This window comes from Garra rufa, chromosome 8 (genome assembly GCF_049309525.1).
Source record: "Garra rufa chromosome 8, GarRuf1.0, whole genome shotgun sequence".
Classification (NCBI taxonomy): domain Eukaryota; kingdom Metazoa; phylum Chordata; class Actinopteri; order Cypriniformes; family Cyprinidae; genus Garra; species Garra rufa.
In genome coordinates, this window is record NC_133368.1 from 23,631,152 (window position 1) to 23,703,240 (window position 72,089).

Genomic DNA, 72,089 nt, shown 5'->3' on the forward strand with positions numbered 1-72,089 from the left:
GGCACCAGAGGTGGTTTGTGGAGGTGTCATGATTACAGATCTGGCCTTACACACCTCTGGGTATGTTAATGTGTAGACTTTATCACTGGGTAAATGTTCCACCAGTGTCCTTCATGTCCAGAATTAGGGGCCGTTCAGACACAATGTTTCTGTGTTTAAAAGCGTTTTTAGAACTTTGTGTCACGAGCGAGACATATCCGTCTAATGCATGTTTACCTAGAAACCAATTTAAAAACAGTCTAGTGGAATGCAATAATGCTTTCTTTGTGACAGGCTGTTTAGAATGTATAGCTACTGGTTTCCAAAGCACTGTTTACAAACAAAATAAAATGGAGGGAGGACACAGAGACTCGAGTAATTAAATGTATGGCAAACACCCAATGATTCCTGTCTGACCTCAACAGACAAAATTCCTTAAACTTAATGAATGAAGAGAAAACAGGCGTGGTAAGTTTGGATTTGCGCCTAAATTACATGCAACAATTACACACACTTTTGTGTGTTATGACATGCCATTGAAATAACCGCGTCAATGGTGTAACGAACAGAGAAATTAGCTGTCCAAACTTACTCATATTTAAGACAAACCAGTTGGTACAGTCGTATCAGGGTTGAAATGTTATGCTCTGTGTTCAGTTCGGTCATGTGAATTTATGTAACAATTTGTGTGCAAGGCAAGCTAACAAGAACTGGAATGGAAAAATACAAAGAGGTCAAAAACAGTTTATCTGTTCTGGTGGGGATTTGTAGACCAGCTTGTGTGGATATAACACTTGTCTTTAATCTTTTCTATCTTCTTCAAAACAGTTTTGGCCTTAACATGCCATTTTGGGCTTATCAGGTTTATCAGTTATACTTATCTGTAAATATACCTGCTATTTTTGGACAGTCAGCAGGTTGAGGTAAATCAAGCATTAGCATTCAGCCATTGCTTTACAGTGGTTTGCAGTAAAAGAAGAGCTGTGGGGTTGATGTGATTATGGTTGGATCTCCAGCTGCAACATGATCTCATAAACCACATTCTCATAAACATGTGATTAACAAATCCCTCTTCTTATCTTTTATGTAAATCTGACAATATATTTAAAACATGAAGCAATTTTTCATCAAACATATTTTTTAACATGAGATATCAGGATAAATAATTAAGAGTTTACAAAAAGAGTTTCTATTAAATGATGGATTTATTTCTATATTTATTTATGTTACAAAGGTTTAACTGTTGACAGCTAATGGAAATGCTAATTATCTATACAATTTTGCAAGTGACTTTTTTCTACACTGTAAAAAGTTTTCACCAGATTCAACTTAAAAACCTAAGTTCAGCAGCTGCCTTACGTTTTTTCAGCTTAAAACTGCAAGTCATTTTAACTAATTACAATAAAAATGAGTTGATATAACTTTAAATGACTTTAAATGACTTAAATTGATTTAACTTAAAATCTTAAGGCAGCTGCTAAAGTTAAGTTTTTAAGTTGAAACTGGTGAAAACTTTTTACAGTGATATCAACATTTCAAATGTCATGAAAAAAAAAAAGTTTAGAAACATTTTTGGTACTTTACCGCAAATAAATGGGTTGTCACAGATAACATTTTCTTCCACATTCGTTGCTTCAAGTGCTGTTTCTCTGTAAGAGTGCCTTAAATATTCAGACTTCAAACTAATAAAATCTTTATTCTGAACTGAATGGTATCACAAATTCAACCAATATTTGACTTGTGACACTTTGCTGTTAAAGGATTAGTTCGCTTCCAGAATAAAAAAATCCTGATAATTTAAATTATGGTTTTAGAGAAAAAACATTCCATTTTTAAACCATTTTAGGATTTTCCTCCATATGGTGGACTTCAATGGGGATCAACGGGTTGAAGGTTCTTTTCAATGCAGCTTAAGGGTCTTACTTAGCAAATAAATCTGACATTTTCTAAAAAAAAAAAAAAAAAAAGTAAATTTATATACTTTAACCACAAATGCTCATCTTGCACTAGCTCTGCAATGCGTGTCGACAAAGTCATGCACGGTTAGTTGTTCATCTGTGTACTCCCTTCCAATTTCAATAAGTTTACCTTTTTTGTAAAGGGCTTTTGACTTTCTTTGCACATTCGCTTTGTAAACACTGGTTTGGTACTTCCACCTACATCACACGTGCGGAATTACATAATGCGTGAGGCTGAGCTAGTGCAAGTCTAGCATTTGTGGTTAAAAAGTATATTGTCCTTTTGTTTTTTTTGTTTTTTTTTTAGAAAACGGCTCATCATTTCACTAGATAAGACCCTTTTTCCTCATCTGGGATTGTGTAGAGCTGCATTGAAACTGCAGTTTGGACCTTCAAACTGTTGGGCACCATTGAAGTCCACTATATGTAGAAAAATCCTGGAATGTTTTCCTCAAAAACACTTGTTGGTTTGTATTGAGTTGCAGTTTTTACGAGGCTATATATTTGCTTAAATTTATTTTTAAGATCTGAGGTAAATTATCTATTTTTGCTTTCAATATGGCTATAAATGTCATGCAATATGATATTCAGACTCACATAGACACTTAACATTGAATAAAGTACATAATCATTACCATATTGAAACTACAGTGAAACTTTGTTGTGCGTTGTGTGTAGTAAGTACACTCTGTTACATTCATCTCGCACATTCACATTTGCAGAAAGCACATACTTTGTGGTCGAAATGAGCCTAAAATGGAAAATAATAAGTCTGATTAGGAACAGAAAAGATCCATTTTCAAAAGCATAAACATAAAGTTCGAAAATTTGTAATTATTGTACTCACAGTTGTAAAAATGTTAAATACAGTTTGAAAACAACATATTTGTTAAATACAGTTTTATTTATCATATGTTCTCATATTTGTTTTATTTTTAATATGTTTGTCTAAAGCCATAATTTTGTTCTAATACTGTTTTGATATGGCATTTGTAATATTTACTATTGTATTAAAAAAAACTACGGTAAGTTTGATCCTCAAACATCACTGTAATATCAAAACAAAACACTTTATCCCTGTTTTTTCCAAACTAGGAAATGTTCCCGGTTTTCATTTCAGAAATCTAGTCACCTTAGAGTAAATTACCAGGAAGTCTTTATTCTAGAAGTGAACTAATGCCAGATATAACCGTATAACCACCAGATATTCATTAACATGTTAATGTTAGCCATCTAGCTATTGTCTCTTATTTCTCGATAGTTTGCACACCTCATTTCATTAAATAGTGGTAAATTATGTTTAAAATAAAGGTAAACTAAACATTAGCAAGCTATGCAATAATAAACTGTTATCTGATTTAAAAGGACAAATCTTTTTTTTTTTGCCATGATAACGGACATCATAAATCCCAATAGTGCTGTTTTCTGCTTTAAATGAAATGCCAACTGTGTGTACCTTTCAGGTTTGTTTGTCAAATGTAAACAACACGTGTGTTCATGAAATTCAAGCTCTTATTATTGCTACACCCTGTTATTGAGAAACACCTAGAGCGCTTGTTCAGACTGGATAATGTTTGACTCAGAACACAAACACTACAGGAGCAAGCTAAAACTTGTCTGAGTGCTCTCACAATCTCACTCCACTGACGTGAAGGTATTCTACAAATTATATTTACATTTTACATGGTAAAAATCTGTAATATGCTGTGCATTTAATCTGCATTTTAAAGCCTAACACTATTTCAGTGAGAACATTTAAGCCCAGTGCAAACCAAAATAAGAAAAGCTAATTAACAAAGCAGCCCTGAAGACAGACAGTGAAAGCTTGTCTGGATTTACGTTCTCCAGCTGGGGACCCCTAACGACCACCTCTGACCCTCTAGTCCCACAAAGACCAGGGCTGTAGTCAGTGAGGCTGTCCGCGTGTGGGAATTGCTTCCTGAGAGGGAGTGGTTGAAAAAAGAGAAGAACAAAGAGAAGAACAAAGAACTCTTTGTTGTAATTCCCCAAACTGCCCATCATTTAATCTAATGTAGCAAGATACTGTTTCTCCGATGTCTAATGTGTTTTTTCAGGAATAATGGTGTAGGTTTGAGTTTAGGGTGAATGTTTCCTGACTTAGTCATTATTACAAGCCCTTCCTAATAATATAGTAAGGGCCGAAATATTGCATAACTCCTTACGTTGCATTGCTCATGCAAGCTTTCTACTATATAATATAGCTGTTGTGAAACTCTATAAGAGGACACAAAGATGAGTTCTTGTGACACTACCTGGCAGAATCACCTTCCTTATTGCTAGCTTTCACCCCCACCACCTCCCAGGTTTCATCATGGTGCAGTTGTTCTTGTATTACTAATAGTGTCTCAGGCATGAATCAACCTTTGTACAAGGAGTCTCCCTCTCTCCGTCTACTTTTCGCTCTTGTTGTTTTTGTAGCTGTGCAAAGAAAGGCCATTCTACCTGCTTTAGAAAGAACAATGAATTACTTGCTCCTTTCCTCCATGAGGAATGTTTGCCCTTGAGGGACTGTAAAGGTAACTCGAATTTAGGGCTTCAGTAGTCAGCATCTTAGATTTTTGTTTGTATGATGCTGGAAAAATGCCTTTCAGCCCTTTGATTAAATTTAAAGGGGGCATTGGATTTAAAATGTACTTTTACATGGAGTTTGCTTGCATATAAAAATGTCTTAGTGTCTTAGTGTGTGGACACAACCACCCTACAATGATAAAAATCTATTCATTTTTTAATTTCCAAAAAAACCTAAACAGTCACAATTATCAAGCTGTTTTGATTTCCTGAGTAGGATGATGTCTTACTGCTCAGGCTATGCCCACAACTGTTGACAGACTGAACTGTATTAGCATATTTCCGCCCTCAGCCAATTGTATGTTGTCAGCCAATTTCTCTGCACTCTAGCAGCTGTAGCGACAGCGTCTCATAATCAATGCAAGTGTTTTGTAGTTAGATGTAAAAGTGAACATAAGAGTCTTTAAATTCTCTCAACTCGGCTCACTTGTGGTGTGCCCCAGGGTTCGATCTTAGCACCATTGCTATTTTCTTTGTATATGTTGCCCCTGGGATCCATCATGAGTAAGTTTGGGATATCGTATCATTGTTATGCAGATGACACACAACTCTACATACCAATAAAACGCAACGACAACTTAGCGTACAAAAGATTAGAAGCCTGTTTGCAAGAAATCAAAATGTGGCTTACGAATAACTTTATGCTGCTTAATGACGAGAAAACCCAAATCATTCAATCTGGGCCAAATAAAAATTTAACTGGCGATTCTGTTAATCTTGGCGCACTTACTCCCTTTCTTACATCAGATGTCAAAAATCTTGGATTTCACCTGGACAGTAGTCTCACACTAGAAAAGCAAGTGAACACAATAGTTAGTACCGGTTTCTTTCATATTCGTCGATTAGCTAAAGTTAAACCTTTCTTGAGTAGGAAAAGTTTTGAAACCATTATTCACACTTTCATTTCCACTCGACTCGACTACTGTAATTCTTTGTATGCTGGATTACCTCTCTCTTCTATTTCTCGCCTTCAAATGGTCCAAAATGCGGCTGCCCGTCTACTCACTGGTAGCCGCAAACGAGATCATATTACACCTATTTTACGCTCCCTACATTGGCTGCCAGTACGCTATCGAATTGACTATAAAATCTTATTATTCGTGTACAAAGCTCTAAACAACCTAGCCCCGAGTTATCTCGTCGACTTACTCACCACCTACAATCCGGTCAGGTCGCTTAGATCCCAAGACAGTCTTATTTTGCGAATACCACGATCTCGCTTGCAGCGCAGGGGTGACAGAGCCTTTGCAGTAATTGGTCCTAAATTATGGAACAATCTGCCATTACCCATTAAAACAGCTTCCTCATTGCCGGAATTTAAATCTTTGGTAAAAACGCATCTCTTCTCTTGTGCTTTTGATTGTGTGTAAAGGGTATGTACTTTATGTGTTTCTATGTAGATATTTTTTATTCTTTTTTTAAAGTTTGTGCAGCACTTTGGCAACTAAGGTTGATTTTAAATGTGCTTTAAAAAAAAAACAAAAAAAAAAACAAAACATCAGAGTCACTGAGACTGAGGACACATATCTGATGCCCCCCTTAAATTCATTAGCCATTATTGGTATTTGAATTTTTATATAATATCTGTCTGAATAGATTCGCTGTTTTTGAAGTTTATCTGCTTACCCCCAGGGCATCCAAGATGGTGACTTTGTTTCTTCAGTAGAACACAAACAAATATTTTTAACTCAAACCGTTGCAGTCTGTCAGTCATGGCAGACCCACGGCTTTGAGAGTCAAAAAACATACTGTGACGACTCGGTTGCCTCCCCCCTAAATATCATCACCACCCCGTCCCTTATTCGCCGCCCTTCTCCAGGCTCCCGACGGGAGTGGGTGTGTATGGGAGAGGAGGGGCGAGAAAACGTCTCGGCTTGGCGGCGTGTGATGAGGAGCACCTGTATGCAATGAAGCCTCATCACCGCCGTTGTTTAAATGCCGAGCGCGCCTCTCCTCAGGAGACCGGTCTCTCCCCCGTGCATGCACGCTGGTGTCCTCGCGGGTCCAGGAAGGGGTGAAGAGGGAAACCCGCGCCGCCAGGAGGACGAGCCGCCGGACCTGTGGTCCGGCTGAAGACCGCACCAGAGACGGCCGACGGGCCAGAAAGCCGGGCCGTAGATTCCCCGCTGGAAGCACCGGACAGCTCGAGAGGGACGAAGCCGCAAGAGATGCCGCCGCCCCTAGCACCCCGGTCCCACGCGGGGAGCGCGTGCGGCCGCCGGACTCCGCCCCTTACCTGGACCCTTCCCTATCGGACACTACCCATCCTTCACGAAACCCCAGCACTCGAGGACACCAGATCCCCCTTTTATTTGGACACTTTATTTCCCTTTTGGACACTTTTCTTTCATTTTCTGTTTAATAAAAGCCTCTCCGAGGCCTGAGGCCACACCCACTGTGTCTGTCGTTTGCTCCTCCCGCTACAATACACAAACAAAACCAAATTAAAAACAGGGGCTCATGATGATAAATTGAGGTCTTAAGACATGAAACAATCAGTCTGTGCAAGAAACTGAACAGTATTTATATCATTTTACATCTAATCCACCACAATATCCAAAAAAGAGCAAGCAACCATAACTTCAGTCGATCAGGCTCAAAAATTGGGAGTCAACACTCCCAGATGAGTTTGCACAAGCAAACGTAATCTTTTAGTTTTTAATTGGTTAATATGTCACTGTATGTGTACATTTCTAAGCTTTCGGATTGGTTTTATACAGATATAGTGATGTTTCAGGGGCAACTCGAAATATAGCGAAATGCTCAGAAGTGAGAGGAGTTGAGAAAAGCAATGTTCATTTCCAGCGAATTTAGTAAAACTTTAAGTCAACTTTAATAGTCATTTAAATACCCTTACTCAGTTACCTGGACTATGAAACTGTGGGAGATTATTTTTAAATGTCTGTTCTTTGAAATTAGGTAAAAAAAAGAAAGTTTTTCCACATTATCGGCCTGTAGCTTAAAATTGCGACTTCCGACTCATTTCGCCAGATCGGGTCACATATTACTGACAGACGGCAACGGTTTGAGTTAAAATTCTTTGTTTGCGTTCTGCTGAAGAAACAAAGTCACCTACATCTTCAATACCCTGGAGGTAAGCAAATAAGCACAAATTTTCACTTTTGGGTGAACTATCCCTTTAACCAATTGTATGTTTAGAATCAATTGCACAATGTCTAAATCTTTAAAGCACACAGATTAGTCACAGAACTTGCACCAGTAATGAACCACTGACTCATGCTATTGATTTAGCACTGCTAGCAGCCTAGTGCTCTCACTATATTTTCCACAGAATTTGTTAAATCATTTTCAGAGTCATCAAAAAGTGCGGATGAATGGTCAGCGTTTGACTAATGGCATCTAAGATGCCAAATGAATCACAGTCTTACACACAAGTCTGTCACAGCTAAAGATAACAAATGACACTCAGCGCAAAAACACGTCCAGTGGGGGAAAAAGAATGTTTGGAAAAGCCTTTAGAATTCACAGCTCAGATAGTTCTGAGCCAAATAGATTGTTCATTTAATGTCAAAGATACAATGTTTAAAAAATGTGCTTGCAGATTACATTTTTAAATGAAGAAGGAAAGAAAAGGTTACACAGTCATTTACTTGATTTTAGAAGCTATATACTTTTTTTTCTCCATATAAACAAATTTCATATGATGGTAATATGTCTGAATCTTAACACAATGTAAGCTATACACTCTCAGAAAAAAAGGTACAAATGCTGTCATTGGGCATAACTTTTCAATATATTTATAGTGTATTTACTCCTAAAGCATGCATATTGGTACCTTGTTCACTTTTCAATTTTTCTCCATATAATGGACTGCAAGGGGGATCAACGACTGAAGGTCCAATATGCAGTTTTAATGCAGCACTTTTTACTTTTTACCTCAGAACTGTGAGATACAAACTCACATTTTTTATGAATTTTTTAATCAATGAATAACTACACAGGAACAAATGATGAATGTACCATTAACATTCTAGCAAGTACTATTAACTAAGAAGGAACTCTGATCAACGAATCAGGCGAATGTGGTAGTTCACTTTTAGCTAATCAGTAACTACTATTTTTTCATTACTCCCAGAGAACTATTAAAGGAGTAGCTCACTTTCAGAACAAAAAATTGCAGATATTGTACTCACCCCCTTGTCATCCAAGATGTTCATGTCTCTCTTTCTTCAGTTATGAGGAAATTATGTTTTTTGAGTAAAACATTTTAGGATTTCTCTCCATATAATGGACTTCTATGGTGCCCCCGAGTTTGAACTTCCAAAATGCAGCTTCAAAGGGCTCTAAATAATCCCAGTCGAGTAAGAAGGGTCTTATCTAGCAAAACCATGGGTTATTTTATAAAAAAAAAAAAAAAAAAAATTACAATTTATATACTTCTTAACCTCAAATGCTTGCCTCGTCTAGCTCGGCAAGACGAGTGTTTGAGATTAAAAAGTATATAAGTTGTACATTTTTTTTTTAGAAAATAACCCATGGTTTTGCTAGATAAGACCCTTCTTACTCGGCTGAGATCATTTAGAGCCCTTTGAAGCTGCATTTTGGAAGTTCAAACTCGGGGGCATAGAAGTCTATTATATGGAGAGAAATCCTGAAATGTTTTCCTCAGAAAACACCATTTCTTTATGACTGAAGAAAGAAAGACATGAACATCTTGGATGACAAGGGGGTATGTACATTATCTGTAAATTTTTGTTCTGAAAGTGAACTACTTGTTTAAGAACTACTGTTTTGCAAAGGGCTCTACACAATCCCAGTAACTTTCTAGTGTAAAATAAGAATTTGGGGTTCAAAAGATTTTTTTAGAAAATGACAATTGTTTCACTAGGTAAGACCCTTATTCCTCGGCTGGGATCATGTAGTGCCCTTTGAAGCTGCATTGAAACTGCAGTTTGGACATTCAACCCATTGATCCCAATTCAAATCCACTATATGGAGAAAAACCTTCATTTGACTGAAGAAAGAAAGACATGAACATCATTGATGACATGGGGGTGAGTAAATTATCAGGAAATTTTAATTCTGCAAGTAAACTAATCCTTTAATGTTACATATTAGAACATACAGTGTACTTATTAGTGCCTAAATGGTACATATTAGTACCTTTTTAAAAAGTTGCTCCAGTGACAGCTTTTGTACCTTTTTTCTGAAAGTGTGCAGATATAACAGTGTGTATTCATTGGTCTTGAAACATAATCTTGCTGCAGAATGATTACATTGTTAATCTTTGTACAAAGAAACAACTGCAAACTGCACAGCTTGGAGCAGAAGAAACAACTGCTAACCGTGACCACCAAAACTGGAAAAACCACAAGAGAGCCAATAGATCCCTGTGAAGATGTAATCTGTGCTCATGGAAGCAAGATGGCACGACAGATGTTGACCACAGAAGACCTTTCATGACAGAACAGTCACTTGAAGAATAGCAGAAGACATATAGCAACTTTTTGTGCTGAAGAGGTGTGGAAAGGAGTGTAAACAAAAGCATGTGGTGTCATATTATACAAATAAATAAAGGAAATTAATGTTGACATCACACAAAAACATCCAAAGAAGACTTTCAGTCAGTTTCTAAACCTGTCCAACCAAATGTATTTATACGAAAAAAATGATATGTTTTTTACGAGTTGCTTGTCCTGTCAAAATGCATTTTGTTGAACATTGACAAAGTGTTATCTGTGGCTTTATAGGAAGTACAGAGTTTCACATTCAATTCGTTCTTGTGAATAGTTTCCCCCACTGAAACCCTACGATTCTCTCAAGACAGCTGGAGTGTGACCAGATGGACCGGTTGCCATGTCAACCTCTTGATTCCCTCTCACTCTTGTGAAAGTGGGCTGATCATAAACAAAGCTGTATGTCATTACGAGATCCTTCTGCCTCTCTCTCTCATTTCAGCTGATGGGAATCATGTTGGTTAATATGAATGACTGCCACTCATGGATCAATCACCTGCATGGGCCACTTATTCGAAAACCAATTTTTAAGTCATTTATATACACTACCATTCAAATTTTAAAAGAAATGATTTTTCATTCTGCAAGGATGAAATAAAATGATCAAGTTCAAAAGACATTTACAGTGCCTTGCGAAATTATTCATACCCCTTCATTTTTTTTCCACATTTTGTTATGTTGCTGCCCTATGTTAAACTACTTTAAATAATTTTTGTCCCACATCAATCTACACTTCCTACTCCATAATGGCAAAGCAAAAAATAGGTTTTTAACATTTGTGCAAATTTATTAAAAATAAAAAACTGAAAAGATCCCGTTGCATAAGTATTCATACCATTTTCTGGGACACTCGAAATTTAGCTCAGGGGCATTCATATTGCTTCTAGATGTTACTGCACTTCGAGTGGAGTTAAACTGTGGCAAATTCATTTGAATGAGTCTGATTTAGAAAGGCACACACCTCTCAGAAAAGGTCTAACAGCTGAAAATGCATATCAGAGTAAAAACCAGGTCCTGAGGTCAAGATAACTACCTGTAGAGCTCAGTGACAGACTTGCGTTAAGGCAATGATCTAGGGAAGAGTTCAGAAAAACATCTGCTGCATTGAAGGTTCACAGAAGCATTATCCATAATGGAAGACGATTGGAACAACTAGGACTCTAGGAAATGTCTGCCAGCCCCCATCCAAGCTGACAGAGCTTGAGAGGTGAAAAGTGAGGCAAAGAATGGCAGATAATTGCCAAATGCAGATGTGCAAAGCTTGTCACATCATACCCAAAAAGACTTGAGGCTGTAAAGGTGCTTCAACTATGTACTGAGTTAAGGGTAAGAATACTTATGCAATGTACTTATTTCAGTGTTTTATTTTTAATACATTTGTCAAATTTGCAAACGTATTTTTTGCTTTGCCATTATGGAGTAGGGAGTGTAGATTGATGTGGGAAAAAAGTAATTTAAAGTAGTTTAACATAAAGCAGCAACATAACAAAATGTAAAAAAAATTAAGGGGTATGAATAATTTCGCAAGGCACTGTATGCCGTTACAAAAATTTCTGTTTCAAATAAATTCTGTACTTTTGAACTTTCTGTTCATTAAAAAATTTGGAAAAATGAGTTACTGTTTTCACAAGAATATTAAATAGCATTTTTAATTTTTTTAAACATTGATAAAAATAAGAAAAGCATATTAGTAAAATAAAAATCATCATATTAGAATAATTTCTGAAGGATCATGTGACACTGAAGATTGAAGTAATGGCTGCTGAAAATGAAGCTTTTCAAAGTTACATTTAACAGTAGTATGTGTATATTACATTGTTTTGAGCCGGTTAACTAAAAAACCTTGCTTTTTTTGTCCTGTAGATGCGGAAATGTAAGGAATATTTAGCCAGTAGCAGGTTTTAAAGGTGTGAATACTGAATTCACACCTTGAGAGACACTCATGTTGAGAAATATTAGCACGTCCTGTCGCTGAAATGAGCTGATCATTTATTTTAGGTGAGAGTTATGTGAAGGATAAAATCTTTACACATATTTTTTGTTCTAGGCTTCTTGAGTGAGAGATTTTAAATATTTTATGCTGTGGATGAAGAAATCCCAGATCAACTTTATTACTTACAACATTTCTCCTCCCCTTTAAAACAATCAAATACTTTTGTATCAAAGCATTTTGTCTTGCGCACCTGCACTGCTTTCTCTCAATTTGCACCATGCTGTGAGGTCATGTGGAAGAGTTTAGATGGAGATAATGAGGCAGACTGATCCAGCGCAGTCATTAATCATGCATTTATAACTGAGTTTGTGGAGACGTGACGCATTATGGCTCCATGCCAGTCTGGAACTAGTCACCGAACATCTAGTTTACAGAGGCATGGTTAAGTTTAATTCCCAGAAGTGGTTATAAATTAGGCAACTGATAAAAAAAAAAGACAGATCCATCAGTTACGGTATATGGACCGTGTTTGTAAATACAAGTCTGCTAATGCAATAATTAAGAACCTGCTAACATTTTATTGAAAAAAAAAAACATACAAAAAAAAAAAAAAAAAAAAAACATTGATCTATTTAATAGGTGTTTAAGTGAAGAGGTTTTGAAATCTTTTGATTTTAAAAAAGGGTGACAGATCTGTGGGATGTGCACATAGTGTTTAACCAAGCTCTTCTTAGAAGAGCAGCAGTGCTCAGCAGTTCAGCCCACACATAAAGAGTTACATGGAGTCAACACTTTTGAAGGAGAACAAGCAATGACTATAATGTTTTCTTTTTTTCTTCAGTGTTAAAGTCTGTTATTATTTTCTAATAAATAGTAACCCTCTCATTTAAGGTCCGATAATTGTTAGAAATGAAATATGGAGAAAGTATATAAAAATGTATTTTGACCCTCATGTTTTGTTCTGGTCATTTTGACCAGACAAGATTTTCTTTCCCCCTGAAAATGCTAGTTAATGTAATTGCATTGGACTAAAACCTACTGACTTTATTCACACAGAGTATGAATGAAGTCAGTAACAGTGTCCCTCCCAATCTGGATAATTTGTTGGGGTTTTCCCCCACCCTGTTGCACTTGTTGTTTTCTGGGTCAAAAAAAAAAAAAAAACTAGAACAAAATTTATTTTATTTATTTATTTTTTCAAATGATTGATTTTGTTCAAAATTGCAGATTCTGTTATTCACCTTCTGTCATGTCAAAGTCATACAAGTTTTTATCATGTAGTTCTCAGAACAAAGTCAGAATTGTGTACACAAAAAAAGTTTATATCACGCAGTTTGTCACAGGGAGGAGTCAGAGACGTGCGGATCCATTTGCAAGGCTTTATTAGAATAGTCAACAAGCAGGAGTAAACGCCAGGAAACAGGAACAACGTAGGTAATCCGGGAAACAGTTCAATAATCAAGCAGTGGTCGCAAATGGCAGGCAGCAGGAATCAGATCAGTGGGAAATGAGGAACAGATGTGTGCAGTGATTGGTGCAGTGGCTTATGGGGATTGTAGTCCATGAAGTGTGGTGCAAGAGTTCATGATGACAGGGAAGACCAGATACGTTACATAGCCCCTCCGCAAGGAGCGGCTTCCAGACGCTCTAACCACCTTAACCATCTTGAGGGTGGTGGAGCGGAGGCGGAACAGGGGGAGGGATGGAGGGCCAGGTCCATGTAGTGGTACTGGAACCACGAAATGAGGCGGAGCCGACGGAGGGAGAAGCCATGGAGGAGGAAGGGTTGGCTCCTGCATGGGGCCGACCGACGGAGGTAGAGCCGGTGGAGCCCGAGGCGGAACCGGAGAGTCGATGGTCCTGGGCGACACAGAGGATCCGGAGGGCCAAGGCGGAACCCAAGGCTCTGGCGACCCCGGCGGAGATGGAGGTCCGGAGGTACGCAGCGGAGCCGGAGTGACAGAGGATCGAGGCTGTGCCCACGGGAGGGAGGAGGTCCACAGAGCCGGCAGGACGGAGTGACGAGGCGCAGCCGGAGGAGTAGAGTCCAGAGGCGAAGGTGGGGTGACGACTGACCGGGGCGGAGCCGGAGAGACGATGGAGCCCGGAGGAGCTGTTGGGCCGACGGCCGACAACGGAGACGAGGGAGCACAGAGCTGGGGTGGAGCCGCAGGGTCGGAGGACCGAGGTGGAGTCCAGGACTCTGAGACTGGAGGTGATGGTGAGGGATCCTTCAGTCTGAACACCGATGGAGACTGGCAGTCCCACGACCAGTCCTCTGCACCGAAGGTGGGATGTGGGTGAGCAGAGGGACTGTCAGGAGACAGAGGTGGCAGGACTGGAGCAGTAGGGAGGGTGGGTGGGAACAGTCCATGTATGAGCTCCGTGACCAGAACCGGGCAGACAGGAATCTCAGGACGACTGGATGTAACCAGCTGAGTCTCTGGAAAGCTGGGCGGAACCAGCGGAGGCTCTGGAAGGCTGGGCTGAACCAGCGGAGGCTCTGGAAGGCAGGGCTGAACCAGCGGATTGTCTGGAAGGCTGGGCGGAACCAGCGGAGTCTCTGGAAGGCAGGGCTGAACCAGCGGAGTCTCTGGAAGGCTGGGCGGAACCAGCGGAGTCTCTGGAAGGCAGGGCTGAACCAGCGGAGTCTCTGGAAGGCCGGGCGGGACCAGCGGAGACTCTGGAAGGCCGGGCGGGACCAGCGGAGACTCTGGAAGGCTGGGCGGGACCAGCGGAGACTCTGGAAGGCCGGGCGGGACCAGCGGAGACTGTGGAAGGCCGGGCGGGACCAGTGGAGACTCTGGAAGGCTGGTTGGGAGACCAGCTGCTCGAGCCGACAGCAGCGGTGGGTCCTCCACGCTAGAAATTAACCTAGGATAGGCCATTTTTGTAGCAGGCTCTGGCGTGGTAGACTTCTTGTGCTGAGGCTCGGGGCTGGCAGACATCTTGTGCTGTGGCTCTTTTAAAACATCCACAGTAAAGGGAGAGCCACTCAATCGCAGTGCAATGTCTATATAATGTCCTAAAGTCCAATCGGGTTCATGAAGTGGCATTAAAGAGTGGAGTGGCTCAGAAAGGCCTCCATGAAAAAATATCATCAGGCATAGACTGCTCATTGAAGTCTGATTAGCTAGTTCAATAAAGTCTATGATGTAGTCCTCTATGGGACGCTCACCCTGACGGAGACGCATGATTTGAGTGGCTGGGTTCATGGTGAACTGCTGGTGGTGAAATAAAGCCGCTGGATCCAAGTGTAGCGAAGTCTTCTGTCACAGGGAGGAGTCAGAGACGTGCGGATCCATTTGCAAGGCTTTATTAGAATAGTCAACAAGCAGGAGTAAACGCCAGGAAACAGGAACAACGTAGGTAATCCGGGAAACAGTTCAATAATCAAGCAGTGGTCGCAAATGGCAGGCAGCAGGAATCAGATCAGTGGGAAATGAGGAACAGATGTGTGCAGTGATTGGTGCAGTGGCTTATGGGGATTGTAGTCCATGAAGTGTGGTGCAAGAGTTCATGATGACAGGGAAGACCAGATACGTTACACAGTTCTGAGGAAAAAAGTCAGAACTGCAACAAAAAAAGGGTCTGAATTGCAAGAAAAAAACTCAGATTTGTGAGTTTGTATCACACAGTTTTGGGAAAAAAAGTCAGGATTGCGAGAACAAAGTTAGAATCGCAAAAAAAAAAAAAAAGCCAAAATTGCAAGTTTGTATCACACAGTTCTGGAAGAAAATATAGCAAGTTTGTATCACACAGTTTCGAGAACAAAAAAAAGTCAGAATTGCAAGAAAAAAGTCTGAATCGCAAGAAAAAAGTCAGAATTGCAAGTTTGTATTACACAGTTCTGAAAGAAAAAGTCAGAATTGCAAGTTTGTATCACACAGTTCTGAAAGAAAAAAAGTCAGAATTATGAGAAAAAGTCAGAATTGGGAGTTTGCATCATGCAGTTCTGAGAAAAAGTCAGAACTGCGAGTTTGTTTTATGCAATTCTCGGAAAAACAGTCAGAATTGTGCACTAGGGCTGCAACAACGAATCGATAAAATCGATAAAAATCGATTACTAAAAGCGTTGGCAACGAATTTCATAATCGATTCGTTGTGTCGCGCGACGCAGAGACATTTGGTTGTTATTATATATATTTAAAAAAAAAATTGAGCGCAGAGCGGAGTGGACACATTCGGTCTCTCTCCCGCACTGAAGCCAGCAGAGTTCGGCACCTCATAAGCTGTGTTTCCATCCAAAAATGCGAATTTAATTTATGCGCAAAACTGGAACATTTGAGCATAAAGCACCGTTTCTACATTATATATATATGCTGCCCCGATTTATATCAAACATGTTTGATATTTAAGCCTACTTTGGCTAGCGTACTTTCACAGCAGCCAATGCTCGATCGCAAAACAGCTGCTGTACGGGTCGTTGGATAGTGGAGATGGAGAAAACTACTTCTATAGTTTTTGTAACACTGTCTGTCTGTATAATGTGTCGAAAACATACCACAACCGTGAGGAGAAAGAGGAGCTCTGCTGAGGTGAAATCGTCTCAGTTTTGAATAGGGCTGTGACGGTGGCACGTTGTTTTTTTATATATAGCCTACACTTCAGTCAGCGAACAATCAGCCTGAAAACGCTAAAATAAATCAAAGAAATAATATATTTAATTAAGAAAGTAGCCTAAGAGTATTAAATAGGCTATTAAACAAACATTCCTTGTAAAAATGTCCGACAGCTCATCAATTTTTGGCCGACTGAATTTCCAGTCCGACTGTCTTTTTTTCTCTTTCTCTTCCTCATTACACAGCTGCTGTTTTTAATAGCAAAGTGATTACATTTATTTTCGTTCCTTTAGTTTATAAAGTTAATTTAGAGATATATTTGGAACACTTTTTGTTTGTTAAATTCAAGTTTTTGTTTTTTAAAGTTATACCTAGCAAACAGCGGCAGACAGATCAAAAGCCTGCTTAATTCATCGCGATTTAAATTTAAATCCATTGATATAAAAAACTTAAAACATATCACAATATTAGTTTAATCATTCAATCAAGATAATTCCAAAGTTTGTGCGGAGAGAAGCGCGCTTTGCAGGACATGGAGACGCCAGTGCAATGTGGAATTTCTTTTTTGCTCATAAAGGTAAGAGTAATTTACCACCCGGGCCGGAACTGTAAAGGGTCTAGCTTAGTTTGTGTGTACTAACAGTATCAACAAAATGTGCTCTTAAAGAAAACAAACAGAATACGCTTGATATCTTTGGTTTAAACAGGAGCGCTTCACAATAATTAACCGAAACCCAGATAATTGCCTCACAAACACAATATCTATAGAAAGCTTTAAATTATTATTTTACTATAAAACGAAATAATTAAAATCGAAAACAAAACTCTTTCATTAGCTAATCCATAAAGATGCATTAGGCATTAATGAGCAGATGGCAGGATCGTCAATTTCATCTTTGCAACACTGAATCAGAAAATACTAGTTTATTAATAAGTAATTCGAATATTTTCTTAATTTTTGCCTTGACACATTCATGGTAATTACTTTTGCTGGGGCTTTGAGGCCAGTTTTGCGTGCATTTGAATGCGGAACTCTTCCAGCTGGTCGCTGCTGATGTCAGGACACTAAACACCGCCATGGCAGAATGAATGTAGCAGAAAGTTAGTCAAGTTATCCCGTTCCAGCGTGCAAAGTCACAAGACTTTTTTAATGCGCACTGAGGAATTTAATTTGAGAGGCTTCTTGATGGGAAATGCCGCATGTACACCACAGCAAGCCGCTGTCTTGACGGATAGTAATTTTAGTTTATTTAGTCTATATATTTGGCAGATGTAAAGCATACATGTGTATGTTTTTTGTGTTAGTCCATTTTTATTTTATTATTATTATTATTATTATTATTATAACAGTTCAAGGAGCAACATGTTCGTGCACTTTCTAAAGATTTTAGTTCTGTTTTTGAATAAAGGGTTGTAAATCCCTTTTTTTTTATCCGATTCATCGATTAATCGAAAAAATAATCGACAGATTAATCGATTATTAAAATAATCGTTAGTTGCAGCCCTATTGTGCACACAAAAAAAGTCAGAATTACAGTTCTGAGAGAAAAAGTTAGAATTAGAAAAAACTGAATCGTGAGAAAAAAAATCAGAATTACATGTTTGTATCATGCAGTTTTGAGAAAAAGTCAGAATTACGTGTTTGTATCATGCAGTTCTCAGAAAAAAGTCAAAGTTGCGAAAAAAAAAAGTTTGTATCACGCAGTTCTGAAAAAGTAAAAATTGTGAGAAAAAAGTCAGAATTGCAAAAAATGTTTGTATCATGCAGTTCTGAGGAAAAAAGTTAGAATTGCAAAAAAAAAAGTCAGTTGTGAGTTTTTATCATGGAGTTCTGAGAAAATAAGTCAGAATTGCAAACTTGTATTATGCAGTTGTAAGAAAAAAAACTTTATTGCGAGAAAAAAAGTCAAAATTGCGGGAAAAAAATATTTTTTGTATTACGCAGTTCTAAGGAAAAAGTCAGAATTGGGAGAAAAAAGTCAGAATTGCAAAAAATGTTTGTATCACGCAGTTCAGAGGAAAAAAGTCAGAATTGCAAAAAAAAAAAACTATTTTATTACATAGTTATAAGAAAAAGTCAGAAACGTGGAAAAAAAGTCATAATTGCAAAATAAATTATTGTTAGTATCACGCAGTGAAAAAAAGTCAGAATTGCGAGTTTGTATTACGCAGTTCCGAGAAAATAAGTCAAAATTACAAGCTTGTATCACGCAGTTCTGGGGAAAACATTTTGAATTGCGAGAAAAAAAAGACAGAATTGCAAAAAAAAAAAAAGTATCACATAGGTTTGAGAAAAAAGTCCGAATCGTGAGAAAAAAGTCAGAATTGCAAAAAAAGTCACAGTTATGAGTTTGTATCATGCAGTTCTAAGAAAATAAGTCAGAATTGTGAGAAGAAAAGTTTTTTTTTCAGTGCTTCCATAATAGAATTCCATCCTTTACCTTCTGTGAAGTACTGTATGTCATTATTGAAAATTTAGATATTTATATATTTTATACATTTGTAAATGTATATAGTTGCATATAATGCAGCCATAAATGACAGAAGAATAAAAAAATTTATTCTGTCTTGAAATAAATTTGTATTCATTTCAAACCTTTTTACTTTATACTTTTTACACAATAAATGTAAATGAAAATCCTGATTGGCTCTTTGATGTTTCCAATTCGTCTCTGTCATTCGTTTTTGTGTTTCTTTAAAGCTGAGGCTTTTTGAGCTTAACGATTGATTATATTTTTCCAGGATGTTGTGTCATGGCTCAGTCTTTCTCTCATGCATTAGTGTGACTTATAAGGCTGGTTTGTTTACTCAACCATGCGTAGACTCGTAGAACTTTAACCTCTGACCTGTGACACTTTTCACAAAAAGTCTTCGCCGAGCAAATAGTGCTGCTTGGCCTTCAACCCCCAAGTAAGTGGCATTTTTGTGCAGATCTCTGACCACCCCCCTTACTCAAATCCAGACTTTATAGTTGCAAGAAGAAGCTGAAATGGGCACTGAACACTAACATTAGGCATGTGGCTCTGAATGACTGCGGTAAGCTCAGGGCAAGACAACCAGAAGAGCCTGTTAATGACAGGAAGTCACGATGATCATTATATGTGTTATGTTACGTAACACGTTATACTGGTCTACTGAAAATATTAAACCATTTACAACCACAGCAATGGAGGCTACTAGAGAAGAAAGACAGGTTTTCTGTGTTTTTTTTTAATTATCTGAAACAATCTTGTAGACGTCATGGAGATTTAACAGACGGGTTTGCATCACCCCACCTAGACGACGGTGGTTTTGGTGAGAAATTGAACACAATGGTGTTTACGAGACCTCAAAATGGGGCGTTCTGTCATACTGGGTGTGAGCCAGAACAACTAAAAAGTGTTTTTCTTGGAATCTAGTGTTCTATGAAGAACCTATAAGAACATTTCCATTTCACTAAAAGGTTCTTCAAATTGTTATAAAGCTTCTTTGGGGACGCCAGAATGGTTCTTGTAAATTTAATCAGAAGTCCCTCGTTTAGAAGCTTTATTGTGTTGTCTAGTTTAACTGTTGCAATATACTTTTGGTTGAGAAATTTTTTGGTTTGGACATAACCCCTAAAATAGCTTTCTACTCACTTCAGATCAGATGGCATGTCAGTTTAAGTCAGTTTCCAAATTTCCAAGTTTGACATGCATCATCATGGGGAAGTTTCTCAATTTTGCAATTTCCTTAACACTAAAACAAACTTTCTCAGGCAGAATGAATGAATTAGCAACATTGCATTATGGAGATTCTGAAAGATTTGTGACTATAATATTTTGCACTTTTTTAAGCAAACAATTTAAATACAGACCAATTTGGAGTAGACGTCACAGTTATGTCACTAGCAGAAAAACTAGGTAAAATACATGGAATAAGAGAAAAATTTGATTACACTACTTTTAAAACATAAAATTTATTTAAACAATTTGTCTACATAATATTCACACATGCAGTTCATAGGGGACATATTATATTAAACCGATAACATTTACTTATTTCATCTCAAAATTCTGACTTTTTTTTCCACGCAAATGCAAGTTCATATCTCATATATCAGACTTTATAACTCAATTTAACTCAACAATAGTGAGTTTGTCAATTATGATGGGAAAAAAAAGCTTTAAGTATGGCAAATAAACTCATGATTCTGATTCCAAAAGGGAAAAGATAGAATGACAAGGTTGATTTTTCTTAACAGAATTGTGAGATATAATCACAGAATTCCAAAAAAAAAAAAAAAAAAAAAAAATCAGAATTTTGAAATATGAACTCAAATTGACCTTTTTCTATTCTTTTATTCAATCACTATTCGCAAATACCAAATTGGCTAATATGCTACTGTTCGAAAGGTTGAGGTCAATAAGATTACAAAAAAGAAAGAAAGAAAGAAATTAATGCTTTCATTCAGCAAGGAAGCATTAATCAAATGATCAAATGTGACATTTAAAAAAAATGCTGTTCTATCATGTTTGCCCAAAAATATTAAGCAGCACAACTTTTTTGAACATTTATAATAATAAGAAATGTTCTTGAGCCGCAAATCAGCATATTAGAATGATTTCTGAAGGATCACGTGACATGGTGAATGGCTGCTGAAAATGCAGCTTTGTCACAGGAATAAATTATGTTTAAAATAAATGAACATAGAACAATACAAATGGTTTCTTTTAAACAGAAGAAGGAAATGGACATTTAATTACACTTTATTAATATACAAGGCATTTGATACAAAGCATATGATCATTAAAATTGTGCAATTTTGGACTATATACCAAGGTAATCATCTAATAACCAGCAGGACCAGCACAATCTACACTGTAAAAAAAAAACACAATTTGTTGAGTCAACTTAAAATAATTTGTTACACTAAATTTTAAGTTCAGTCAATTCAAATAAATTTAGTCAACTTTAAATGTTAAGTTGTACTAAGTGACAGCTTAGATATTTGAGTTGACTTAACAAAAAAATTAGTTTGTTAAACTTAAACGCTGGGTAAGTTATCCAGCTGCCTTAGATATCTGAGTTGATTCAACTTAAAATTTTAAGTTGTCGCTTATTACAACTTAACATTTAAAGTTGACTAAACTTTTTTGAGTTGACACTCAACATTTTAAGGCAGCCAGGTAACAAATTATTTTAAGTTGACTTAACAAATAGTTTTTTACAGTGTAGCTTGGATTGATTGGTTTGGTGCTTTCCATGTAATAAGTAATTAGTTCTTAGTAATGAATGAAAGTGGTAAAAGGAAGTTTTTCTCTAACAGTGAAAAAATCAATTCAGGAACATTTGGACCACCTAGAGTTCAGAAATACTGTGTGGTAAATGCTATTTTAGCATTCAGCAAATGTGCCACAAAAAATAAACTCACAGTTCTCTGCAAAGCAAAACATGGTGTTGCTGAGTTTGATTCAGGAGCACATGAGGTACAAGAATAGAAGAGATTCAAATAGGGTGGGACCAAAAAAGAGAGAGAGGGAACAATAGAGAGCAGGGCAACAGAAAGTCGCTCAATTTCCATCTGAAAGGAGTTCCCCAGCTCGGGCTGCTGAGAATCAAAGACGGAAATCATTTTCACTTCAGTGGCCGTCTCACGTTCTCAAGGAAAGTGGAGGTGGAATCGAAATGCCTGCTTATTAAGGAAAGTAGCAGTACAAAACAAGAGACAAAATCTTCATAGAAATTATACATTAATCATCTGTTCATGAGATAAGATATAAGATGATGCTCTGCAATATGATCTGCTAAAACTAATACACACTATTAGCATAAAAGTATATTAGTATAAAAATAAAGATTCCAAAATGGTGTTTTTGCGGTGATGTCATAGAATGCCATTTTTGGTTCTCCAAAGAACCTTTCAGTGAACAGTTCTTTTCAAATTTTCAAAACCATTTTGAAGAACATTTAAAAAAAATCTAAAGAACCTTTTTCAACGGTAAAGAACCTTTTCTGCATTTGAAAGGTTCTATGGATGTTCAAAGTTCTTCATGAAACCATCGATGCCAATAAAGAACCTTTATTTTTAGGAGTGTACAGCTTCTCTTGAATGAATATTCAATACATGTTTGACAAATTAAGTTCAACTGACAGCATTTGTGGCAAAATGTTGATTACCACAAATAATAAATTAAGTGAGGCACTTGCAATGAAAATAAATGTGAAGCTTATCATTTTTATAAAACTACTTACATTAAACCTTCTGTTAAAATTGTGTTTGAGCTGTAAAGTTAAAAGCTCAACATTTTTGTTAAAACTGCATACAGAAAAGGTTAGTAAGCGTGTTTTGTCCTGCTTAAATCCTGTTAACATGCATATTGTTTATATCTTGTGGCTAAAAAGAGAGTATTTTAATGTTTATGGATTGGCCTCATTAACTTCCACTGTGCCTCGCTATAACCCAGATTTTTGCTTTTTTCTTTTAAAGAAAAGGAGGGTCAAATCAAAAATATTTTTGCGGTAATCAACATTTGATTGAGCTTAGGGCTGAAATGTCCCTTTTTCACAAGTGTTTTATATTCCATGTTATGAACTGAACATGTAAACTTTGGCATATCCCAGTGTCCTAAAGTTATAGTTCAGACTCATCTTACTAAACACAAACAATTAAATCATTGTATATTGACCTAAAAACATAAAACATAACAAGAGGTGGGTGTGAGATGTGACCCAGATTTCTCCCCAGAACAAAAAGTCTGTTGGGTGTAGCTGCTGTTTCACACTTATCAAACATCCATTTGTGGTTTCTGTTACCATGGTACAAAGTCAAGACATAAGAGAAGGAAGCTTTTCAAAAGCCTTTTATGCCTGAAGCATGTACGTCAGCTAATATTTAATATCCAGCTTTCTGAATAAAGAATAAAGCCATGTATCATGGATGGTTTCTTCCAATGGTTCAGTACTGCTCATGGGTTGCAGTGGTCTGCTGATGTCAAATGCCTGTTTGTTTATTCTGAGTCTGACAGGTGCCCTTTGTCATTAGATTAAAGACCTAATTAATTTGTCTCTACATGACTGCTGGTGCAATGTGATTTAGATTGTTTACACACTTTGTTTCTCATGGATTAATTATGCTGTATTTTGCGGTGTGGGGGTAGGGAGGAGTGTTCCAGAAGCTTTGTTCAGCCCACAGTGAGCTGGAGAGCAACAAGGTTAATCAAGCCAAGCCAAGCCAAACCAAGCATCCATGCTAAGTATAATTTTTAATTATTCTTAAAAAAGGCATTACTGACCCCAAACTTTTGAAAAGGAGTAATAGCTTAAAGGATTAGCTCACTCCTGAATGAAAATTTTCTGATAATTTACTCACCTCTTTCTTTCTTCAGTCGAAAAGAAATTAAGGTTTTTAAGGAAAACATTCCAGGATTTTTCTCCATATAGTGGACTTCAATGGGGATTAACAGGTTGAATGTCCAAACTGCGGTTTCATTGCAGCTTCAAAGGACTCTACACGATTCTAGCTGAGGAATAAGGGTTGCATCTAGTGAAACAACTAGTCATTTTCTAAAAAAATAAATAAAAATAAATAAAAATAAAAATGTATATTCTGTTTAACCAAAAAATTTTTTGTCTTACACTAGCTCTGCAATAAGCGTCTAGGAATTTGCACATTATGCAATCACATTGGAAAGGTCAGGCGTGTTTAGTTCTTTTTTCTGTGTATTTGATTTCAAAAAGGTAGGGTAGGGCAATAAACTTCATCTCATTTTCTCCTCCAACTTCAAAATTGTCAGACATCGTTGTTTTACATATTTTTGTAAAGGGTGTTTGACTTTCTTTGAACGTTCACTTTGTAAACACTGTGTTGTGGATGCAGAGCAAGTTCAAGATGAGCATTGTGGTTACATTTTTAATTTATCTTTTTTAGAAAATGACCAATCGTTTTGCTAGATAAGACCTTTAATCCTTGGCTGGGATCACGTAGAGCCCTTTGAAGCTGCACTGAAACTGTAATTTGGACCTTCAGCCCATTGAAGTCCACTAAAAATCCTGGAATGTTTTCCTCAAAATCCTTAATTTTTTTTTTTAACTGAAGAAAAAAAGACATGAACATCTTGGATGATATGGGGGTGAGTAATTTATAAGGGAATTTTTATTCTGGAGTGAACTAACCCTTTAAATGTTATGACATATGTGATCTAAAGTTATTGCAAAAGCTTCGTCTTTAGGAGTAAGTGCAAAGTTTACTCAAGTTTTTTCACTTCAGATATCAGATAAATGTCTCTCTTACGCTATTGGATGATAAATAAGCACTGTACAACATCTACACAGAATCAGACACATCCGCCCCAAGCAAAGTCTGCATGTGCAGCCAAGCATGTTGGGAAAAGAGGGTGACCTGACCCTAAATCCAATGGGAGACTCCCATGTGCAGAGCATGGAAGTTAATGGACAAAATAAGTGGTTGGAAATCTGTTGTTGTGGTAGAATTGTTAATGCTTTTTAGACTGTCTGAAACTGTTTTCTGCAGCTCTACTGACATTTGGTTAAAAACATGTCATTAAGAGCATTGGGAATGTAAATGCTAAATGCCTATAATGTTTCTTGATACTTGAATTGTGGTGAAACTGGCCTGTTGGGCATGGCTCGGGATTGTGGCTTTCATTCTGCACTTCTCTTTCCCTTGAGAGGGAGGACACAGGCATTGATTGCAGCCATTTACTGAAGGTTTCTTCTTTCTGTTGCACTATTCCCACAAGGAACCTGGAGATATCCACCCACAAACCCCTGCCCCCGGCACAGACACTCACCCATTATGTGTCTCCATCCCCATCCCCCTCTCCAGGGAAATGTAAACAGCTTTCCCCTCCTCCGTAGATTTCTCACTCACATCTCACACTTTTCTTTCTTTCCGGCACCTCCAGTCTGAGCACAATTTACACATATAGGGCCAGAGGTTTGCATTTGATTGACAGGAGGGCCACATTTGCTAACTAAGCTATGGCCTGCTTGATATAATGCATTTAAATACTAACGTATATATATATGTCAACCTTCAATAATAGCCAACAGAAACCACAGCTGAGAAAACAGATTATCTTCAGAGTCCACAGGTGGAGGAACACACACTAAAAATATGCACACATTCACACGATCTCACATGTTCTTAAACCTTCTGGTTTGGACAGAGTTTGACATTCTTATTACTGTTTGCTTAAATAATATCCATAACAGCTTCTTGTTCTGTTAACAGCTTTAGTTAAAACAGAGTATGCAGAATATTAATCTGAGAGTGTGTGGAAACTCATAGGACTGCAATGTGGAACATTAAAATCCCTTGTTGCAATATTTTAAGCTTTTCCTTCTGACTCAGCAGTTGTTTATTTTTGTCACCATCTATCTTTGTTAGAGGAAAATTTAATCATGTGTGACCAAGACAGAATCTGTTAAAAATACATCTTGGCTGAAACAGTTTCCGGCGCAAGGTTGCGAGAGATCTGCATCTATATGAAAGTGTGTTTAATACTAATTGTCTTGAGTGTATGCCATTACATTTAAAATATTACACAATATTCCTTACATCCACATAGCGGACTCTGTTAAGTGTCTCTTAATATATTGGATACTGTTAGTTCACTATGAACATATAACACAATAGTGAACTTTAACTGAGAGTTAGATGTTAGGAATGTTAGGTTAGTCTTTATTAAACAAGACAAATTTTGAGATTGCCTTGATGACCTCATTATGGCATCATCTTCTGCTGTCCATTTGGAGGTACTCAGGGAATTGCCTTCTGTCTCCACAAAAGCCCCATGTGAAACCTGATCTTCATCAAAGTTTCATGTAGAGCGAGGCTCTTATCATCTCGCCTATCAAATCAAGACAAATGACTCTTACCAACCACCCCCTCTGAATAGGAATAAATTATCTTAACAGATTTTTTCAGTTTGCAACAAAAATGCATCATTAAACTTAGTGTGGCTTTGTTTTGATGTATGGGCTTAATGAATGAAGACCATGTTCAAAAAACAAACACACATTATATAATTATTTCCTTGAGATTTAAAATTTTGTTGAAATCTGAATTTCAGATAAGACCACAACTTTTCGCTGTAACTGTGGCTGTACATGACCAGCCAGGTTTTTAAAAAGGGTTTTTTGTATAGACTGACCATCTCTTCCCTCTTGGGATGAAATCCTAGAGTTATATGGGATAGAAAGACACCATTGTCAGCATGGCAGGAAAGGGGGCTAATTCTCTTAAGCTAACATAACAAAGAGGGCATGGTTATCCAAACACAAACTATATGTACAAAAATTTGTAAATTAAACATATATGTCTTTGGTAGAAATCTGTAAAATTCATGTAGATAAAAACACAGGATAACAATTTGTTTAATTCAAGTGTGCTGAAGATAAAAAAAACCCCAATCTAGTTCAATTGAAAAGTGATCAAGTTTCTTTGGTATCTTTCAATGTTTACAGAAAGCTTGATAGCCTATACCTCTTACTTAATAAAGCCTGAAGAAGCCAAGATGACTGGTTAATGCTTTCAAATATTCCAATAAACCTATAACACAATGGTAGAGAAGACAATGCTATTACAAGTTCTTCTGAAAACAATGATGAGAGATGTGTCCATAGAGATTTATCCAACGGCATTCACCTCAAAATAGTGTTTACCCTCATATCACCCTGATAAACAACATGAGATAAGGTGTTTGCTTTAACACACATTTTAATTGAAAAATACTTCAGGATTCATCTCGACTCTGTAATACACTGACAATCTAATATCTGATCTACAGTGTTGAACACTACTATCTTGGTAAGAAAAAAAGTGCTTAGAGGTGGACTGTATCGCAGGCAATGCCTTGTCCATCACTTGTGTTCTTCAGAGTTCCTGTAAATCTAGATGTCCTCACGAGGCCTTATGCTCACTCAGGCCCAGTGAAGTTACAGTAATTTTGTGAATTACGAGGTCCGCAAACCCCAGTATCTTTCTGGGATTTTGAAGCTACAGTTCTCAATAATGAATAAAAGTTCACTCTGTTCCATAAGAGTCAAAATAAGATATCAAGCATTCCATGAAATGTTACAGCGTTTTTCACAGTGCTTCAGTAGAGAACTCCTTCAAACGGATGACCAGGCTATGCAAATTAATGGCAGCTTAATCGGGACCAGCCCTTTTATATTAAACAATTCATTTCCATATTTCTTTTTTGGTTGACCTGCGCCATCACGATCACATGCAACATAAATCCAGCTCGACAACAAACAACCATTCAGATGAATGTCAACAGTGCAACGTTGAAATGGCAAACCCAATGACTCAGGCCATCAGCAATGGAAAAAGGCAGGTGCAGGCTTTGTGGAGTTATCGCTTTTTCTTCTGCTTGAGGCTTTTTCGTCGTTTGACTATCATTTCGTACAGTTTGTCCATGCCTTCGTGAAGCCCCTCGCCGATGATGGCACAGGCCGGCTGGATGTGGTAAGTGGTGGCAGGCGTGAGCTCCTGGAGCGCCAGCTGCTTCTCTATATCCGCCACAGACAGAGATTTCGGCAGGTCCTGTTTATTAGCTATGACTAAGAGCGGCGTTCCTTGGTTTTCAGCGAATTTGGTGACTTTATGCAGCTCCGTCTTGGCCTCCTCCAGTCGATCCACATCTACAGAGTCCACCACATAAATAATGCCATCCGTGCACCTACTGTACGATTTCCACAAGGGCCGGAGTTTCTCCTGGCCACCAACGTCCCAAAAATGACAGCTTATTCCTTTGGCCGTGCCGTTACTCAGCTTGATCTTTTCCGTGTTGAATCCTATTGTAGGCACAGTGTTGACAAACTCGTTGAATTTCAGTCTGTAAAGGACCGTGGTTTTCCCTGCGGAGTCCAAGCCAAGCATCACTATATGGAGGGACTGAAACGCAGATATGTTGGAGAAACTGTTCCCCATTTTGATCTCCTCGTTAGCAGAGGTAAATCCAATGCAGTTCCCTTGGCACCAGCGGTTCGTCCAAATTCAGACTGGATGTGATGAAGCGATCATTGCAGTGCGCCTGAGATCAGCTCGGTAAACACTGCTCTATGAGCGGAGAGTCTCCGCATTAACAGCTCACATCTGCATCCCCTCCGCTAACTGCTGAAAATTCCTCCTGACGGCTCGGCGTTCAGTCTCTCCCGGCGCTCGTCCACATTAGCGATGGATGAATGTGATCAGGAATCTCTTTTAGGCATAAGATGAACGCGTCTACTCATGCGGTGATGGACACAAGCGAATGTATGGTAATGAATGGAAGCCAGCAGTGGCCCTGCAGCAGCTGCTCCTCACACTGGAGAAACTCCGCCCGCATGTGAAAACTGAAAAACAAACCCCTCCTATGGCAAGCCAAATATTCCTTAAAAATTGTTAGCGCAAATTTTTGTTACAAGTAGCCTACTTATTTTTAAACACTTATAAGTAGTACTATTTTTTTAACCAATAAATATAGGGATAATTGTAATTAGATATTTATTTCATGTGTCCACCTTAAAATAATCACAATATAGCCTAATGAAACAAATATATTTAAAAATATTATATTAATATAAGTAATAAGGAGTTTATTATATTACTTATAAGGAAATATATTTATTGTTAATATATATTTGCTGCAGAGTTTAATGACAGTATGTATAAATAAAATAAAAAAAATTATGGCAAAGGCCAGTTAGATGTTATGTTAACTTACATATGCAAAACATGTTGCTAAAGTTTTTTTGCCTTTAGCACTATGCTGATTAACCTTTTACCCAAACGTGGGACAAAAAGGCCCTCCCCTGATCACCTCATACATTTATATGATTAAAAAAAATAAAATAATAAAACATATATTTTCTGCAATACAGTAGTGAAAAGCATGTTTTTCTTTTAGGGAACGCTGGGTATTAAGACTTGTATGGCTTAATAAAATGTCAGTGATGTCTCTTACTGAAATATGTAGTAAAAAACCCATGAAAGAATTTATTTTAAAAAAAAATCCACATTGTTTTATACATATTTTTGACAATGGGGGGTGCCATTATGACTCTAAATGGTCGCACTTGGTGGGCTACTGGCGCTACCTGTTGCTATTTTTACCAGAACACAGCTAAACAAAATAAAGAGCTTACAGGTGGCGATGGATATAAGTGTAGGTTTAAACCAAATGTTGTACCATAGATTTCCCCCACAAGGCATCTAAAAGCCCTGGATATCGAGTGAAATCTGAAATCCTGCCAGGATGGCATCTAGCATTTTTTGTTTCTGCTGTTTGTAAGCTCTTTCAGTAGCTGTGGTCTACTAAAAGCCTCAAAGGCATCAGGGATAAAATGGGGAGAACAAAGACACAGGTCTTTAGAAAGTTCATCCATAGGTATCTTCCCATTATTTTTTCCCTCTTCTTATCCCTAGGAAAAGCAATGGAAACTTCCATTGCTTCTCTTTTTGCCCTTTAACAGAAAATTACAACCAAAAGCCACTCAATTTGGGATTGTATCAGTATTTTATTTTCCAAGTTTTTCAAAGATGTGTTGTGGTAAAAAAAAGCAACAGGTAGTGCCAGTAGCTAACCGAGTGAAGACATTTTACTTCACTGAAATAATGGCGCCCCCCATAGTCCAAAAAATATATAAAACAATGTAATTTTTTAAAATAACACAAGTCTTTCATGGGTTTTCTGCTATGTATTTCAGTAAAAAAACATAATTTACATTATATTAAGCCATACATGTCTTTAATACCTGGGGTTCCATTTAAAGTAGCCTCATGTTGTACCCTTGTTGGCCAGTGTGGAAGCAGGTAGTTTCGAAATAATTACAAGTGGGCTATACGTACTAGTGATATTAAAAATTATACTGAAGCAATAAAATTAAGTTATAGTAAAATAGATAGTTTAAAGAATTAGATGTTAAAATGGCTTTCCACACAACTCCCCTCAGCAGTCTGTGCACAGGTTGTAGTGTTCTCTAATTTTCGTGGAAGATGGGAGGCATTCCTACAGAAAACAGGTTGCGTCAACGAGATTGTACTGATTTGTCCTGTAATTTGTCCACTTTAGGAAAAAAGTAAATTTTAGACACGCATTTTCAAAACCTCCCTGAAATCATTTAAATATAGGCTGCTAATATTTCCACACCACACCTGAAATCCTTAAAAACCCTTCTATCTCTAGCCTACTAAATTTTACTGGAAAATGCATTTTGGTAAATCGTCTGGCTAAAATCTGTTTTCAAACATTATGTTTCTCTTATAATTGCAGTCGTTTCTGACTTACATTGTGGCTAATTTTTGATAGGCTACATATCGCCACCTGGCGTCCATGGTGGGTACTTTTTTCTATATCCACTTTTAATAATAGGGAAAGTCATATGAAGTACTTTGGGTCAGCTGTTATTGACAAATCAATACGACAAAGTATTCCAAACCAACACTACTGGTAAGAAAAGGAGTAGACTGGGGTAATCATATACTGAAAAGTTACAAGAATTTTCCAAACTTTAATAAGCTAAGAGCTATTACCCAAACACTCGTGGACGTCTTATCATATGAAAATCGTTAATGTATAAGGTTTAAAAATATTATACAATCATCATTTGCTAAGTTTGGCAACACCTATGTGCTATATTGGGATGATTCAAGAAATTGTCTTTACACTGAGCGAATCTTATATTAACTGTTTGTCCACTAGGTGGTAGATGTGTGATGGAAATGTTAGAGGAGAAAGTATTGGGAATGATAATTGGCCTTATTTTTTAGTTTCCCATGTGCCTATTTAGGCAGTAAAAAATGACTCAGAATGTAACATTCAGTCATTGACTGCTCTAATTGAAATCTTACAATGATGAACTATTTATAGACTATTTTAGAACACTTCTTTCATTAGCATGGAGAGAAAAAAAATGAAGCAATGTACTGAGGCAAGCCATTTGTCTTTGTCTTCCTCAAAAGAACTGAGGAGAAAAAACTTAAGCGCTCACTGACCTGAGAAAGAACACAGTTTATTTATATCATATCACAGCAAACACAGACACATTCATAAACACACACTTGCTTGATTGTATCTTTGGAAAGCCAGTTGCAACTGTATAAAATCTTCACAGTTGACTGTACATGTTCATTATATTGAACACACACACACACACACACACACACACACACACACACACACACACACACACACACACACACACACACACACACACACACACACACATGTTGGGTTTACATGTTTTATGGGGACATTCCATAGGCGTAATGGTTTTTATACTGTACAAACCGTACTTTCTATTGCCCTACACCTACCCTACACCTAAACCTAGCCCTCACAGGAGATTGTGCACACTTTTACTTCATCAAAAAAACTCATTGTGTATGATTTATAAGCCTGTTTCCTCATGGGGACCTGAGAAATGTCCACAAGGTCAAAATCTACTGGTATTCCTATCCTTGTGGGGACATTTGGTCCCCACAACGTGATGAATACCAGGTACACACACACACACACACACACACACACACACACACACACTTACATCTTTCAGATTTTTGTCAGTAGTCCAGGGTTCCCCCCAGAGAGTGAGAGAGGGCACTGATGAAAGACTTGTGATGTAAGCGATGCTGTCTGCATGCCTGTGTCTGCAGTAGAGTTAGATGTAAGCATATTTTTGTAAAACCCACAGTGATGACTGTTTACATTGGTCATAACTTTTTGTTGGGAGAGCCTGTCAAGCAGCGAGAAAAATTATGCTGGGGTGATAAGACTGGAATTCGCACATAGCAAGGTTTGTAAAACTCTCAGTGGGCACGGCACAGCATTAACACAAACTTAAAACATACAATAATGTTCAATGTTACACTTCGACTCTGACCAGATTAATATATTATAGGAGTCAGTTTTGTCACACAGTCATCCTATCAAGGATATGACATATACACTCCCAGTGTAACATAAAAAACAAAAAAACAAATGTGAGAATTAAAGCCAACTTGATAAGCTCTTTGAAGGAAAGGTGGACAGAAAAGAAAGCATGCCAGAGAGGTTAATGTATAATCTAATTAATAATAGTACAGTATTCTAGAATCTGCACAGTAAATGTGTAAGCAAATTTATTGTGACATGTTGTGACCTTGTACAAGGCATGATAGAAAGATGCAAAATGGAAACAGACATGTAGGCTATAAAACAACAGCGCAGCTGTTTTTAGTTATTTTTAGTTTCCAGAGCGTATAGTTTCAACATTTAATTTCCAAATACTTGTTTATTATATTTTCATTTTTCATTCAAAGTTAAATACATTAATTCATTTATTTTACTTTGAATGAGCAAATGTGTTCAACTGATACATTTACATTGAATTTTGGGCTCACTTGGAACAAAATGTAACGAATGTACAACAAGATAAAATAATCAATAAAGTCGAGTCGTAGATAAAACGACTAGTTAGGCTATGTGCTGTTTGGAACTATCATCACAACCACATGGGCTTTATTTATTTGTTTGTTTGTTTGATCTTTGGCAGCAGGCTAACGAAAGTGCTGGAATAGAGTCTGATTAACTGTGTTTCTGCTTCGTATATTTGGCACAAATAAAGCCATTTACATTGACAACAATAGCAAACAAGGATTACTCGTAATTTTGTCAGTTTGATAGTACATTCTAATACACCAATTCTAATACACCAAACTCTACGCACATGAACGCCGGATACTAGAAGGACGCACAAAGGAGTTTCGACTTCCGCTTCGCCTCATAGTTGAATCGGTGAATTTTAATTTTCGCGCTATAAAAGAAAATTATATTATTATTGCAATACAACGAGTGTTCTGAGTTTATCCGGAAATTATTAACAAAAGGAGGAGACGCTGAAATAACAACACAACAACAAAAAATGGTCATAATAAGGCAAATGTTTTCATCGCCTCCAGCATATCAGTGGTGAGTATATCTTGTATACATGTATACATATGCTGATGAAATTGAGTTTCAAGTTTTCATTTACAGGTGGACTAAAGTGATTTCATTATCTCAATAGAGGGTTTGCACTTACCTCACAGTTTGGTTATGTTGCTCATCATGTGGTCTAAATAAAAAAAAAAAAAAAAATTATTTAGAGTTAATAGGTGGTAAAGATACATATGAGCAGAATTAAGATATTAATATTTCACCTACCTGACCGGAATTGATCAGAACAAACACAAAGGTTGTCAGGATTCCTGGAAATCCTGTTTCACTTTGGCCAACCACAAACGCCTTTTGTTTCTCAGACAGTTTTTTTGCACTCTTCTCCTTGATTTGTTATAACTTTTGGCAGTCTATAGTACTTCAAATGTCTTTCCTGGTCCGACCGATTAATACAGCCCAAAACATGACAATAATTGATCATTTTCAGCAGTAGAATCAGCAAAATTTGCAAGTTCTGTTTGGTTCAGTAGTGTTGTTTACGCTCAGTGTTGCCAATATGGCCAATTAATGATGTGTTGTGAAAACACTCTATTGTGGTTTATCTTTTTATTAAGCTGATAAGGTTTTATTTTTCCATTTTACTTTTCATTCTAACATTTACTTTCACTTATAAAAACATTAGGCTACTTAAAACTGAACAACATAAACAACAGACACTTAGAGCTAAGTAAAACAGGCAGTTTAGCATACAGTGTAGTTGGCATCACAAAACAAAAACAAAAGAGAAAGATTATGTTACAGTATTAGTGAAAAAATGTAGAAGTATGTAAAAGCGAATCGTTTGTACACAATTTACATGTATAAAATCATGATGATATGCAAAGAATAAAAAAACTGAACAATCATATCCTTTTACATTAGAATTTTACATGAGATAGAGACCTTTGCTTATTAAAACATCAGCAATACAATTTTCAGTAATTTGGTTCAATGTACAGTTTACTGTGCAACACCATGGCTAACGAATCTATTGTGCAAAAATACAAGTGATTTTAAGAATATATATATACATATATATATATACACTCCTCATTCACCCCCAGAGATGCTGAGCGTCCGTGGGCGGGACATAATCGCAGCGTTTATCCAATGACCGTCTAGTTTCAAAGCACTGAAAAAAAACGTTCAAAGCAGCCCCATTTAGTGATGGGAAGTTCGGATCATTTTACCGACTCGGATCTTTGAGTCTCGTTCAGCAAAATGAACGAATCTTTTTTCGAGTCATTTTGTTCATTTCGTTCATTTTACCAAAATATGATTAAAAAGCTACGTGATACTTCCATAACACATCTACTGATTATACAAACGTTGATCACACTACAAACAAGACAAAACTATAATGCTATTAGAAACAGAAAAGATTAATTCATTGTTTACCTGGGTCTTCAGTCTATGATTAGCTCCCTCACCTCTATCTGTCGGGTTCGTTCATCACGTGACAGCCCTATAAGCTTAACCTATGCTACCTGAGCCGGAAAGAGAATTGATTAGTTCATCTCTCGAGTCTTTCGGGTTTGAGTCGTTCGTTCATCACGTGACAGCCCCATACGCTTTACCTATGCAGTCTGAGCCGGAAACAGAATTGATTAGTTCATCTTTCGAGTCTTTCGGGTTTGAGTCGTTCGTTCATCACGTGACAGCCCCATACGCTTTACCTATGCAGTCTGAGCCGGAAACAGAATTGATTAGTTCATCTTTCGAGTCTTTCGGGTTTGAGTCGTTCGTTCATCACGTGACAGCCCCATACGCTTTACCTATGCAGTCTGAGCCGGATACAGAATTGATTAGTTCATCTCTCGAGTCTTTCGGGTTGAGTCGTTCGTTCATAGTTGCGCAATTGCGCATGCGCGGCTGAACGAATCACTCCCGGAGACGACTCGTTCTTCCCGAGTCACATTAAAGATTCGTTCAATTTGAACGAATCGTTCAAGAACGACCCATCACTAGCCCCATTGAAGTCAATGGACGCTGGGCTTCAATGGGGAAATGCACTGTGACGCTACGGGAATGTATGAGAAGAAAATCAAGTCAGCCGACCTGCTATATCTAACTGATTCTGAACGAATTCGTCTTTGAGATGAACGTTTTCTAACGCATTTTTAGTCAATAAAATGTTAATACAATAGTACGTAATTTGACCATTAATTTTGTGACATTATAGGGGAAGCTGAGCTTCCCTTGCAGTCTTAAAGAAATCGCCACTGATATATATATATATATATATATATAAAACCAATGAATACAATTGAAATCAGGTGTATCTGAGTCTTGTGAAAGTCAGGTGATGTAGGCAGTCTTTATATGGCGCAGTCATCTTGAGAGCAGGGGCTGAAAGCAGAGCTCCGTAGGAGATCTAGACAGTTGACAAGGATGAGGGAGCCTGTGATGTGCCTCCAGCGCTTGGTAATGGGGTTCTTCATTTTGTCCAATCCAGTGTGAAGTTCCTGAATCACATCCCTGTAACTGTCCCCAATCTGGGCTGCCCATGTAACCAGGAAATCATAGGCAGGTTTCCACATGGCCTTTACAAACGAAAAAAAAAAAAGTAAAGATTCATTTGAGTCTGACATGCAAACCTGGATGAATGTGACATTTAGGTGCCCTGAAAATAGTTCCCTAAAAAGACTATATACACAACCTGTTTGCAAATATCACAACCCAGTAAGTGCAAGAGGAAGTTCATAATGTCATCAATTGTTGGTAGAACATTCAGGTTCCTCGTCTGAGTTGGATGCAAAAACACTATAGTCATGACCTGTGGGTTGTCTGTACTGTCACTGCTCTACAGTCTAAGCCAGGCCATAAGCATTTCAGTGTGCACCAAACGCTGATCTCATGAGAAAACATTAGTATTTCACAAGATGGCATGAGTATTTTTTGTGTGAATTTGAATTATGTGATTCGTACAAAAATGTACAGTGCCTTGCGAAAGTGTTCATACCTCTTCATTTTTTCACACATTTTATGTTGCTTTAACACTTTTTTCTTCTCCACATCAATCTACAGTCCATACACCATAATGGCAAAGCAAAAACAGTTTTTTAACATCTTTGCAAATTTATAAAAAATTAAAAACCTTAAATGATTCCATTGCATAAGTATTCATACCCTTATCTGCGACAGTTAGCTCAGGAGCATTCACATTGCTTGTAGATGTTACTGCACTTTGATTAAAGTTAACCTGTGGCAAATTCAATTGAATGGGTATGATTTGGAAAGGCACACACATCTTAAAAAAAGATCTAACAGCTGAAAACGCATATCAGGGCAAAAACCACAAGAGCTCAGAGACAGGACTGCATCAAGCCACAGATCTGGGGAAGAGTTTAGAAAAAAATCTGCTGCATTAAAGGTTCACAGAAGCATCCGTGGTCTATAATGGAATAAGTTTGAAAAAAAAAAAAAAACACAACTCTTCCTAGAGCAATTGCTCAAACTGAGCAACTGATGGAGAAGGGCCTTGGCTAGAATGGTGACTGAACCTGATGGTCACTCTAGTTGAACTCCATTATCATATATGCAGATGGGAAGAACTTACAGAAGGACAAACATCACTGCAACACTCCACGATCTGGGCTTTACGGTGGTGTGGCAAGACTCAATCTTCTCCTCAGTGAAGACACATAAAAACATACTTGGAATGTGCAAAAAAAATAAAAAATACCTAAAGCACACTCAGACTGTGAGAAACAAGAATCTGTGGTCTGATGAACCTAAATTCCAAGCATTATGTTTGAAGGAAACCAGGCACTGCTCATAACCTGCAGAGTACCATCCCTAAAGTAAAGTGTGCCGGTAGCTGACAGAGCTTGAGAGGTGAAGAGGTGAGGAGAAGAATGACAGATAATTGCCAAATGTTGATACCCAAAAAGAACTGAGTTAAGGGTATGAATACTTATGCAATGTACTTATTTCATTTTTTTTTAATAAATTTATTAAGTTGTGACAATTCTGTTTTTGTTTTGTCATTATAGTGCATGCTGTGTAGATTGATGTGGAAAAAAGTGATTTAAAACAGTTTAAGGCAGCAAAATAACAAAATGTAAAAAGAAATGAAGGGGTATGAATACTTTCGCAAGGCACTGTACAGTTTAGTTAAACAAACAAAAAAAAAAAGCATGAAGGGTTCCCGTAATGATGACAAAAAAAAAAAAAAATCAGGTTTCATTGAACTATTTACTTGAATGCTTTCAGTGTTTGTTTTACCTCACTGTCCAGTTGTCCCCTGCTGTCTCTGTGTGGAGCTTCATATGCTTCCATCTGCTGCCGGGACACTTTAGCTAGTCTCTCAGCAAGCTCCCTCCAGCGACCCGCCACTTCCACCGCTGTAGTCAACAGCACAAAGTCCATGACCAGCCGTGCCACCAGGCCCTGACAGTCCATCTTTAGAAGAGCCTGAATGAGAGATAAACAGTCAGACCATGAGTTTATGATCACAAAGCCACTATGCAAAGATTATAACTCCACTTTATGTCATGGTGTTTTCATAAATTAAATAATGTTGCATGTTTTAATCCCCATATTAAAAAAATAAATAATAATAATAATAAATATAAATATATACTGTGTGTATATATATATGTATATATATATATATATATATATATATATATATATATATATATAATATATATATTTATAAATATATACTTTTTTTTCTTTATTTTCTTCTGCGCTCCCCATATGAAGTCATACCTTTTGAAAAGCTACAGATGATACTTACAAGTTTTCCAGAGAACAAAATAAGTTAAATTTACCCTGATGTTTAAATTCCAAATGTTTTCATCAGTGAGTGTTTGAATCTTCTGTAATAGTTGTATATGAGTCCCTCACTTGTCCTTATTGTGGAAATATGGATCTCAAAATCATACAGTCATTGTTGGAAAGGGTTCAATTACACAGAAATGCTGAAACACCCACCAAGCCTGTCCCTAACACCTTTTGGAATGACATGAGATTGAGTAAATAATAGAATATTTATTTTTAGGTCAGCGTATGTCTAAAATCTTAACTTTAAAAGGAATATAAATTTTTCATACTGTAAGTTATAATATTATCATGCCTAAATTGTCTTGTAACATTTACAACTATTGATTTTTGTTTTTTTTGCATTTTATTTTTCATTAAGAATTTAAATATTAACCATTTATCTATAGCTATAACATTAAAATAGCAGTATATCAACCTCTGCCATAATTTTAATACACATGCATTCCAGTTACAACGCATTTATTCCACTTATTCTTAAAATGCCTAAAAATATGACAATGAAACTGTATGCAAATAGCCTTCAAATCAATTTTCTGAAATTAGTACTTTGTATACACAACCAGTCAAACGTTTTTGAACAGTAAGATTTGCAATGCTTTTTAAAGAAATCTCTTCCACTCACAATGAATTAAAATTTTGAAATATTTTTACTATTTAATATAACTGATTTCTATTTGAATATATTTTAAAATGTAATTTATTCCTGTGATCAAAAGCTACATTTTCAGCATCATTACTCCAGTCTTTAGTGTCACATGATCCTTCAGAAATCATTCTAATATGCTGTTTTACTGTTCAATATTTTTTGGTATTATTATTATCAATATATAAAACAGTTGAGTAAGTTCTTTTTTCGGGGGGTGTTATAGAAATTAATACTTTTATTTTTTATTTAGCAAGGATGCTTTAAATTGATCAAAAAAGATAAAAACATTTATAATGTTAGAAACGATTTCTATTTCAAATAAATGCTGAAAACCTGAAAACACTCAACATCATAATAAAATGCAGGCAGAAGAGACTGAAACATTAAACAAAAAATATTACAAATCGTACTGTTCATAAACTTTTGACTGGTAGTGTAGTTGTGTTCTATTATTAATATCTGACTTCATAATATCATACCCAATCTTCTATTTTAAAAAGTGGTATTTTTCACCCTCTGTGGTTGACACAACCTGTTCTAATTAGTAACCCAACAACACAAACTACAAAACTAAGATAGTATCAGTAGTTTTCTAAGCACCGCCTCAGAAGATCCAGACCAATCCAGAGCTCAAGTTATCAAGCTAGGCGCTTTGATAAATGTGGCGATATGCAGGAAGCGACGTGCATGCTACTGTGAACACAGTATAATGAGAGTGACTCCGGGCCCCTTGGACAAGGGAAATGTTAGGGAGGAATATCCGGCTGTGCTGTTGGCAAGTGTTCTGTCTTATTAACATGACCTTCTTTTCTCCCCTGAGAGTTTGGCGTGACATTTAAAAAACTGAATAAGGACTTACATTCACTGCGCCTTTGTGAATATATGACGTTCGCTGATCTGTCTGAAACTGTAATCTGATGATGACGACATGTGACATTTACACTTTCTTTGTGCATGCTTGAAATACCAAAAACGAAAAGACTGAATTTTTCTACACATGCCTGTATTACATTTCATTCAGTTTTCAAATACAAATTAGTCAAAAATGCAGGTGTTCCTCATATACTCAAAATAGGTCTAAATGCACAGGCACACAACATCAGCAAGAGTTTAAAAGTTACACGCCCTGAACCCACTAATCTCTGATTGCAGTTCCACGGCTTGGAATGTTTGGAATGACAGGAAGTCTGCTTTGAGGGGGAGGAACACGGCGCTGATGCCCCAGAAGACCTGTTAAAGAGATAGCGGGAGTCTTGGATGGGTTCCCTCTTATCAAAGATGCTGTTCTATAAACAAACAGGAAGGTATGTCGTTGACTTGTACATTAGGGAGTGCTAAACGAATTGTTATCAGTACCATTTTCACTCTTCTGTGCCACTCACTGCAAGTGAAAAAGAAGCGTATTGTGTGAATGTATCACACTGTGTACACATTGATTGTGTGCATTAGTCAAAGAAAGATAAGGCCTTTCATGTGCACCTGTTTCCAGAGGGGTCTCACCCCTGACCCTTGTCACAGTCAGGAACTTATTAAATAAACCCTCCAGAGACATAGTAGGAACAGTAAGCCAAACAAAATTTCAGATCTTTTAACGGGTATGAAATTAACAGTAGGGTTTCTGTTATCATTTTAAAATCTAATGAGAAAGGCATTTCACTATTTGCCCACAAATGCCAAGTTTTGTTCTCTTCATTGTCCTATAGACACCTCACTAATTTTCTATTTATATCCTGCATTAGTAAATATCTGCACATCAAATCGAAAAACTGCAAAATATAAATAAATCATATCAGATAAGATGCTTTTTAACTGAGGTCCATTATTATTTTTTACTAAAACGTCTTTGACAAAATCAACAAGTGCAAAAAGGAAATGATTCAGCTCATTGAACTCTCCTCAGTGCTTTGAGCCTCTTGTCTCCATGATTTATTTGTTTCTTTTTTTGGGGTGTGCAGATTCTTTGTTACTAATGACTTATTTGATTTGCTTCAGTGTACCCAGTGAACCTGGCTAATTTTGTCAAAGTCTTACAGAAAAGTTTCTTTCCTTCTTTATATTAATGTTCTGGCAAATTCAATCTAAAGTAACTTGAAGTGAATTCAGGCTACAATTTTTGGTCCCACATTGTATTAGGTGGCCATAACTACTATGTACTTACATGTAAATTAATATTTGATACAATGCACTTATTGTGCACATACAGTCGAAGTCAAAAGTTTACATACACCTTGCAGAATTTGCAAAATGTTAATTATTTGACCAAAATAAGAGGGATCATACTAAATGCATGTTATTATTTTATTTAGTACTGACTTGAATAAGATATTTCACATAAAAGATGTTTAAATATAGTCCACAAAATAAAATAATAGTTGAATTTATAAAAATGACCCTGTTCAAAAGTTTACATACGCTTGATTCTTAATACTGTGTTGTTACCTGAATGATCCACAGCTATTTTTCTTTAGTGATAGCCATTCATGAGTCCCTTGTTTGTCTTGAACAGTTAAACTGTCTGCTGTTTTTCAGAAAAATCCTTCAAGTCCCACAAATTCTTTGGTTTTTCAGCCTTTTTGTGTCTGTGAACCATTTCCAACAATTATGTATGATTTTGAGATCCATCTTTTCACACTAAGGACAACTGAGGGACTCAGTTGCAACTATTACAAAAGGTTAAAACGCTCGTTGATGCTCCAGAAGGAAAAGCGATGCATTAAGAGCTGAGAACTTTTGAACAGAATGAAGTGTACATTTTTTCTTTATTTAGTACTGCCCTTCAAAAGCTACAGATGATACTTACAAGTTTTCCAAAGAACAAAATAAGTTAAATTTACCCTGATGTTTAAATTCCAAAAGTTCCCCCCCCCCCCCCCCCAGCTCTTAATGCATTGTTTCCTACTGGAGCATCAGTGAGTGTTTGAATCTTCTGTAATAGTTGTATATGAGTCCCTCACTTGTCCTTATTGTGGAAATATGGATCTCAAAATCATACAGTCATTGTTGGAAAGGGTTCAATTACACAGAAATGCTGAAACACCCACCAAACCTGTCCCTAACACGTAACCCACCTCAATAGCAGCAAAAGTGTTTTGCAATATAGTATGAACACAATAAGTACAAATGTACTTATTTTTTTGATGTAAGTACATAATAGATAAGGCCACCTTATATAAAGTGGAACCCAAAATTTTAATCAGTATACGTTCCCTGGGAATATAATTGGTAGTATTGTTAACACCATTATCTACCAAGTTGAACTAGTACATGATTTAAGCTATAATTTATAACACACAAAGCCTGTGTGAGCAAATCAGTTTAAAATTGTTAATAAGCAGAGAATTCTTTAAATTCATTAAACAGAACATATGAATTAGTCAGCGTACTCGTACATTTGCTTAGCTTTGATTTAACACTGTTCAGCTCACTAGATATAATCACAGCACAATGCAGTTTACATTATTAAGACAGCTGAGCACAAAATGACTTATTCTTTACATGTTTTTCTTTTGACTTCCTCTTCTTTAACATCTAATTTTATTACAGTACTTATACTTCATTATCTTCCTGCCCCTTTATATAAGCTGACCATTCTGTCTTCTGTTTATAAGCTATTGTCAAAAACCACTAACAGTTTATACAGGACCACTCTTCTGCTCTAACAATAGGCTAAGGGAAATGGGAGGATACTGAAGAATAAAAAAAAACTTTCACATGTAAGCATTACAACTGGATTTTTTACAGAATAAAAATAGAATTACAAAGTTCTCTAATGCTGTTCAGTCATAATGTCAATTTGTAGGCCAGCCCAAAAGACTAATTCACCACAGATTCCTTTGGGATTTTCTAATGGGCTTCAAAAATCACATTTGACTGTGTGTCATTTATTTTGTAGAACAAAACAGGAAGGTCTCTTCATGTAATGTTAACCACAGACATCATTTTATTCATAAATCAAAAACCCCTTAGAAATTCCAGAGGGAGCCCATTGCTCTAAAATGCTAATTCTTTTCTACGCTGAAAGTGCAAGTACTTTATTCATACGTGCAAAGATTTGCAGATGCATGTCTTGTTAGCAATCTCCTGGCAGTGGATTTGTAGGTGTGGGGGGTTTGTGTAGTTTAGGGCGTCTCTTGTTCCATATTTGATGCTTCTGTGTAAATTCTAACAATAAAAAAGGAAACATCTGCACAAGTAAGATTCTCCTTCAACACGTTCGCATCTTCCGGCATTTACACTCTCGGGTCTGTTGCCACGTTTGAGATGGTCACAGATGACCCTTGCTAATTTTAGTTCATAAAGAATGTGTGTACCTGACATTCATCCTGATTTACTTCAACGTCTGCGCATGCTTCATATGATCTGCGTTGCTGCATGATATGATTTTTTTTTAATGTATTGACAGACCTGGTTTAAATATAGATGATTTAAATGTGATTTTTACTTAGAGAATCTTCAGTGTGAGCTCTGTCTGATATAGAGAGGTTTCTTTTCTTTTAGAAGATTAATACAAAATAACTGATGCATCATAGAGAAGTGTTTGTAAAATGCATCTTGATATTTCCTTGGGAAACATCCTGCTTCAGGTTCCTGTTGACAAATTTTTTTCACATTAAGCTTTATTGACACAGTGGCACAGAGTGGTTGAGGCAGGTGACCAGACAAACTTGCATCTTAGCACATTATCCACCATCATAATATATAGACCAAATGAGATTGATAATGTTTTGTTTGAGAGATTGAATGTTTTTCTTTCATTTTATTTAGGAGTGGTTCTTATATTGATCATATAGTGTTGTTTTGATTCAGGATAGCATGCCAAAGTGGGTAGCTGGTAACTTTAAAATGTTTAGCACTTGGTCTTTGCTTTAAGTCTCATCTGTGTGTGTGACAAATGCTTTGAGTAATGTTATGAAATATTTATTTTACAAGCTCTGGTATTAACTAGAGAAATTATATATTATTCATAGTTTAATTTATACAAATCTGTTCATTTGCAAAACTGAAAATACTAGAGTAAATCCTTCAGTCACACCAACAAGGTCAGACTCCAAGCAATGTGTTTCATACCAATACATTTTATTTAAATTTTGATATTTAATTTTTAAATTATTTTTTTTCTCTCTGGAAATTGCATGCAGCTTTATTAAGTTTTTTGTTTAATTTTCAGTAAAGGCATTTTTGTATTTTAGGTAGGATATATTTCTGTTGATGACTTTAAGACTTTTGACTTGTTAACTTTCAAAAGTGTCACTCTTCTCTTGTCTCTCTTTGCAGCTGCAAGCATTATAAATAAAAAATGTATGCATGTGTATACATTTTTAATTTAGTTCGAAAAATATCTTATTTTAATATCGGCCATTTATCAGTTATGGGCCATTACACGGAAATGATTATCAGCTTGCCCGTTTTAAGTAAATTACCTTCAATAAATTATTCAAACATGTTTTACTCCTTTTTAAAATAGTTTCTACAAAGGTACCTTCAATGCACAACCAGGTTTAGCATTTACCAAAAGTTTCAAAAGTCACATTCGCTTTATACTGCGCATACAAAACCTTAAAACAGCTCACTGAGATGATTTACAGACAGAACAGATATTATAAGTTTTCACGCAATTCTTCTGGCAGGATCATTTGGGTCATAAGGGTCAATTATTTGAAATTTAAAAATAAAGAAGCTTTCCATTGATGTATGGTTTGTTAGGATTGGGCAATATTTGGCCGAGATACAACTATTTAAAAATCTGTAATCTGAGGGTGCAAAAAAATAAAAATATTGAGAAAATGGCCTTTAAATTTGTCCAAATGAAGTTCTTAGCAATGCATATTAATAATAAAAAATGAAGATGCAGAGAAAATATGCATTTTAAACAAAAACTTATTAGTGTGGACAAGGCCCTACTTTCATGTCAAAGCTTACCTTCATGAGTTCCTTCTGGAAAGACTTCCTCTCCTTGCCCTCAGCTGCGTTGCAGTCTTCTTTGAGCTTCTCAAGAACAGAAGCCACTTTTTCAGGTTCACTTTCTGGCTCTGTCCGACAGAAATGTGCCAGAGGCAGATTGACGTAGCCCAAAGCGTCAGCAAACACTCTCCAACTTGCCACATTTTCCATCAGTATTGTCCGCACTGATGCGTAGATATACGTCAGGCACATGCAGGGCTTTAGGATCTGCTCTAAAAGGATTGTAGTCGTAAGATCATGCCCTTTGAAATTGACAGGTTTGACTTTTCCCATGATCAAAATGTTTTTTGCATGCACCAACCCAATTCTTCCATGGTAGTATCCGATGTACCACTCTTTGGTCCATAGATGTCCTTTAAGTTTAATTTTTTCCTCACTCAAAAGGGCCACTATGTCGCCTTTAAGATACTCGAGCAAATACAGGCTCTTAGACTGTCTTATAACAGTTTTCAGAAACTTAGCAAATTTGAGGTTTTTGACTAGTCTGTCCTGAAACACAGGGTACTTTGTGGTCACCGCAAGAGGAGACAGTATGATTTTGCTCACTTCCTTTTTCTTGAGGAAGCGTCTTTGAACAGAGCTTCTTGTGCTTGTTTTTGGTGGTGGGGTTGGGGTCTGGACGCAAAACTGGCCCAAGATACAGTCCCTATCATCCTTGACCTGAATCCGCAAAGTGAAGTCTGAAATGTCTGTTGAATCACGTGCTGCGATCATGTAGATGAGGCGGGCCACCTTGCCAAGTTTGATCTGAAATCCCCTCATGGTTTTTGCCTGTTCATTGGCTTTTACTTCATAATTTGACATGTTCGAATACACACCAACCTGGAGGTCTTGAGGTTTTGTTAGTACAAACTGGTGCTTTCCCCAGAGCTGGAGAATGACAGGTAGAGTTGACTGAGAGAGCTTTTTTACATCACTCACTAGTAACGTCTTTGGAGCACAGTCATGGCCAAAAAGGGCCACCACTGTCTTGAAGGACGGGTGGATGTGTTTGGGCCCGTATACCCCAAGAGTAACCTTTTTTACAACATGTTCCCAGACTGTGTTATACGGTGCCACAGTTTGTGCTTGGGCAACTACAGAGACATACATGCAAGGCTCTAAATTGTCTAGAGTCACTTGAACTGTGTCTCCATACATGTATACATGTGGAATCGGGACATATGGACCTTCCTTGCAGTCGCTTCTCACACACACCACCTCTGCAGTTTTGCGGCTCTCTATCTTCACTACAACAGAGACCTTCATCTCTAAAGTGACTGGGGTCTTGGTTTCCATATTACTGAGTTTTACTTCCACCACTGGACTTACAGTAGTACTTCTATCATTGTTAAGCTCCAACGGTGGGTCCAGAAGGGCTTTCAGCGATATCTGTTGAGTCTCACCTGGTGCAACGTGACCCTCAGGAATATGAATACTGATACTGGTATTTGGCAGCTCCACGGCACCACCAGAACTGTCCAGATTGCACACTATGTTGGTCTCGATTGGCTGGGTTTGCCCCCAACCTGGGTTTTGTCCAATGGAGTCCAAGTCGTGGCAGGATCGTGTAAGTTTGCGGTGATTTAGCCATGCTGTTTTGAAGTCCTCTCTACTTTGATAATGCTCAGGTTTAGGTGACTTCATGCCACCAAAAAAACTCAAGGAACCTTGATTCCCATCAGACAAGGACTGCAGGACAGACAGTTCTGACATGCTGTAGCAACGCTTGCTCCTAAAAAAGGGATTGTCTCTGCGAAAATTTGAGCCAATCCCTGACCCAGGGCTAATACTGTTTGTATCAAATAGCCCACTCTCAAAGCCATTAATATTAATAGTGCTGCTGGTGTTTGAGATGGGAGGTGAGAGGTTATCAAAACACAAAGCATTTGCTGAATTCTGCTTGCTGTTTTGGTCAGGGGTGCCTTGCAGCGTGCCATTTAAGAAAGGGTTCGTTGACATCCGTTTATTAACAAAAGGATTGTCGTTTCTAGATTCTGTGGTCTTGGCAGACCCTGTCCACTCCCCCGAGATATTCATTTCTTTCATTCCCTCAGAAATGTCACTTAGGCTGTCAATCATGCCACTATCACTGAATGTGGAATCTCGATAATTGATCGGCTGGACGTAAGCAGCTGGGATATATCCCATCTCTTTACTGTTATGTGCATACCACCACTCTCCACCTGATGTGTCTATAACAAAAAGACAGTCTCCCTTTGAGAACTTGAGTGTGGTAAAGCTGGACGGACAGTAATCCTTAATTGCAATCACTTCCCTGACAGCTCCAAATGAGCCAGTAGCATCCAGTCGTAAGGCACTAGGTGAAGGCACTGTTAAAAAATAAATAAACAAATAAGTCAATGAGAGTAAAACTAGAAGTTAACCGTATGCTGATTGTTACCCCTTTTCTACCAGTATGAACAGGGTGCTAGTTCAGAGCCAGTGCTATTCGTTGTTCGGAGTTGGTTCGACTAGCGAGCATTCTAAGAACCCGGAGAGCCACCACAGAGCCAGGTCTTACGTCACTGAATGCGTCTCATCTTTCCCAGCAATGCTAGAGTGGCAGCACCAAACACAAACTGACTAGGCTTGCTCGAGATGCATCGGTGCCGTGCAGAATGACTGGCGCAAAAAACTAAAGCACTGCAAGAGCAATTAGAGACCAAACAAGTCTTTAAGCTTTTGAATCGCTCGCACGACCGTTTGGTCCGCGCAGCACTGATGCATCCTGAACAAGCCTCCCTGCAAACATGTCCCTGCGGGGCCCATGCTGGCTCTTTGTGGGAACAGTGGGCTAGGGCCAGCCCACACCAAACCTAAACAAGCCCAGTGCAGGCTTGCCCAGGTGCTTTGAGCTCACCATGAGTTCTTTGTGAGCAGTCCACACTAGCGGACTGCCCACATTAATCCAATGATGGCCCAGTGTGGGCCAGCCCGTTTGGTCCCAGAGTAACTTTTGTACCTTTGGGCTCATGCAGGTTTTGTGTAGGCAGCCCTGTAATGAATACTGACATCATTGACTGGCCATTCTTTAGCCACTTAATTGAACTTGAATGGCTCAAACCAGAAGAGAACTTTTCAGAGCCTGTTGTTTTATATTGGTCAGGGATTCTCAAATCTGGCTTGTGAGATCCACTTTTTACTGCAGAGTTTAGCTCTAACCCTAATCAAACACACCTGAACATGCTTTTCAATGTTTTCAGGATCATTAGAAAGTCACAGGAACACTGCTGGGTGATTTGATCAAAGTTGAAGCTAAACTCTGCAGGAAAGTGGATCTCACAAGCCAGATTTTGGAATCCCTGATATAGGCCTATTTGCTTTTCAGAGGCTGATTGAAAATACTCCTGATTTTGAAGTTGAGAGTGAGATAAAGGTGTGGTTGCAGAATTCAAAAGACAGAGCAGGAGCGCTACCACTGTCTGTTGACCTCAAGGGAAGAGTGAGCTTTGCCAATGAATACTTTGCAGGGCTAATATCAACAATGGCGGACATTGCGTTGCTATAGATGTTCATGGCTTTCCGAACTTACAGTGGTATCCAAACACAACAAATCGAATTTCAAAGTTTCTTATTAGTTACGGTAACTCGCTCCCAGCCCCTGACGCAAGAGGTTCTTACTTCTAGACCAGCAAACTTTTGGTGCTACTATGAACCACTTTTCCTGGTTCAGAGCTGGTGCTTTGGGTGTCGAAAGACAAAGGACCGATTTGAAACTAATCTCTGGCTCCGAACCAGCACTTGGTGGAAAAGGGGCATGTGAGGTTAAAATAAGAAAGGGCACCTTTAACATCTGTAAGGGTGGCCTCTGACACTCCTTCACTGAGATCGATAAGTGCACCCTCAGATTTGCAGCGAGGGAGCACAGTGTTGTTGTTCGCTGATCGAATGCGATGGGCAGCCATGGCGTGTATTCCTACCGAACTCCGCTTCTCAAGTTTTTCTTTCCATGTTTGATTCAGTGTGAGAGGATCAGTGGCCTTCCATAATATATCTGTCACAAAGTAAAGGTGAAAGGACATAATAAATAAGTTTATATATATATATATATATATATATATATATATATATATATATATATTTTTTTTTTTTTTTTTTTTTGCTGAATACAGTAAAATCTAAATTTATTTAGACACGTTTTCTCATGTTATAACATTTCTCACATTATAATAGTTTATTCGCTATTATTTAAAAAATGGTAATAATATATTACAAAAAATGTCTAAGAACATATTCATTTTAATAATGTCAAATAACTTTGATAGAAAGGTATGTAATTGATTGCAATCAACCAAAAATTCAGACAACTGTTAATATGACTATCAATACTTTGTCGACCAGTTACCAAGCAATGCTTAATTTTGTGTAAAAATGTCGCATTAGCAATTAAACATAAATAATTTATGCAAAACATGGTCATGTCAAAATGTATGGATAATTTTTGGTCCCAAATTACATTTAGTTGACTGTATGTAGTACATGTAGTCCACTGTATGAAGCAGGGGCAGACTGGGACAAAATTTCAGGCCGGGAAATCTCACACTTATCCAGGCCATCACACAATAACACCAAATTTTGAAACCACGGACAATATATATATATATATATTTATATGGCCATCATCATCACATTTGACTGTGTAAAATAATTAAAGGTTATCTCTTGAACTTCCAATTTCCTTTCAGTTTTTTTTTTTTTTAATCTCTCGGTCTCTTATGTGCGTATACTTTTTTTTTTTCTTCTTCAAATTTTCTTGTATCTGTCAGTTTTTTTATCAACACATCTCAGCCTTGTTGCAAAACAGCCACCTGATTGTAATTTGTTTTCACATAGTATACAGTAGTCAACATTTGAAGTGGATCAAAAAAGTTCATCAAAGTTGTCCTTAGACAAGAACAGGTATTGTTTGGGTTTAAGGACAACTTTAATGAAAGGTTAATTTTCATAAGGGTTGTGTTGAATGCCTTAGTTTTAAAATGATGTGAATACTTGACGGCTAAATTCCTACGCTTTATAACTGTAATTATGTTAATTCGTTAATTCTGCAGTAATTGACTGCTCCTCTAACATTTGCTAGTAGTTTAATGCTTCAGTAAACAAAGACAAAACTACAATAGTCTATTTACAGATGCAAATGACCTGCACTTTAAGTCCTAAACAAGACAGTTTTGTGTCTCTGCTCCACCTAGGCACTTCCACTCCAGTCTTGAGTCTCGCGTCCTTTTGGCTGACATGCGGAGCGCGCGCGAGGCGAAACTCGTTGCCAGTCAAGACTAACCGATTCATGATTTATTTTATAGTTTTATTATTGAATGGCAAATTCTGAAATAACCACTTTAGTGCATTCGGCAGGCAACAAAAACAATAGCAACAACAATATTAAAAAATAATAATAATAAAAATTGGAGGGCAGCGGGCCAAATTGGCTGCCAGGCCACCGGGAATTCTCCTGGTTCTCCCGATGGCCAGTCCGCCCCTGGCATGAAGAATTTTTAAGTATAATATGTCACCGTTTATTTTGCTATCCTCACTTACATAAATGAACTACAGTGTCCTGCACCCACTAGTAATAAAAAATATCAAAAATGATATCTGGTGTATGTATAATTTTTAGACTGACTGTATATTCTTTAAGGAAGTTTGATATTGTCTGCACAATAACACCACCAGAGATCAACCAGGAGTTCAAGAAAATGAAAATAATAAATTGTAAGAATTTTACAAGAATATGCATGTGCAATTCTTTATAACACATTTAGTTGTCAAATATTTTCAGAAGAACATTTTTTTTAATGTTAATTAACAGTTATGTAACAGTCCTGATTAAAAAGTGGTCAGAACAAGCATTCATCAACAAGGATCACATGCTGCTGACTGTGATAACTACATTTTTTTTTCATTCAGTGTTTATCAGTAATTTAATCTAGGGCTGGGCGATAGTTCGATAACGATAATTATCACGATATAGATTTTTTCGATAAAACGATAATGACAGTTCGATAAGCACTCAATAATGTTTACGCACTCTGCGTAACGCAGCGCAGGCATTTTGTACCCTGCACTTCCGGATGCGTTTTATATATTCTATTAATATTAATAAGATTGTATTTATAGATAATATTGTAGATTTGACATTTATCGTGATAATTATCGATATCGACTGATATAAAAAAAAATATCGTGATAATTTTTCTTGCCATATTGCCCAGCCCTAATAAATACAATCTTATTAATATTAATAGAATATATAAAACGTTTTTGTTATAAAAAAAAAAAGAACTGTAATATGATACAGCACTTGTAACATGGCTCTGACTGTAAATGGAGAGTTTAAGTGATTTTTAAGTATATTTATCATTCAACAAAAATAAGAATAGACAAATCTTTTCAGCATGCCTATCCCTTTGTGCAGCTGATTTAACACATTTTGTAAAATGTTTTAGCTGTCTGACAATATAAATAAAAAAAAATAATGGCTCAGGGCTCTACGCTTACTTTTCTTGCTAGGAGCACTTCTGTAAAATTTTAGGAGCACATTCTAAACAATAATCAAAACACTGATAAAAAATTAGCCTTCCTATTACGAGGTGATATTTGACTCCTCAAAGTGATTTACAGGGGAATTTTGCTTTTTACCTTTGTTTTTACCTTTTCATGTTTAATTAGGCTCAGGGGTGACATGAGTGCAATCAGAATCATTGATTAATGTTTATTAAAATATAAAATGTTTATTAAAATATAAAAGTTTGAATACAGAAATATTAAAGATTTAAATAACTGAATAGATCTGCCAGCAGGTGTCGCCAAGACACGGATTTATTTACTGAATCATATCATTCTTTTGATTCAAGTGTCTGTCTTTATGAATGGGAAATTGAATCATTTCACTAGATTCGTTTGAAAACGCACGTTTCATTCATAAACGAAACACCGCTGTGTTTGAATGGAGATGCGTGCAGTTGTGACTTGTTTCAGACTACTTTTGACGACGAAATAAAGCAAATCAGGCAATAGTGTTGTAGTCAGTCAAAGTCACTTAATAATAACTTCTTGATTATTTAACTGCTGTATTAGATCAATGTCATTTACAAACTCCCTTAAAAATTATTAAAAGCTGTCACTTATCTTAGTTCGCGATATCACAAAGCTCTATTATAAACAACGACGCTCTCTACACTGCACAATCAGTCTCTTATTTACACTCTGTCTACACTTTATTTATGAAAGGATTCGTGAGATATGTCTGTGATACATTACTCAACGTTGCAAAAACACGTAGAAACCTTTGAAGCTCCGCTGAGAGCAAACACAAATATGCTGATCGGGACAGTCGCACATGGTACTCCTAAACATTTTTTTTACAGTCGCATGTACTAATTTTTAGTAGCAAATGCGAGTGAAATGGTCGCACTGTAGAGCCCTGTAGCTGTAAATACACTGCGTGGCGTGCGGCATCCGGAAGCTTATCGAACTGTCATTATCGTTTTATCGGAAAAATCTATATCGTGATAATTATCGTTATCGAATTGTCGCCCAGCCCTAGTATTTATAGATAATATTGTAGATTTGACATTTATCGTGATAATTATCGATATCGACTGATATAAAAAAAAATATTGTGACAATTTTTTTTGCCATATCGCCCAGCCCTAATTTAATCACAGTAAGATTAGTCATTGTAGAGCCACCCTACAGCACTTTCCATATTGGTCTACATCAGTAATATAAGACAATTTTTGTTTATCCTAAACCTATGAGCAGTGTTGGGAAAATTACTTGGGAAATATAATCGGTTACAGATTACAAGTTACCTTATTCAAAAGGTAATAAGTAGTCTATCTATTTCATTTGATTACTTTTCGATTACTTTTCTAAATTTGCATTTACATTTAGTCCTTTAGCAGACCGTTTTAGTCAAGGCAACTTACAAATGAGGACAATCGAAGCAATCAAACCAACTTTTAAAATCCTTAATCTCTTGAATTGTATTAAAACTCTAATAAAATTCACCACACAAAATCAGATTTTAGCACATCTTTGTACTTTGAGATCGTTCTGAAGTTAAAAACAGATTTAAAATCATAACAAGAAATAGTAAATATTAAATTATGTATTCAGATGTAACCGTTAACATTTTCATAAACAACTGTAATTTAATTACACATTTTTCTCAGTAACTTTGACAGATTACAGTTACGCTTATATTGTATTTAAATTACGTAACGTCATAACATGTAAGTAGTTACTCCCAAAACTGCCTATGAGAGTCCACACTTTGCCACTACATGTCTTGAAGTATGGCTTATAGAAATATTTGTTCGTGTCCAGGCACGTCTACCATCCTCTTAAACACAAACAGAGAATAAAAAGCCCTATGGCCTCTATGAAGGTTTGCACAATAAATTGCCTATATAGTCTGAAATAAGTCACTACATTTATTTTCTCGTTTATGTTTAATTGTCATCCTTCTATGGATTTTTTTTTGGTGCATGTATGTTTTCAATGATTGCTTCAAATATTGTGCAAAGTGATTAAATTATTTGAATTATTCATTTACAAATAGAAGTTCTGACTACGCAGCTTTAAGTGCGGTGTATGCAAGCTTAAGGATCAAACGTTGCTTGCTTTCAGTAATCAAAAGTAGGATAGTGTTTGAGTGCAACTCAGCATCCTCTTAAGTCTGATCATGAACTATAAAGGCTCTCCAGCAATACACATCAGTGGTTTCCATGGCTACCACCTTGGGGAAGAAAGCACACACAGTGAATCGCCTTTAGAGAAAAAGCACAGCTGTAGCCTACTGGGAAGGTCTCACGCACAACAGTCTGAGATGTTTTGAAACTACTAACTAATGAATCCAGCAGATTATCAATTAAACTAATTACTATGTGTTTGGACTTTTCTAAATATGTTTAAAACCAGTAGATCCCCACAGAGCCTCACCGTTTAGCTACTGAAAGTTATATAAGTTATATTTTTTATGTAATGTTATAAGACAGTTCACACAGAAATACATCATATAAGCAAATATGGGTTTAAATTTTAAGCAAATGGGCGTTGTTGTAAAATAGCATGGTAAAATTGCTGTTGTGGGTACAGCCTCACTTGAAACAAATTTCACTTTTATTTTTATTTGTTTTGTGTGTGTGTGTGTGTGTGTGTTTATAAGGCTGCAGGATCTGCTCTGTGAAAGAACAATTGTTCCACCTTTTGTTTCAGAAATTCAGAGGAAATGCCTGTGAAATAAGGATGTGCAACATTTCCCAAAACTTATATTGCACAATCATATTTTAGCAAACACCTTCAGGGTATGTTAGGATATACCGGTCTGTGGCGTCTAGAGAATCTCAGTGCATACTGTTAAATTAAATGTTAATGTCACAGACCTTCAGGCATCGGTGGACATTTTCAGGACTGAACTTGTCTTACAAGTATACGAGTTTTAAAAAATTATGGCTGCTTTTTAGTGACATGGCTTTATACAATATTTAAACAATATAAATTGCTAAAATACTGCTGTAATGTTTAATCCTGTGCCCAATAAAGGAATTAAAAAATAAGCAAACAAAAAACTTTTAGTCAAGGTACCTTCCAGACAGAGTTCAAACATCTGCACCTTGTCACATTGTATATCTCTACAAAAAATGTATGTAGATGACTTATGAGGAGAAATGTGGAAGAAAATCATGTTCAGGCTGTTTAATTAAACATTAAATCTGCGGAGCCGGTATATATTATTTAAGATGAGCTTCTTAGTAGTTTGACATGAGAGAATTCCTGAAGGTTCGAGTCCTGATGCTAATAAAAATTGCATCGGTTACGGTTACATTGATCAGTCTAAAATATGACGCAAAATACATTTTCTGCCAATTCTCTAGTTATTGCGCAGTAGTAGGCTTAATGCAAGTTTTAAACTCTGTAACAGCTCAGTTCAGATTCTTTATAAGATAAAAGACTGTCTCCGGTGGGTGGATGAACCTCAGGCAAGTTGAAACGGATTGTGAAATCCAAAGAAACAGATGAAGACATTCAGAAGACCTACACACTCACACAGGCAATTTCATGCGAGTTTCAAGTGTCAGACACAGCGATTAAAACACATAAACTCGATCAAAAGTGTCGGAAACAGCAGTTCATAGTAAGGAAAGTGGCAACTCAGTGGTAGATAGCGACGCGAACAGCAATACACCACTAACCGATGAAAACCCCGGTGAGGAAATAAAAGCCAAAGCATATTAATCACACTTACTTTTTTGTAGATGCAGTCAGTCTCTTGATTGTGGACCGTTATGAGCAGCTGCCGTGAGCGCGCGTCTCAGTCTCAAGTGCTACACTGTACAGTAAGAGAAGCAGCGTGACGCCATAAGCCAGGAGGAGTCCCGGACAAAAAAAATACGGACAATCCCTATGACTCTACAGCTTTTTAATTGCAAAAATAAATGAAACGCCAAGATTTATTGTGTGAAGTTATGTACTTAATTATTCCACAGAGTGTTAAGTGTATTTGAATGTTCAGTTGTAGTTCTATGCGTTTTATTTCACTTTTTTAATTTTTTTTGAGGATGGCATAGTTATTTATTAGATTAAATTGCTTATTAGTTAATAGTCTGATTTAATTTTAAGAAGGTCTCATGTAGTGCCCTATTTCTGCGAACTTTCCCAATTACGACCGCATTTTTAGTACACTGGCAGTCACTACAGATGTTGCGACATTAAAATTAGACCTAATCAGCTCAAGTTCAGTCGATTTGGGGGCAATGTCTAAATATAAATATTTGGCGGCACCTGGTGGGCATTTAACATATGTGACCCAGGACCACAAAATCAGTCATAGGTATATTTTTTAGCAATAGCCAGCGATACATTGTATGGGTCAAAATTAAATATTTTTCTTTTAAGCCAAACATCATTAGGATATTAAGTAAAGGTCATGTTCTATGAAGGTATTTTGTAAATTTCCTACTGTAAATATATCAAAACTTAATTTTTGATTAGTAATATGTATTACTAAGAACTTCATTTGGACAACTTTAAAGGCAATTTTCTTAATATTTAGATTTTTTTGCTCCCTCAGATTCCAGATTTTCAAATAGTTGTATCTCAGCTAAATATTGTCCTATCCTAGCATACATTACTGGGAAGCTTATTTATTTAGCTTTCAGATGATATATAAATCTCAATTTCAATAAATTTACACTTTTTGTGGTCCAGGGTCACATATAACTAAGCGGTTATGTGTCTTAAAGCAAATGTGGCTCGCAACTTAAACTTGTTTAAAATGAACATAAAGTCAGAGAACATAGCCTAGATCTTAATTTTCATTCCATTTCAAACTAAATTAAATTAATAAATGGTTAATGAAAAAGATTACGTTTTTATTTATTTGAATAAAATCTTGTTCATTATCGTTTTAGGATAAAGAATCATTAAATTCATTAAATTTCATATAATATCATGTTCAATTGTCCACTAAATAAATAATTTCTTAACATTAAGTGAATTTGTTTGATTCAACAAACTGCCAACATACGCTACTGGTTTGGTGATTTTTCTCCATATATCGTAAGTATAAAAAAGCTGCGATTGTTTCTGATTCTCAAACCAAGTTTATACTGCAAATGTGGCACAGAATTGCTTCTGAAGTTGCATTTAGGTCTCTTTACGCAGACTGTTTAATGCTGCTCAGAGGTGGCGTAATTGCATTGCCACAGCAATTACGACTGCATATTTTGATACTTGGAGCTAAGGTGGATCTGAACAGGCATAATTTACAGGCACAGACTGGTCTTTTCACTCAGCAGTGAAAGACACCTTCAGACAAGGTTTTCTTTAATAGACGTGTTTATCTCTGTAAGGTGTCCCCCAAACAAGAGCAGTTTAGTCCTGCTTTTGGAGATCTACCTGTATGGTACTACTTAGATGCTCAAAGCCTCAGTTTGTTTTGTTGTGTTTGAGCTCATGTGGAACTAAAAGCTGCAGGAAAGCAGATATGCAGCCCTGCAAATAATCAGCTGTTAAGTTGCACAGATAGGGTACGACCACAAGATGTCATCCAAAACCAGCTAATAGGAACTTTTTGCTGTTGAACCTTTTTTTTTTTATAGTTGTGTGAAACAAATAAAATTGAAGAAGTCTCTAATGCTCACCAAGCCTGCATTTATTAAATCCAAAATACAGCAAAAAAGTAATATTGAGAAATATTTTTACTATTTAACATAACTGCTTTCTATTTGAATATTGTAAAATGTAATTTTATATACATCCTGCCCTTCTTTGGATTCTGTGTTAATTAACCTTCAAACTAGTTTTAATGCCATACAATACGCTTTCCGTGATCTCCAACTGCTTTTAAATGCTAGTAAGACCAAATGCATGCTTTTTAATCGAACACTGCCCATAGCGGCAAACCAGGCTACCATCACTACTCTTGACGGGGCTGATTTAGAGTATGTGGACTCTTACAAATATTTAGGTGTCTGGTTAGACTGTAAACTTAATTTCCAGATTCATATAAACTATCTCCAATCCAGAATTAAATCTAGAATTGGCTTCCTATTTCGTCATAAAGCATCCTTCACTTATGCTGCCAAATACGCCCTTGTAAAACTTACTATATTCTACCAATTCTTGATTTTGGCGATGTTATTTATAAAATAGCCTCCAAAATTCTGCTTAGTAAACTGGATGTAATTTATCATAGTGCATCCGTTTTGTTACCAAAGCTCCTTACACTGCTCATCATTGCGATCTTTATTCTTTCATTGGTTGGCCCTCACTATATACTCGTCGCTGAATTGACCTTATGCGCGGAGCATTCTTTAGAACTTCCTCATAAAGATAAGCCAGCTCGTAAACTTCCGCTGAAGCTCATTTTATATGTGCTATATATTAGGTGGACACTCTTGAGACTGATAGTGCCTCGTTCTTATCAGAAACTGAGAAAAAATATAATTGCAACATTATAAACAATGTTAGCGGCATGAACATTAAGTTTCATATTATTTAACAACATTTAATTTAAATGCGGAGCCTGGTAATCCGTACTCACCATATCTGCATAGTTGTACATTTAAATGCTGACAGCTAAACACTATCATAACGTGTTTAGGCTAACGTTAGCTAGCTAGCGATATTTCTCTTCCAGGACATCTTAATCGTATTGTTGATAATCACTAACTTGCCTTTATAGTCGTGAACACATTTTTAAAATCTTGCAATATTTCAAAGCCTTTATTATTTTCTAACTCTACAGCTGTGAAATAAAATGTACTTCAAGGACTCACTTTTCATTCATAAAAAAGGCATCGGAAAAAATGACTTTTCACGGAAAACAACGTCTATTTTTGGCTAAAATAATATGGAATATAACCAATAGATGGCAGCAGAGGATTATTTATTATGCAGCTGCCTCTCCCTATATTTTTCAAGACGTCTTGCTTTTCGATTTATAATAAAATTACCAGTATAATAAATTGTAGTAATAAATACCACCCTAAAGTATATAGTATAGCAAGTGCAGAAATTAAGCTCACACACAAACAGCCTATAAGGGTGAATTATTTAAATACTAATTTATAGTTAAGCAATAAGGTACGAGAGGCCGTGCTGTATCATGAATAAATCACGGCTGAAGGGCGTTGTTAGGCACGACGCGAAGCAAAAAAAAAGTAAAATCATTAACTGCCTTCCGCTGTAAAAAGTAGTCCCTAACTGCTACAGCTGTGTTTACGTTGCTAAGGGTGGTTGCTAAGGGGGTTCAATGATACACAAAACCGTTGAGTGAAGCAGTCATAGCAGTGCCGTATCATGAATACGACACAGCTGCTGACCAATCAGAATTGAGGAATGGAACTAACCGTTTTATAATTCACTATAAATACGTTAAATATTTATGGTATAATAATTAAATAATGCACTCAATATGAATCGATAGGAATTTGAAATATTTTATAAAATTGTATAACTACTTTTAAGTTTTATCTTGAACTGTAAAATCTATTAAATAGCCTACATTTAACCAACACAAACTTGTTACTGCTGTAGTTTTGTTACTCTGAATTTAGTTTGAATCATTTAAGCTCTTTTTTTTTGACATCAGCTTGTCATTTGTTTGGTCCGGTTATTACTGTCAATCATAGCAAACTGGCGTTTGTCATTCTTGAAACGGTATACATGGACGATTGGTCCTCTTAGACAAACACAACTTTTCTTCGATTGTGAACGGATTATGTAGAGAAAACGAACAAAGTACGCTCATATTAGGGCACAGTACAGTTGGCGGAAATGACTGAGATGGCTTGTCTAAACAAGGAAGTATTTCGTGCATATGGTCAATTCATTGGCTTCAAATCTTTATTAGGCATATCTCCGCCCTATCTTAGCTCCCTGGTAACCATAGCAACATCTACCCGTAGTATGCGCTCTACCAGGTAGCCTATATTTTACTGGCTGTCCCTAAAGCTTATACCTCTTTTGGTCGCCGTTCCTTCCAGTTTTCCGCTGCCTATGACTGGAATAAATTGCAAAAATCCTTGAAATTAGAGGTTCCTATTTCTTTCACTGACTTTAAGCATCAGCTGTCAAAACTGTTTACTGATCACTGCACCTGTTTATAGCTTCTTATAAAACGGTTAGTTCCATTCCTCAATTCTGATTGGTCAGCAGCTGTGTCGTATTCATGATACGGCACTGCTATCATAGATATATATACATAGATGCCTCATTAGCGACTGTTTCTATGGGCCGTTATACGTAAGCCATCCGCCATTTCACTGCGGTCTACTTGACGTCACTCACCCATAGATCTAATAGTAATCACTGAAAATTCAAAAAGCCACAGTCCTGCACAGCCGTTGGTCTGCGAACCTACAGTATGGTGAATGACGTCAAGTGGACCGTTCCAATATGGCGGACGCATCTACGTGCTTGGAGCGGTCCAATGCGGTATCTATGTATATATATCTATGACTGCTATGACCGCTTCACTCAATGGTTTTGTGTATCATTGAACCCCCTTAGCAACCAGCCTTAGCAACGTAAACACAGCTGCAGCAGTTAGGGACTACTTTTTACAGCGGAAGGCAGTTAATGATTTTACTTTATGAAAACGTACAACTTAATATATATAAATTAATATATATTTTGATTTTAATATTTTTATTGTGTGGTAACCGTTTTATAAAAGCAATAAGGTACTTGAGGCCATGCTGTATCATGAATAAATCACGGCTGAAAGGGGTTGCAGGCACTCCGCTTCGCGTCGTGCCTAACAACGCCCTTCAGCCGTGATTTATTCATGATACAGCACGGCCTCTCGTACCTTATTGCTTAATTATTTCTATTCATTGTGTACTTTAGTATTTTTAGTTTCATTTTATTGCTTGCATTTTCATATTTTCAATGTTAATTTTGTGTAATCTGTAATTTATTTTGTTACTATGGCCTATTTATTTCCCTACTTTCTTAATTTATATTGTATTTTGTATTATATTTTGCCAATTTTTGTATATGGATTGGTTTATTGATTGTATGTTTATTTATTTCTATGTGCAACTCTATGTTGTTGTTTTCGTCGCACTGTTTAGCTTTGTCTTGGCCAGGTCGCAGTTGTAAATGAGAACTTGTTCTCACCTGATTTTATCTGGTTAAACAAAGGTTAAATAAAATAAAAAAATAAAAAAATCAAGAGGCATCATTGTGGAAAAAATATTACTCATCTTTTATTTACATTTGAACAAAAAGTGGCATGTCCAAAATTATTCATACCCTTCTCAATAATCAATAGAAAAGCATTTATTGGCTATTACAGCAATCAAACGCTTCCTATAATTGCTGACCAGCTTTTTGCATGTCTCTGGTATTTTTGTCCATTCATCTTTAGCAATAAAACTCTTTCAGGTTGAAGGGTCTCCTTGCCATCACCCTGATCTTTAGCTCCCTCCACAGATTCTCAATTGGATTTAAGTCAGGACTCTGACTGGGCCACTGCAAAACGTTAATGTTTTTGTCTGCTAACCATTTCTTCACCACTTTTCCTGTGTGTTTTGGATCGTTGTCGTGCTGAAATCTCCACTGGTGCCCAAGGCCAAGTTTCTCTGCAGACTGCCTGATGTTGTTGTTGAGAATTTTGATGTATTGCTTCTTTTTCATGGTGCCGTTTACTGTGATTAGGTTCCCACCGGCTGAAAAACACCCACAAAACATTAGGTTCCCAGAAGGGTATGAATAATTTTGGACATGCCACTTTTTGTTCAAATGTAAATAAAAGATGAGTAATATTTTTTCCACAATGATGCCTCTTGTTTTTTTATTTATTTATTTTATTTAACCTTTGTTTAACCGGATAAAATTAGTTGAGAACAAGTTCTCATTTACAACTGCGACCTGGCCAAGACAAAGCTAAACAGTGCGACGAAAACAACAACATAGAGTTGCACATAGAAATAAATAAACATACATGTTTGACAGTGGGGATGGTGTTCTTAGGGTTGAAGGCTTCTCATTTTTTACGCCAAATTAAGGCTACATCATTGTGGCCAAACAATTCAATTTTTGTTTCATCTGACCATAAAACAGAAGACCAGAAGTCTTCTTCTTTGTCCAGATGAGCATTTGCAAAGGCCAAGCGGGCTTTTGTGTACCTTATCTGGAGAAATGGTGTCCTCCTTTGTCTGCGTCTGTGGAACCCAGCAGTGTGCTGTGTTTGTTGGACTGTCTGCCTTGAGTTGTTGCCACCAGCAGAGCCCAGATTCATCAGGATGGCCTTGGTGGTGATCCTTGGATTCTTTTTTTACCTCTCTCACTATCCTCCTGGCCAGCACAGGTGTCACTTTTGGCTTCTCACCACGTCCTCTAATAATTTTCACAGTGCGGAACTTATTATTATTTTTTAATAATACTTTGCACTGTAGCCACCGGAACTTCAAAACATTTAGATATGGTCTTCTAGCCCTTTCCTGTCTTGTGTGCAGCCGCAGGTCCTCAGTGAACTCCTTTGTCTTAGCCATGACTGTCCACAAACCAACAGCAGAGAGCTTCTTTTTTCACCTGTTGAGTTGATTAAAACAGCTGTTCCCAATGAATCAGGATAATTAGGATGCTTTAGAACAGCTTGGACTATTTGGAATGGTATAGAACTTTGGATTTTCCAATAGACTGTGACAGTTTGCAAAGGGTATGAACATTTTTGGACATGTCACTTTTTGTTCAAATGTAAATAAAAGCTGATAAATATTTTTTTCCACAATGATGCCTCTTGTACATCATCATATTATATTTTGGGAGAAGCCTGTGTCAGTTCCGGTCAAAAAAAACAAAAAACTTGCTGGCTGAATAAAAGTAACTTAAGTCAGAATTTGCCAGGGATATGAATAATTTCAGGCTTGACTCTCTCTCTCTCTCTCTCTCTCTCTCTCTCTCTCTCTCTCTCTCTCTCTCTCTCTCTATATATATATATATATATACTAGGAAAGAAATTATAGAAATAAATACTTTTATTTAGCAAGGATGCTTTACATTGATCAAAAGCGTCAATAAAGACATTTATAATGTTACAAAAGATTATTAATTCAGATAAATGCTGTTCTTCTGAACTTTCTATTCATCAAAGAAACCTGAAAAAAATCTACTCAGCTGTTTTCAACATAATATTATAAATGTCAGATTATTAGAATGATTTCTGAAGCATCATGTGACTGGAGTAATGATGCTGAAAATTCAGCCTTGATATATCTTGGACACTGGACACTGCACATAAAATCAATGGCATCCTGTAATGAATTTCCTGTAATGAATGTTGAATGTTAATCATGGAAAGCAAAAAAATAAAAAATAAAACACACTTAATAATTACTTGAATATGTCTATTCCGTTTGATATTTGATTTCATTGTAATTTTTTATTATTTTTTACAGAATCTCCATCTGAAGTTATGTTTTTTCCCCTGATAATTTTATGATCAATATTATCAAAAAACCAGCCGATTATTATTAGTATCGACATGCTTCTAACTTGGACAGGCTTTAAATGACAACAGTAAACCAATATATAATCAACTAATTTAATTCATATAAATGTATTTAACTGAATTATTTAATCAAACAATGCATATTTATACAGTGTGAATTTAACCTGAAAAGACTGGGAGCTAAAGGTGTCCTGAGCAGTGACATCTCTCTTGAAACAGACACACTCTTTCTTTTTTTCTTTTTAAGAGATCAATTAATGAGCTCATTTATAATTAAAGAGCATTGATTTTGTGCAGCTGCTCTGATAATTTGAAACACACTTTGTGAAGCCTTTTATTTCACATGCTTACCTTGTCAAGCACTTGGTGTTGCCCTGCAAGATCGACTAGAAGAAAACAGATCAATGCTCATTGAATATAAATTATGAAATTTCAAGTCCTTGCTATCTTACTCTTTCAAAAAGGGGTTTGAATGGAAAAGAAAAAAAGCTTCACAGATGTGATAAACCACTGGGTCTAGCATGATAACAACCCATATTTATTTCTCTCTCTAAAGTGGAAATATATTGATCTGAATGAGCGATCGCTGAAGCCATCAAAAGTCAAATGTAGGTTTGGTTCTTACATCCCCTCCCCCCCCACGAGTGTCTTTAGAAGTACTCTGTGAGAGTAAGCCTTTTGATGAACAACAGCGATTGTGTGATTATTTGCAACTCTGAACCAGAATCTCGAAAAGCATATCAACTGTGACAGAAGAAGAAAAAGACAAAAAAGAAAAGAAGATTGACATTCAGAAGAACAGAAACATATTCATAACTTCAGAAAAATGTGCTCTCTTTTTGATAACATCTGTTGAAAGGAGAATTTTGTAATGAAAGTAATGAAAGAAAGACTTTAAATATGTACTGCCGAAATGCATTTGTAGAATGTACTGCAATTGTGTGGGTATAGTCAAATTCCCAACAGGATTTGATTCACAAGACCAGAGACCTGCCTGAACATTTATCTGCCATTAGGACTCTATTAATATATATTTTAATGTTATATCACTGGTTAGTTTTTAGTATCACTGTATGTCAGAGCATCCAATGTGTTTGTAATCAAACTAGAGCCAAAAAGGAGTTCCAGTTTGTTCCACCCATGGTTTAATAATCATAGAGCTTATTAACTTGATGCACTAATGTATATCTGTTGGCAGTAATACTCACAGGATTAGATTGCATATGCCTTTCCTTTCCTCTCCTATGAGCTTAGAAAGGAAGTGATTTTCTTCACCAGCTGTTAGAAATGAATCTAATCCCACTTGCTCCAGTGTTGTTCATCTCTGGGGCTCTATTGTCCTCAGATGTTTGCTGCAACCATAAACGACACCATCTGATTCATTCTACTAGGACCAGTTAATTAGATAAATCAAGAGTCCTGCTCAGTTGGAACAAACACCTGTGGACAAACGGCACTAGCAAACCGCTCCGACAGGAACACATAGAGATTGATTATTACATGCTGCCTTTTGTGAGCAAACGGAAAACAGGCTTAGTGGCTGTCCTGTTTTACACACAAGGGAAAATAAAATAACAGGCAAAGAAAATGCTTTACAACTGCACTTCCTTCTTCTTTCACTTGGTGTCAGCAATGGTTTGGCCAGTTCATTGGCAACGCAAATGCACAGTAAAAACTATGGGTTCATGCTATGCATAAACCTAAATGTCTCTCAGAAACTAGTGATGTATGATAACTCTTTGTTATATGTGACACTGGACCACAAAACTAGTCATAAGGGTCAATTTTGTGAAACTGAGATTTATACATCTCACACGGCTAAATAAATAATCTTTGTTGATGTATAGTTTGTTAGAATAGGATAATATTTGGCTGAGATACAACTATTTGAAAATCTGAAATCTGAGGGAGCAAAAAAAAAAAAAATCTGAATTGCCTTTAAAGTTGTCCAAATTAAGTTCTTAGCAATGCATATTACTAATTAAAAATTAAGTTTTGATATATGTACAGTAGGAAATTTACAAAATATTTTCATGTAACATAATCTTTACTTAATATCCTAATGATTTTTGTCATAAAAGAAAAATGTATAATTTTGACCCATACAATGTATGTTTGGCTACTGACCAGAGTGCTTTCCAGCATATTAAATACATTATAAGCAATTACATACAAACACAGTTAAATCCTGTTTACTCTAATCAGATCTTCACAGATGGGGAAGATTTATTGTGCACTGGAAGAGGGTTCTATAAACGAGGAGCACAGAAAAGGCCCTATCACCCTTTGATTTAATCTAGTTTTGGGAATATGAAGAATCGTCTGGTTAGGAGATCTCATATGCCTTGTGTTTTGACAAGATATCAGAAGGTCAGCAATAGCCTATATTTCAATGCAATGCTGTGCAATGCTTTAAACACCAACAAGAGAACATTATAATTTAGAAAATAAATGGGTAAAAAAAATACTAAATAACATTACTGAACCAACCAACAATGTAGGAACATAAGCTACAATATATTGATTTACTTATTTTTCTAAAGCAAAAAATGAAAAATAAATTTGCCAAGTCTATGAAACACCCTCTTATAAAACTATATAATATTGTAGAAATAAAAATGTTACAAATAAATTAATGTTCACCTTTTATTTATATGTAGCCCTATGCAAACAAGAAATGTGAAATCACCATCAAATAAACAAGATTCTCAGACTCACCTTATTAATATTAATATCTTTAACTTTAAACTTTAACATATGCTGATTTTCTTTTAGATTGAAACAAAATGCTTCAGCCAAGATAAAGAAAAAAAGTGTAAAGTGCTCGGAGTTGCTGCAAAAAAACTGAAAAAAAGAGTGAGCAACAACAAAAACATTTTGCTAGAGGCGGGCTTATTGAAAATGCTAAATCAATTTCTGCCAGCAGAAGGCGCTTTTGGAGCAGCAGAAACAACGGTTTCCCCGGTAATTGCTACTTTATCAGATAAAATGAAAATGCCATTGAAACATTTCTAAAGACAGTTCCGTTCAAGACACATTCATATAAAACAGCCGTGTTGCATTTTGATTTTGAAACGTGCAGTGCTCATGTTTATTCAACAAAGTCAACTGTCACAAAAAAAAAAAAAAATCTATGAAACACAAATTATATCAATGATTAATCAATGATGACTGAAAAATTGTGCATTTTTAAAACACTTTTTTCTATTAAACATTGTAAAGCTGCTTTGATACAATATGTATTGTACTTGACTTGAATAACCCACTCTTAAAATAGAGGTTCCAAATAGGGGTTTTAGCAGTAATGGAATAGAAGAGCAATTTTTGGTTCCCCAAAGAACCTTTCAGTGAACTGTTAAAAAAAAAAAAAAAAAAAAAAAAAAAAAACGACAATAAAAAAACTCAATTGTACTGATTTAAGTCTCAGAAGCTTTAAATAACAAAACACAATAGTTGCAGGTGTTTGATTTACTTTCATAAGAGTCATTGGTTCAGGAATCGGACTACATTGTAATGAATCAAAACATAAAGCATATTAGTTCAGGAAATTTATTCAGTATTTTAGCATGTTATTTGTCAACATCCACTAAATAACAAGGCTCCTTGTACAAACCGTTAACTTAAGGTACTTTAGCAGTTATAAAAACATGTTCTCGGTTCTTTACCACTGTGTCTTTGAATAAAGAGTTTTCACAACGCCTCATCAATCGTCCATATTGGTGGCACTGAACGTAAACAGTGCCACTGAACTGAGCGAAACACATATTTACCTGATTATTGCTGCTGAAAATGGTCAATTATTGTCATGTTTTGGGCTGTACTAATCGGTCGGACCGGAAAAAACATTTTTAAGTACCAAAAGTTATAACAAATCAAAGAGAAGAGTGCAAAAAATTGTCTGAGGAACAAAAGGTGTTTGTGGTTGGCCAAACTGAACCAAGTTTTCCAGGGCCAAAATTCTGACAACATTCATGTTTGTTCTTATCATTTCAGGGCAGGTATGTAAAATATTAGGTTAATATCTTAATTAATACTGCTTGTACATATCTTTACCACCTATTAACTTCTCTATATATCTTTTATCTTTCTCTCTTTATATCTTTTAGCAGCTTCCACACATTTTTTCCCTGTGGTTTAGACAGCATAAATTAGCAGAACAACCTATTTAGTGATTAACCATGCAATCCACGCTGTTGTTTACATCCGAGTATCGCCAGTATGGCCGCGTATCCGGGTAGCTGACCAAATCGTGACCTAAGTGCAAACCCGCTAAACTAAATGGCCTACATGTATCCTTTACCTAACAAACTTTTAGCGGTGTTGTCGTTGCTACTGTATGAAGTGCATACAAATAGTCCTATTTTGTTGCTGTTGTAATTGCTTGTTTGTTTGTTTCGCAATGTTGTACAGCTCATAGATTTACATACTGATGCATGTTGAGTGATGTTACAGCTGCTGCTTATATCACCTGCTTCTAATGAAACCTTCAAATGTTTAATGGTATTCCGAGCTGACAGTGCATCATTTATTGTTTGCCTCACAGCTGCATAAAGCCCTGTAATTTCTCCCCATATCCCCGTAATTTCTCCTCGGAACTGAACTCAACTGTAACTCAAGCCCGGCTTATTTTTAGACGTTGACCTCCGCTGTGTGAGGAGTCTGTAGCAAACAGAATGATTCCTGTCCCCGGGGTGGGTCTGGGTAAATGTTGCTTCCTCTGAGCTTGAGATCTCAGCTTGATATTTAGCTCTCATCTGCAGCCTTCAGTAGCTGAGTAATAAAGCTCACCACCAGACCTGTTTTACACCATAACTCAGGTGCCAGAAGAATGAGGGGGCTGGAATCTTCATGAATTTTACACAAGGCACTGTAAAACCACTTTCTTTAGCAGAAAATGCATGCAGGAAGCATTAGTAAGATTTGTGCATATAATGATATAAAGATATCCCTGTGGTTTCATAAGTGAGTTTTATGGCTAAACAGCCGAATGTAATATGACAGTCATGATTCCTGTTTCAGCTTGGCAATAAATCCTCCCACACAAGCACTGCAATCCACCCCTAATATCTTCTGATGAAAATTAAATCTCCCTTTTTTGCACATTCTTTTTGCAGTGTCGATGTATTTGGACGGCGATGCTGTTTTTGTTGGTTTGGCTCGGAACTCCAGCAGAGTGGATTTGAAATAAATCAATGCTGCATTAACGATAAAGTACAGCCTGTCAAATTTACAAGGTATTTATTGCTACAAACTGTGAGTGTGGATGACTTGCAGTCAGAGGCCATGTCCTCAGATGCAGACAGACTGTGTATGAAGTAGCACTGAGGTGAGCCAGGAGCAGTGCTAAAGGTGTGAAACTGTTCTGTCAGGAGAGTACAGGCCCTGTGAGATAAGTGGTGAAATATCAGAATAGCCTTATTTCTCAATTTATTTATGCAACACATACAAGTAAGCGATTTATGAGACTTTTAGATTCCCAACTGATGGGGCTTCATGTTAATTTGTCTTAAAGATTTTAGGGTGCTCTTAATAAGGTATAGAGATATAAATTTATGTATTTGCTATCTTCCTAAAAAATAAATATGGTAACAATATTACACTTAATATTTTTGAGTAGTTAAGGCTTGATTTCTTTAAAGGAATCTATCTGAATAAATCATGTAAAACTACTAAATTATTTAATCTATGACACAATTAATTTAATATTATTAGTGAAATGTGCTCATTATTTTAAGTTGATTCTCAGAAGTCTGTGATTTTGAGTAAGGTCTGCGTGTATTTGACTATGGGTTATCTTAAAAGACTATACATCTAGACAGCTCAAGTAGGAAAAAACTTGTACCTGCTGTTACGAACTCTAGCCGTGTTCCGTCCGCTCATATGCAAGCTTTACTAGAAAACTTAGACAAGATCAATCACAGGCAGGGTCAACCATCGGCAAACAGGTATAGAAGGGGCAATACCTGAGAGTAATCCAGGGACGGGCGAGGGTCGATGGGTGGCAAACGTAATCCAAATGGGCAAGGCAAAAGGAGAATCCGAATAGACAGTCCAAAGATCCAAAGAGTCCAAAACGGCAAGACGAAGAGTAATCCAAACAGGCGTAATTTCCAGGGCAGGCTGTAGACTAGACTAGACGAGAAAACCAGGCAGGGAATCCAAAACACGAAAGACTAGATTAAAAAACAAGACTTAGAACAAGATTAACTAAACTAGGGAATGCAATGAGTGGCTCCATAAAGTAGCTATCGCTTGGAGAGTGATAAACGCTATAACAATACTCGGCCCCGAAGGATTGTGATGACCTTGTATTTATACGGTTAGTGATTGGTTACAGGTGAAAGTGCAATGGGAGATGGGAAATGTAGTCCAGGGTGAAGTGTGTAAGTCAATGTGATGAGCGGGCGACCTCTGGTAGTGAGTGGACGGAACATGGGCAGAGTTCGTTACACCTGCACTGGTGTTAGCAAAGGTACTGCTTATTGAAAAAGCATCATGCCTTGTAGTGTTAATACAGTTATCCAAAACCTAATCATAAGCTCCACTCTTTTGCACAATGGTAACGACAGAGCTCTTTCAAATGTCAAACATAACTGAACATTACACATTAACAGATGTTTCCCTTCACTCAAAAACACATAAAATAGCATTTAATTTTAATAGTTACACTCCATATCCAGGCATATGCAAAGCATGCTGGGAACTAAAAATCACTGCCAAAATGAAACTGAATAGTTGAGCTAATTTTCTTAAAATAAATACGTAAGTAGCCTTCTTTATTTAATTTTACAGCTTAATCAGCTCCTCAATGGCCACAAAACTGCTTAAGTTTCCTTGAATAATGAGGAAAACAAATCTCTTTGTTTTATTAGTGAAATGTTCTCAGTGTTTTCTATGTAAAACTAAACCACAGTTTCTTCAATAAAATATACGCTATTTTTAGTTATCAACTTAATTTTTGAAATAAAAATGATAAGACCCATGATTCATTTTTTTTAAAGTGAAAGATTTATTCATGAAATATGCCTGAACCAACCTATTGCATCATTGTACATCATGATTTACCCTGTTGAAAGCAGAATAATACAGGTGTTCTTTTTAAATACTTGGGTTGAGAGTGAAGTGGTAATTTTGAGTATCTATATTAGTTCTGTGTGAGACATTAGTCTAGACGTTAGAAAAATGTCTTACGGTGTCAAAAATATTTGTATACAGCGACAGCTGTTAAAAGCTGCTAAAATCATTCCCAGTTCCTGTGGTGCAAACACGTCAAAAAGCAGGTACTTCCAGCAAAAGTTATAGGAACTGTAAATGAACACATTTTCATGTTTATATCACTGCTTTTCCTGGTGTTTTTTTTTTTTTTTGGTACAAAACAGCATTGTCAATTTTTTATTTATTTATTGGTCCTTCAAAGTTGTGAACATTTCCTAATTTTGATTTACCTCTGGGTTTTATCTAAAGGTTGAAGTTTGCATATGCTTTTTGAGATCAGCTTCTTATTATGGCAGAAACATAAATGTATGCTTCTATGTTTTAGCAACAAATGGGTCATACTTTACAATAGGGTTCAATTCATTAAAAGGTTAACCCAAAATGGAAAATTCTGTCATTAATTATACTCATCCTCATGACATTCCAAACCCGTAAGATCTTCGTTCATCACACAAATGAAGATATTTTTGATGAAATCCAAGAGCTTTCTGAACCTGCATAGACAGCAAAGCAACTACCACATTCAAGGCCCAGGAAGTCCATGTAACATTAATTTTAGTAAGCTACAAGAATACTTTTTGTGTGCAAAGAAAATAAAAAAAAAAGGATTTTATTTAACAATTTCTTCTCTTCTCTGTCAGTCTTTGACACTTATACACAAGTGTACCTTTTTGTGTCAGTTCTGTTGCTGTCTATATGCAGGGTCAGAAAGCTCTTTTTTGTGTTCCGAAGTTGAATGAAGGTCTTGTGGGTTTGGAACGACATGAGGGTAAGTAATTAATGACAGAATTAAGTAATTTTTGGGTGAACTATTACCTTAACATTAAAGCCTTAGCTATTACAAAGTTTATATTTTCTCATTTGATCATAGTACATTAACATTATTACCATTGATAAATGCTGCAAAGTAGTAATAACATGTTAATAACATAGTTAATAACTAACTTTAACATATAAATAACCTTATTGTAAACTAATAAAAAACTAAAAACAGCTGGATGCTGTGGCCTATAGTTGAAAAATTAGCTAAAATAAAATACCAGTCAACATAAATGATTCTCTTATAGTCACCAAGCACTCATTACATGATTTGGTCCTTTGCAGCGTCTGAGTCAAGGATGGTAATATGAATGGATGTTAATGGGCCTCTGTACTGGAGGATGTCCAGTCAGTAATGCTGCCCTGATCATGATTCAGGATGTATTTGTACAGCCAGATGGGAAATGTTCTTTTGCGAGACAATCTGTTCTGTTAAGTATTATATTGACAAAATGAAACCTATTTGTAGCATGGGGCTTTGTTTGCTTCGTGAAAGGATGTTTTATTTCTTAATGGTCTTCTCATTTCATATGGCGGTAATTCTCTCAAATCCAGGAAGACAGCAAATTAGTAACAGGCTGAATTCTGTGTACAATGCTCTCACCCCTGAGATTGTGCCTATTTTTCAGTCACACATTTCCTAACAATTAGTTAAAGCATTCTGACTCTCCAAGGAAGGGAGAATTCATTTAAAGCTCTGGCATGATCTCCTTGATTAATTGTTATGAGAGGCAGCAGATGCATGAAAATCCCATTTTCATTCTACTGGGCAAATGGGGGTTATTTTTAGACCAGACAGCTGCCGGGACAAAATCAGACCCACCAAAGTGTCAGTACTCACTGACACCGAGCAACATCTCCTTCAAAATGATAGTTTACACCAAAAGCGTGACAACTGACACCATGTAGATCCGCACTTATTAACTGACAGGATCTGCCCCATCGCCCTTCTGGAATCAGATCCATGACTGAGGAAGATAAGACCTAACTGTCTTTTCTGTTTGTAGGCGGCTGAATAAAACTGGGAGTATTCAGATGAATAAGAACAGTCAGTTTGTCAGACCTGTTATAGTAGCAGCAACAGGATTTTGTATTCTGTCTGAGAAGACACTAATTTGATTTCTACGACATCATTTTGTAGAAAAATAATTAATGATTTTACAAAAATCGATTGTCTCACTGTGTTAATTAGATATTAGTCATGCACATCTTGCTGCTAAAGGTGTTTTAATTTGTGAGTAGTACTATGCATATATGTAAATATACATAAAACAATATAGTAGAAAT

The 72,089-nt window shown here is 36.6% G+C and overlaps 2 protein-coding genes across 2 annotated transcripts; both read right to left on the reverse strand.

Moving 5' to 3' along the window:
* Positions 1–27,182: 27,182 nt before the first annotated feature.
* On the reverse strand, positions 27,183–28,772 carry arl4cb (ADP-ribosylation factor-like 4Cb). The gene has a single exon (XM_073845575.1). The coding sequence runs from the start codon at positions 28,416–28,418 to the stop codon at positions 27,840–27,842; it is 579 nt and encodes a 192-aa protein (XP_073701676.1). The 5' UTR covers positions 28,419–28,772; the 3' UTR covers positions 27,183–27,839.
* A 5,203-nt stretch (positions 28,773–33,975) lies between these two features.
* On the reverse strand, positions 33,976–55,122 carry sh3bp4 (SH3-domain binding protein 4). The gene is made up of 5 exons (XM_073845541.1): positions 55,053–55,122; positions 48,588–48,797; positions 44,780–47,133; positions 37,651–37,839; positions 33,976–35,966 (listed from the first exon to the last, which is right to left on the reverse strand). The coding sequence occupies exons 2-5, from the start codon at positions 48,706–48,708 to the stop codon at positions 35,742–35,744; spliced, it is 2,889 nt and encodes a 962-aa protein (XP_073701642.1). The 5' UTR covers positions 48,709–48,797; positions 55,053–55,122; the 3' UTR covers positions 33,976–35,741.
* Between the last annotated feature and the right edge of the window lie 16,967 nt (positions 55,123–72,089).

Excerpts from the sequence above, each read along its gene's own strand:
- arl4cb (XM_073845575.1), bottom strand. The coding sequence starts at position 28,418 with ATGGGGAACAGTTTCTCCAACATATCTGCGTTTCAGTCCCTCCATATA.
- sh3bp4 (XM_073845541.1), bottom strand. The coding sequence starts at position 48,708 with ATGGCTGCCCATCGCATTCGATCAGCGAACAACAACACTGTGCTCCCT. Across the intron at positions 47,134-48,587 it reads CACCCTTACAGATGTTAAAG|TGCCTTCACCTAGTGCCTTA; the intron begins GTGCCCTTTCTT and ends ATTTTTTAACAG. Across the intron at positions 35,967-37,650 it reads GGGGACAACTGGACAGTGAG|GCCATGTGGAAACCTGCCTA; the intron begins GTAAAACAAACA and ends TCGTTTGTAAAG.